The sequence below is a fragment of the Hibiscus syriacus genome, unplaced genomic scaffold, assembly GCF_006381635.1.
Source record: "Hibiscus syriacus cultivar Baekdansim isolate YM2019G1 unplaced genomic scaffold, ASM638163v2 tig00111973_pilon, whole genome shotgun sequence".
Classification (NCBI taxonomy): Eukaryota; Viridiplantae; Streptophyta; class Magnoliopsida; order Malvales; family Malvaceae; genus Hibiscus; species Hibiscus syriacus.
This window is the reverse complement of record NW_024063225.1, coordinates 156217-228305: the sequence shown is the minus strand read 5'-3', so window position 1 is coordinate 228305 and position 72089 is coordinate 156217.

Below are 72089 nucleotides of genomic sequence, written 5' to 3'. Positions count from 1 at the left end.
AAGGGTTATTTTTTACGCTGAGTAGTATTGCCGTAGCAATAGTTTGTCAGGTTCCATTTTAGAGATCCTCTTAAGAACACTTTAGTACATCCTATCGGGCAACATAGGCATAGCATACTAGATCATTCTATACATAGAATAATTTCTCACCATAGCAAATTCAACCCAAGTGCTCTGTTAGAAGTCTGGTTGTGTGAGGTTGCCAGTCTATTTACAGGGTTTTGACAACTTTAGCCTTGGCAACTTTTATTTGTTTACCTTAGCATATTTTTCTTGCCACGACAAAACTTTTATGCTCACTTCATTTTACAATTTTTCTTGCCTTGGCCAAACTTCTTCCATCTGTTCATACCATTTACCACTGCATATTTTCGTTGTTTATATCATTAGACTTATATACTTAGGATTCATTAGTGACACATATTCCTAGCCGTAGAAAACTTTTAAAAGCCCTCCAATCCATGTGGAGACGATACTCACTAACTACTATATTACTTTGATCAATTGTGTATACTTGCACAGACTTGCGTCCCACAAAACACACATTTACATGCGATCAAGTTTTTGGCGCCGTTGCCAGGGATTGGCAATTGTTTTTTTAAAAGTTGTGTTATAGAATTATCTTTTTTCTTTATTATTATAATTTTTATAGATTTATTCACTATTTTTGTTTACCCTTTCGAAGTGTTGTGCGATTATATGACTTGTAGAAGTCCCAAGGAACCATTATCTCATTTTGAATTTGAGATCGAAAAAAAATTTCCGTCAAAGAAGATATGTTCAAGGAGCTCAAGAAGCTATATAGGAAGTTCAAAATAAAGTGGAGGAACCTGAAGAATTAAATGCCAGGACAAATAAAAAAACAAAGAATGTTCCAAGACCATGAACTATTAAAGATCACTTAGCTCCCAGATTGGATGACCTTAAGCCTGCTATTGTAGCTTCCAAGATTTAGGCAGGCCACTTCGAGATCAAACCGGTTATGGTCGACATGTTGGACAGTTTGGCGGTGCTCCTCATGAGGATGTAAGACAACATGTTCGAGCATTTTTGGAAGTCTGTAACTCCTTTTGACAACAAGGTGTACATGAAGATGTACTCAAATTGAAGTTATTTCCATATTCTTTGTAAGATCACGCGAGAGCATGGCTTAATGGACTACCTTCTAGCTCGATAAAGTCTTGGGTGGACTTGTGCCAACTAACTACTATATTACTTGATCAATTGTGTATACTTGCACAGACTTGCGTCCCACAAAACACACATTTACATGCGATCAAGTTTTTGGCGCCGTTGCCAGGGATTGGCAATTGGTTTTTTTAAAAGTTGTGTTATAGAATTATCTTGTTTCTTTATTATTATAATTTTTATAGATTTATTCACTATTTTTGTTTACCCTTTCGAAGTGTTGTGCGATTATATGACTTGTAGAAGTCCCAAGGAACCATTATCTCATTTTGAATTTGAGATCGAAAAAAAATTTCCGTCAAAGAAGATATGTTCAAGGAGCTCAAGAAGCTATATAGGAAGTTCAAAATAAAGTGGAGGAACCTGAAGAATTAAATGCCAGGACAAATAAAAAAACAAAGAATGTTCCAAGACCATGAACTATTAAAGATCACTTAGCTCCCAGATTGGATGACCTTAAGCCTGCTATTGTAGCTTCCAAGATTTAGGCAGGCCACTTCGAGATCAAACCGGTTATGGTCGACATGTTGGACAGTTTGGCGGTGCTCCTCATGAGGATGTAAGACAACATGTTCGAGCATTTTTGGAAGTCTGTAACTCCTTTTGACAACAAGGTGTACATGAAGATGTACTCAAATTGAAGTTATTTCCATATTCTTTGTAAGATCACGCGAGAGCATGGCTTAATGGACTACCTTCTAGCTCGATAAAGTCTTGGGTGGACTTGTGCCAAAAAAAATTTGCTATGGCATAATGCACCCAATATGAACGACCATCTTAGGAATGACATAGCATCTTTTCGCCAAGGTGATGAAGAGTATATATATGAGTGTTGAGACCGATATAAAAGTTTTCTTTGCAAGTGCACCAATCATGGATTTCATGACTGAACTCAAGTTATGATGTATTACAATGGAGTCAACGCACCCACTCACATAATGTTGGATTCCTCGACGAATGGTAATCTGTTTGACAAATCACCTGAGGAAGCCTTTGATATCCTTGATAGGATAGCCAACAACGATTATCAATTATTGTCTGCATGGCTTGGAACCAGAAGGAAAGTGTTCGAGGCATTTGAACTTGATGCCAAGGATTCAATGTCTTCCCAACTTTCTGCCATAACAAATATGTTGAAAATTTAGCAGCGTTCCAGTAAGGTGAAACAAGTCATGGAAACTAGCTCAGTATTTATTTTTTCCACGGCAACCATCATGAAAGTGAATGCCCAGAAAATCAAGAGTCTATCAATCTTAACAGGCCACAACAAAATATTTTTGAACCTACAAATTTTCAGCATCAACAAATGTCCTGGCAAAATATTAACAAGGGTTCAACATCTTCCTCAAATTCTAATTCCCTCAAAGTTTCACTGTAAGATTTTATGGCCTAGACAAAAGATTTCATGGCTTTAACAAAGGTCTTTATGCATGAACACTCGTTAACAACCAAGAACCAGAGCACTATATTGCAAAGCCAAGCAACTTTATTATTAAGTCATAGCTTATCTTTGAGAGCATTAGAGAACCAAGTGGGCCAAATTTCCATGACATTACATTCTCGTCCGTAAGAAATTATCCCTAGTGATACTAAGATCACTAAGCCTCATGGAGAAGTTCAATGCAGTGCGCTTACACTGAGGAGTGGCACCCAAATTAACCTGGAAGATAAGTTTGGGGGGGGGAGAAACAAGAAAATTTTCACCGTGGCACTATACTAACAGAATTCAAAGGTCAACCCGAACTTGCTGTACAAGAAGAATTGCCTATGGAGTAGGACAAGGACGATGGTTTAACCAATCTCTCTACTGATGGAGGAATTTTTTTTGCCACGACAAAAGTTTCACCCCTACCACCTTTCCCTCAAAGGTTGAAGGAGAATAATGAGGAGATCCTATTCCACTACGATTGAGCTTTATCCGGAGAGCGTTTTAAAGGAAAGAGGACTACTGCAAAGGTCCTACAATTCAGATGTACAAGACACGAAATGCCAGGGTAAAATATTTTGAAGGTGGATCTGTTATATGTGTGGGGTATTTTTGTCTATACTGGTGCTCTGATCGAATGTGACAACTACCATATCAATTCAGGATGTTTGGAGTTTGCATCCCTTCCACCATTTTTATTTTTTTGTCACGGAAAAATTATTATTTTTTGTCATGGAAAATTATTATTTTTTGTTGTGCATTAGTTTTTCTTTGCTTTATTTCTTTATTTACTTTTAATATTAGTTTTTTTAGAAGACCAGGCTCTCAAGCATGTGTACAAGGATAAAGCCCCTATGCATGCTGCACCCACTTAGAAAGATCTCTCAATTAGTGTTGGCACAAATGATGAGATTGTTGATGATGTCCACCTATCTGCAAAAATGCCTCAGCGAATTGCAACACCTCTGATCTATTGGGACCGTCGACTCACCCTATGGCGCAGCGGAAACAAAAATTCAACTGGCTCACCTGCGATCCAAGGACGATAAACCAAAATCGAGAGGAAAGGATATTATTGTTACAACGGGTTCCTTGAAAAACAACAAGGACAACAGCAACTAATGGTGGTGTCGATCTGTTCGAATCATAAGCCTCCACAAAACCATGTCTCGACCTCTACTTAGTTAACCCGATTGAGAGCAATATTTGTTTTTCCCAAAACTGTTTTCAGAAAAACGGCTGAAGATAAAATGTAAAAAAAAGGATGCTAGACCTTACACCTCCTTTTATATCCAAGTTACCTAACATATTAGGGATTTTATTATTTCAAATTAATTAAATCATTATTAATTAATTTAAATTAAATATTCAGGATAAGTAAAACATATGTATTTCAAATTTACATATATTGACTCTAGATATATTTTAGTAACATACAACAAATTGTACATTTTTGCTCTTTTCAATCCTAGGGTGTGACCCTGTAGGTTCTTGTAACGTTAACAGTAATTATTAGAACAATTCTAATTTACATACAATGAGTGAAATCTAGCAATATATCATTGTCACCTAATTTAAAAGAAAATATGATTCGACATATCATCTTCGTGATTAACTTTTTTCTGTATTACATATTTTGTCCTTTACATCTAGAATAGGGACAAGTCTTAGAATATTCACACTTGTATAGCCATCTATTGTTTCTTGATATCTAGAGTAGACTTTAATTAACGAATAATTTGTGATATCTTATATCAACTTATTCGAGCATGGTCATCCATTTCTAGTCTCACTCAATCAAGTGGCCTGTGATATATTTCCTATTATGTAGAAAGGACAAATTCTATCTTAATCATACACACTCACTACATATATCGAGATATATTCAGTAACAGTCTTTATAGAGCAACTAGTTACGGAGCATGTTTAACTGCATCAAAACATACAACAATATATGTTGGGATAACATTGATCTCAAGTTTGAGGATCATACATATAATAATCACCATGAGCAATGTTATGATTGTCACATAATAATCCAAGATATATGCTCATGGTGGGTCAATCCAATACATTGTTCTCTAACAATATAATCATATTTCATTTCTGACATCTCTATGTCAATGACAACTTGTTGTCATCAATCAATAATATATTAGTCTTAAGCTTATTATTATTATCCATGCCCATAATAATACTTAACTAGGGATATTTTAATAATAATTATTATTTTATTATATGGACTTTATTATCTTTCAGTTTATGTTAAACATATATATATATATAACTGAAAATAATAGCGACAATGCCTTTATTCAATAAATTCGATATATAAAACGCATCATTACAATCATCATATTTGTCTTTGGGCATACTATAACATGATCAGGCATCACTTGAAGAGGACATACAATCACATTTGGACTTCTCCACCTGAGGAATATGCGCAAACCAACCCCACCACCATCAAAGTAGATGTTAGTCAAGGTACTTTGCATTACATTTCATCTTTAGTTTAGTATTCATTTATTGAGGACAATGTATATCTCACGTTTGGGGGAGATATTGTTCATATTTAGTCATTTACATTGATAATGTTTAGTAGAATTATTTTTTTGTTATGGCATTGGTCAGGATCAGGTTAGTTACTTGGAATAAGTTGATGATGCCCAATGATGAAAAAAATATATTGCCTAGCCCATAATTATTGTACATGATTGTTGAGGAGGATAGAACCAACATTAGGACTTGATTCTTTGTGATTCTTTTAACGTGACTGTATGTTTTCTTTGTTTAAGGTTCTTAGAAATTTTTTTAGGATAGATCTTTTGCGCGTCGTGGCATCAAATGATTGAAAAGATTAAGTTGAACTCCTTAGAGTTATGAATTGAAAATAAATGCCTCGACATAACTGTAGAGGGATACTCTACCTAACTAGTTGGGGGATGGAAGGTATGTTCCCTTTCACCTAGAGTGTGGGACGGCAGGTGTGTGAGCTGCCTCCCCTTGAAGCAGTGTTAAATAAAACTGAAGCTATATGTTGAATAAACAGGAGTGGAGTTGTGCTTAATGAATAATTTTATGCCTTGGCAAACTAAAAGAACTCTTTTAGGTGTTTTCTAAATTCATTAAGCATAGACTAGATACAATCACGCACACACACTAACAAAGGATCCTAACATAGGGAAAGGTACTTGACTTCTCAGTTAGTCTATCATTTTGAGGCCAAACTTGTTGCTGAGGGCTGAAATTTTAAACCACTTTACTGTTCTGATTTAGACTTTGCCATAGTATTTCATTTTTATATTGCTCATTATCCATTACTTTAGGATAAGCAATAGCTTAAGTTTGGAAGTGTGTTAACTCTGTAAAAAAGCTATATTTTAGGTCTTTTTACTTAAGTTATTGATTGTCTAAAAGCCATTAACTCAGTTTGATTAAACTGATGTTGCTGATGAGAAAGGTTGTTTACTGGTTGTGATGATGCAGGAAATGACTGAAGAAGAATTAATTTGCCGAGACAAATTAATTTTCTAGGGCAAGTGAAATAGAACACGACGATAGTGAGAAACAAATTTTCTTGCCAAGGCAAATTTTATCTCGCCAGTTTGACGCAGTACGAGACAAATTGTCCAATGCACCTCATGTGAACCCCTGCCCCTGTTAAGAATTTGGGACAACTGTCGGCTTCCATTTTATTCTTACAATGGTATGAAAGCAAGGATATTTAGGGAATTTCCAAGGGAACTAAACCCTAGAAATTCCCACTATAAATACCCCATTATAACTCTTAATAAAATGTTCATGATCACAAAGAGAAAATACCCTAGGCTTTTAAAAAGGCGACTGTAACTTTTCCACCGTTCGCCACTTGTTCGTCCTTGGTGCCCTTCCTAGCCAGGCTTCGCCAGAGCAGCGACTAGGCCCTCAACAGTGGCTAGCCACTGGAGCAGTCATGGTGTTGGTTTGATTTCACGGCAGAGCTCTATTCTGGGAGTTTTTCTTTCTTTGTTATTTATTTCCATATTGCTTAAGGGCTTGTACTTAAAGATTACTTTTTGGGATGATATTTACCACACCATAAACTATTTTATTTGGTGTTAGATGATGCTTGGGTGATATTTTATTTTAATGTTAATGAATGATTAAAGTATGTTTTTGTTGAATGTTGTTTTGTTCACTGTTTTAATCTTTCACCTTGACACTATAAGAGCTTTTGAGAGATTGTCTGGTGCCACGACAAAATATTCCTAGTCTTTGTAAGAGCTTTTAAGAGATTGCCATTTTTCTAGGAGTTGATACCTTATATCGAGAGAGTTAGGTTAGATCTACGTGAACAAGGGAACTAATCCGGGATGGTGATGTTCTAATCTTCCTTAGAGATAAGGAGAGGGTTTCATTCAACTAAAAAGGATAAATGCTTGAGTAGATAGCTAGCGTTATAGTTTACGCTGAAGAGTATTCTTGCAGTAATAATTTTACAAACAAAGGGTTGTAGTTTACGTCGAGTAGCATTGCCATAGCAATAGTTTGTCAGGTTCCATGTTAGAAATACTCTTAGGAACACTTTAGTGCATCCTGTCGGGAATCATAGGCATAGCATACTAGATCATCCTAGATATAGAATAATTTCTTGCCATAGCAAATTCAATCCAAGTGCTCTGTTTGAAGTCTGATTGTGTGATGTTGTCTGTCTATTTACATGGTTTTGACAACTTGATCCTTTGCAACTTTTATTTATTTACCTTAGCATATTTTTCTTGCCACGATAAAACTTTTATGCTCACTTCACTTTACAATTTTTCTTGCCTCGGCCAAACTTCTTTCATCTATTTATATTATTTACCACTGCATATTTTCGTTGTTTATATCACTAGACTTATATACTTAGAATTTATTAGTGACACCTATTCCTAGCCATAGCAATCTTTTAAAAGCCCTCCAATCCCTATGGAGATACTCACTCACTACTATATTCCTTGCATTGATTGTGTATACATGTAAAGACTTAAGTTCCACAACACACACATTTACACACGATCAAGTTTTCATGGCGAAATAAAGTAAGAAATAACAAGATACTGCAAGGTGGACCAAATAAGAAGTGCTCGAAGATCTTGAGTTGACAACACAGAGAGAAAAAAAGAGATATAGCAAAAAGAGGTAAAATAAAAAAAGAGGAAAAAATAGATAGAAGAGAGAAAAAAGAAAGCAAAAAAAAAAAGAAATAGAAAAAATGGAAAAAAAGAAAAAAGAAAAGGAAAATACTTCAAGACGAATGACTCAATAATCCTCAAACTAAAAGGTTGATCAAGTACAACTGGTTCAAATATCCAGAATCAATTCATCAGAAGATCAGGGAAAATCAAAGGAAAAAAAAAAGACACACAAACAGATTAGGCAAAACAAGATTTAAGATGTCAACATAAGTTGATCCTTGGTTTGATAACCCTTAAAAACTTGGTTGGCCTATTTATACCTTTCTTTCATAACTGTGAGCCCTAGCCTACGTTACGTGCCTGAAAAGTCCCTTCTAATCATACATGGATTTCTAAGTGGAGAGACTATCTTCAGATTTTATTTCGCCCCTTAGGATTAATTTTATTTGCAAAAAACATAATATTTTTTTAAATCTTTAATGCATGATAAGGAAAAATAACAATAGGAGGGTTCAAGATGTAAAATATTAGATAATGTATTGAAACCAACGGAGAATTCAAGTTGAAAACTTGAAAAGGCAACTCGAATACAAAGATTGTCAACCACTGCAAAGAATACGATCTTATACATCTTGATAAAACACTACACAACTCAAACGCACTCACGAGGGTTGGAAACATGTGAACATTTATGGAAGATAAGTATAACAGTTAGTTTATTAAATCAATGAACACCGGAATCAAGGATACAATATTTCAACCAAAGAAGACAACCTGAAACGTATTACCTCCCCAAATTAACCTGAAACACATTACCTCCTCAAAATTAACCTTAAAGACATTACCTTCCCAAGTAAACCTAAACCTTATATCAGCATTAATCTTTACCCTTGTCAAATGTATATAACTTTTTGAAGGATTAAAAGAGAAGTTTACTTATTTGAAATTCAATGAACTCTTGTGTTTCAATTTGTTTTGATTGTGAGCATGAAGAAAATGGTAACATTTTTGAAATTTATTCATCAAATTTTTTCACATTTCTAAAATTGAAAGAGGAAGAAAAATATTTTCAAAAAGGAAAATCTCAAGTGAAAAAGGGTCCTTGTAGTTGGTGAGGTTCATTATGCCTCAATTGGAGAAGAAGAACAAACAATGCCAGAGTAATGAAGACATTTCACGATCTTGAAAATAAATAGTCTAAGAGATCAGAAGGACTATAGGATATAACTTCTAGCACTTCCTTGTAACGTTGTCGGTAACCCATCAAGAAGCAAATGATTGGCTTAGTCGAAAGGGCACATATCTCAGCTTATAAAAAAAATTCAAGACAATATTAGAAGAATTGAGCACTTCTTAAGTGTCCATTTGATTATGGCATCATGAAGAGAATCCCTCAAGCTATCCGATAACATTGTTGTTTAGTAACATTATAATGAGGCCATTCGAGATTAAGATATTTTAGAACGAAAAAAGCGACGAATACCTACATTGGGGCATTACCAAAACCAAATCTCGCTGAGATAATAAGATTTAAATAAAATATACATGGTGAATGATAATCGTCACTTGGCGTGTCAGGGTCAAAAGATGAAAACAAAAAGATCTTACCTTGAGAAACAAACCATTCATGCTTCAGTTAGAAGACGAGTCTTGAGAAACAAATTTGATTGAGTGGTTGAGTTAGTGATATAAAAATGGCTTCAAGTTCATATACTTGGTCATAACAAGAATTCGAGAGAGAAAACACTTCCTCAAAAATGTAGACAGAAAACAAAGACCACAAGATGATCAGGCTGATCCCCAAAAGATTGTAAACCTTAGCTGGCAAGTTGCTACATCGATATTGAGGCATGATCTATTCAAATATGGTCAAATAAGCAAGAAGAATAATAATTAACATTTCTACATACAAGAAAGTCATGCATTACATTTAGATACATTTAAGTGCATTCATGTATACATACATAATTCTTATAGATTTTCCAAGGAAATAAGAAAGAGAAGAAAAAACAGAATTCAAGCCTCAAATGGAGGGAATTACATTAAGAGTGACAGAACCTCAAGAATTGAGGAACCCAATACATAGAACAATCATCATTTTTGAAGTGGGGCATGTTACCCGGCTAACGTATTTTTTAGAAGTTAAGCCAAAATTTTAAGGGTTTCATGATATTTTTAAATGAATTTTGAAAAAACTAAGTCCGATTTTCAAAAGTTTCGTGATTATTTTTGAATGAGATTTCAAAGAAACTAAGTATGATTTCTAGAGGTTTCTTGATACGATGAACTTTTGAAGGAGCTACCTTGATTTTCAGGGGTTTCTTGATGATTACTTCCAATGATTTTTTAAAGAAGCTAAGCCTGATTTTCAAGGGTTTCTTCTTGATGATTACTTCTTCTGATTTTTTAAAGAAGCTAAGCCTAATTTTTAGGGCTTTCTTGATGATAACTATAAATGAATTTTTTTATGAAACTAAACTTGATTTTCAAGGGTTTCTTGATGAGTAAGCCCTTCGGGCCATCAGTAAGTCTTTCTTGCATGATGCTTAAATCCTTCGGGTTATCTATAAGTCTTTTGAGCAAGATGATAAGTCATTTGGGTCATCTATAAGACCTTTAGACAAGATGTTTTCACATGATTTTCAAAAAATGAGAAAGCGATTTCCAAAATTTCTCATTTAAATATTTTCTGAAAATTATTTTCTTTAAAAAGTAAGAAAACGATTTACAAACTTTCTTACTTAGTAAGTCCTTCGGGCCATCCATAAGACTCTCCAACATGATGCATTTAAAATGGACAACAAAATTTACAACACTAAAATGCCATCATGCATATATATATATTCAGGCATTTGCAGAATATGAGCACTCACATTCTTACCATCAAGTTTTGAATATCTGATAGGAATTCAAAGAGCCAAAAAAGATTTCATTTCACGACTTCAACAAAGAATCAGTCCATATTTTCACCATTGAAAGAAATGGCTCTCAGCCAAAAAATTGAGGACCATCGGGTCATTACCTTCGCATACTTTAAATACAAATCACTAATAAATGATAATCTTTTGCATGTTTAAACTTTTCAAAAAGAGGATAAACTAGTCCACATTTCCAGTGGAGAGTTCATAATGAGAAGAAGGCATCTGACGAGGGAAAAGAAGTTCTTAATGAAAAGAACTTTTCAACCTTGGCTCAACATTTCCAGTGGAGAGTTCATAATGAGAAAAACTCATCCAACGAAGGAGAAGAAGATCATAATGAGAAGAACTTGTTCAATCTTGGAACAACATTTTTAGTTTAGGGTTTATAATGATAAGAACTCATCAAACGAGGGAGAAGAAGTTCATAATGAGAAGAACTTGTTCAACCTTGGATCAATATTTCTAGTGAAGAGTTTATAATGAGAAAAACTCATCCAATGAGGGACACAAAGTTTATAATGAGAAAAAATTGCTCAACCTTAGCTCGATTCATCATATATGGAGTTGAATCAGAATACCTCACTTGAGGGATCAACATTTCTAGTGGCAAGTTCATAATGAGAATAACTCATCCGATGAGGGAGAATAAATTCATAATGAGAAGAACTTGTTCAACCTTGGATCAATATTTCTGGTGGAGAGTTGATAACAAGAAGAACTCATTCGATGAGGGAGAATAAGTTCATAATGAGAAGAACTTGTTCCACTTCCACTTTAGCTTGTTTCCATCACATAAGGAGTTAGAACAACACCAACTTTGGCTAATATATCACATAAGGAGTTGTATAAGCATAATCATTTTGCTTGTCCATCACATAAGGAGCATGAGCAGCATCATCATTTGGCTCGTCCATCATATAAAGAGTTGGATCAACATCATCATTTGGCTCGTCCATCACATAAGGAGTTGGATCAGCATCACCTTAGGTCAACCATCATAAAGGTGTTAGGTCAACGTTCTTGAGAGAATAAGTTCATAATGAGAAGTGCTTGTTCAATCAGGTATTACCAATTACAGAATGAAGTGGATTGACATCCCAGACAAAGAGCTCATAATGGGAAGAACTCACTCGATGAGAAGAACTTGTATGGCCAGAATTTTAGTAGTACAGGTCGGATAAAAAATGGTGCTTATAATCTTTGCGTCATTCTTGTTCCATAACAATGAGCAAAGTGGGGAAACTATAATCACCATTTTTTTACTCTATTTTATTATTTCAAAACAACCATGCCTTGCTAAAATCAACTCCAACACTCCACACTACCAACTGCTTCTCCAACACGCCACCACCATGCCTTGCCAACCCACCAACTCAACTCCATGCCTGCAAAGTATGGACTCAACAACCTTTTTTATTATTTTCAGATATATAAAAAATGGGTTATAAAAATCAAACAAAAATATATTGTAATGATTTTTTTTCTCCCTGAATTTCTCTCTTCATCCCTGATTCCAAAGTAACAACAATGTACAAGGAGGTTCCTCTTCTCCGATTAAAAAATAGAGGGCAACAATACAAAAATATCTTGTTTTTTCCCCTTTTCTCTATTTTTTTATTTATTTTTTCAAAGTAAAATAGAGAAAAGAAAAAGAAAAATGATAGAAAGAGGGGGTTTACCTCCGGTTGGCGTTCCTCGTTAGCTTTCAGAGGGTCCGATCATGGATCAAGATGGTGAGGATGAGCGCACGAGAGAGGATAACAACATTCTCCGGGACCAAGGCTATCCAATGGTCTAGCGACGAGATCATGAGCAAAGAAGCCAAAAAGTTTTGACGTTGATTCTTCACTGATGGGTCATTTTTCGATGAAACCATGGCCCGATCCAAACTCACGGCACCAATATGAGAAAACTCCCAAAGTTTGGTGGCGGTGCAACAGTAGCCAGTGCGGTATTCGGTGGTGGTGTTCATCGTCATATTTTAGAGAATTGAAGAGAGAAGGGAGGAAGTTTGAGTGAAGAGAAAAATGAGAAAAAATAGAAAAAAGTGGAATAAAGGGTATTTATACCCAAAGCAAAACGACGTTGTTTTGGCCCCTCCCTGCGTGTTTTGGTCCATAATGGTCAAACAACGCAATCAACCACCCAATTTTCCCCATATTCAATTTGGTCACCTATTTAGTTTTATGTCATTTAATTATTTTAAATTTTGTCCTTCTTTTTTAATTTATAATTTTCTGTTTTTATTTTCTAATACTAGTTTTTTTTTATTTTCTTTCAGGCCCCCTTACTTTCACCGCGTTTTTACATCTTGGTCCTTGACTTTGTGGCTATTTTATTTTAATTTAAAGACTATTGTCCTCATTTCATGATTTTCTTCTTTAATTTTTGCTGAGATTTATAATGGGTAGAATTACACTTTGATCCCTGTAACTCTTCCATGTTTTTACATTTTAGTCATTTGTAGTGATTATTTTAATTTTATTTTAATAATGTTGGGCTGACACAGTAATTTTTACATTTTTATTCATTAGTACATTTTGGCCTTATAAAAAATGAAAAACTACGTCATTGTCCCTCTACTTTACCCTTGGTTTTACATTTAAGTCACTAGATTCTTCTTTTATTTGCTTTAATTTCAGACTAATGTTTAGCGTTGTTTTAATTTAGTTTTATCAATACTCATATATGAATTACGTTATAGTCACGTATATGGACACTAAACAATTATACTATATGATCTATACTTTAAATAGAATTGTGATAATTACATGGAATGTTATTTATTATAATATTTATTTTATATGATTGGTTCCATATGTTTTGTAATCTAGTATATTTTTAGTCTTTTAGTGCTTACCATCAGTAAATTACTTCAAAAATTGTTTTAAAGTTAATTGATTTTGTTTTATTTATTTTTGCATATTTTCTCTTAATTTGACCATTAAAATCATATTAATTCATTTCCTTAATTTAGTTTGCTTTTAAGCTTTTAGGATTTGGTTGATTCATGTTTATTTGTTTTCTTTTCCATTCATTGTTTATCTTATATTTGGTTAACTTTAATTTAGTTTAATTTATTTTCTCCTTATGTTAATTAACTTTTTTTTTTTACTTCTTTGCATTTATTAAGTTTTTATCATTTACTCGGTTCATAATTTTTTTTAATTATTTTTAATTATGATTATAAGTTTTCTTAATTTAGTGCTTTTTGAAACTTGATTTTAGATGAAATTATTCAGATTTAGGTTCTTTTCAGTTTAGTCCACAATTAGAGCCTTAGATTCTAGATTTAAACATATAGACTTAGATTTATTATAGTTTAGTCTTAATCTATAATATGTTTATCCTTAAATTAGGTGAATTCTTAATTTGGTCCTCACTTTTGCTCGAGGTTCCAATTTAATTATTCGAATTGCAATATTTATTAAAATTACTTAAAATTAATGTTAGAACCTCTACATTAGTTAGATTTCAATTTAGTTGTTTTAATTTAGAGAGTAATATGAGTTGGCCCTTGCCTAAATGCTCAAGGGGCCATATCGATTATTCGATTCGATAATTGATTAAAATCAAATAAGGTTAATACTATAGCCTACATTTTTAGGTTTATGTCTCTAGGTTCTTTAATTTTCATAATTTTACACTTTAAGCTAGAGAAAGCCTTAATATACCCTTAGTTTAATTAGGGTTAATAAAATTATTTGATTGCATTTTATTTTAAAATTTAAGACAATGTTCACTTATTAGGGAGTCAACCAGAGGGGTAACTACTGATGATTCCCAAAATAGATCGACATCATTTTCAAGATTGAATCATGATTTCTAAAATCGAGGCAATGTTCGGTTATTAGGCATAATAGCTAATCTCCCGCATTCATGCTATGGGTGAATGCTATTGGCTTTAATAAACGAATAACCTTTTCAACTTTGCATCTGTAATGATTTTTAAATTAGATAAAGTTCAAACTCAAAGTTTTTGATTCTAAATATAAGGTAATCGACTAGGTACCAATTTTTGGGCGATATGGTGGTTCTAATTCTTCCCCACGCATAACCAACTCTCGAACCTAATTTATGGATTTTCGCATACCCCTAAACTCGGTATTTGATAAAAATAAAATGTTTTATTGAAATCACCCAGTTTTTATGGTGTCCTGATCACACCTTAAAATGATTAGTGGTGACTCCTAACATTTCAAAATCTTTTCAAAGAAAAACCACAAGTCAATAGAAGGTTTTCCCCGCCCAGGCGAAAAACAGTGTCGACAACTAGCATGGATGAGGACACCAAAAATGAAGAGGATGATGCTGCCTAGGATGCCATTACCCAAAATATTGAAGAGCAAGAAGAGGATGCTAAAAAGGAGGTTGGGGTCAAAGATACATCTCTTGCTATAGATGCTGAGGCTCTGAGGACGTTAATATCATGGATGTGGATAAGAATAAACCTAGACACTTAGAGAAGGATTATATTTTAGAGGAAGATGTGAACCAAGCCAAAGAGGCAGCTCGATAACTGCTTGATCTGAACGATGACAAGGCTGTTCATGAAACTATTGCTGAGGAAGAGCTGGCTCTTAATGCTGGCACAGTTATGTATTATGGCTTAATTGGTAGCTTATGTATTACCATTTTTGTATCATCACTGACATTTCTTGATAGAACTATGTAAACACATCCTTTTATTCTTAAAGTAGTTTGATCAGACTTTGTCGTGCTTTGGTAAAGAGAGTCATGCCGATCTTGACCTCTTTCTTATCTTCTTTTGATCCTAGATTCAAGACTTCAATCTTTTCTTTGTGAGGCATGATCTATTTATCTTCTCTTTCCACCAATTTTAACAAGTCGGATGGCAAGTCACATTCTTCCTCATTGTCACACTCATTGATTTCCTCTAAACACATAGGTTGCTCGAAGTCAATATATGGTTCAAAATCATTGACATCTATATCATTAATATATAGTGACTTGAAGAAAAGTGTAGGGAAATATATATATATATATATATATATATATATATATATATATATGCATACATATATATACATAAAGAAATAAAGAATGGATGAAAAACATGTTTACGATGTGAGAAAATGAGAATATATCTTTTATTGACATTTAAACAAAAATAGTTCGTCAACCCTTAGAAGAGATCTCTTATTGACCCGAGTTTGAGAAAATAGGGAAAGTTTTGAGCATTACTCTATTTTTTTTGGAAAACACATGCAATTCTTTAGCGGTCCAATTGCTCAGTATATACCCTAGCGGTAATGGACGAATTCTAGTTTGATCGACCTCTTTTGCATCGTTCTCCATTATAGCGTTGATACTCAAAATTTTCAGAGAATCTTCAAGGGTGAGGGAAATCACCATTACATTATCTTTAAATTCGTATCCTCCTAATATGAAAGTTTCATGGAGAGGAGAAAAAACCATTGGTTCCCACTGGACCTCATCACTGGCTAGTCTTTCCCTTATTCTTTCTTGGCACATAAGGGCATAGAGTTTATGATGGGCGATAAAGTATTCTTCAAGGCATCACCTTTGAAGAAAGTACTTTGATTTGGATGAAAATGAAAGTTAACTCCATGCTTCATTTAACCTTATGATATACTTGAGAGAGTGAGACCAGTTCCACTATAGTTAGAGTTCATTCACATTGTGTTTCATGTATTGATGCTTAGGAGGTATAATTTCGACCCTTCCCACATCATATTCTTAGAATTTATCGAGGTGAGTCAAGACACGTCCTATGAAGAGAATTCAAAAATTAAAGGAGTTGACGAAAAAGTTGATTCTATTAGTAAAGGTTCTATGGAGGAGCCATGGTATCGAGGCGAACACTTGAGAGATTGAGGAAGATATACAACTTCAATATATATATTTATTCTACCTAGGTAATTTAAAGGATGTCATTTGTTTTAGGAGGGGAGAGTTGTAACACCTAGATTTCAAGGTTAGTAGTTTCGAGTTAATTCGAGTGGGTTATGGATAAACGCACCAGTCTAACAAGAAGCTTTGTTTAAGGTTGAGGTTGTTCGGTCTTGGACTAAGCCCAAATGAGAGTAAAAAGGGTATTTGCAACATTTTTATCAAAAGAATAATGACTAAGGGAGTTATTTACCATTTTATTTGTGTACATGTTGATTCTTATTTATGTGAATTAGGTCACACGGGTGGGAAGACCACTCTTCCCTTTGTATGATTCCTCGCTGTTCTATTCCTCTTTCCTTTATCTCTTCCTATTGTAAAGCTAAACAAGGTGAGAGATTTATTGTCTAACAACCTTAGTTTGAGATTTTGATGGTAAGTGGAAGAATATCCATTCCTAATGCTTCCTTTTAAGCTCTCAACCTTAGTGTTTGACCATGGTGATCATAGTGGCCTTTATAATGGTTTTGAGTTCTAGATCTTAAGAGTGGCTCTAAATTTTTTCTAACCTTTGGAAACAATGTTCTTATCCCTCCTAAGCCTTTAAATGAGTTAATAAGTCATTGTCTTGATTTTTGTTAATGAAAGAAGTGGTGAAGACTCCAAAAGCAACGGTAATGAGAAGTTGGTGCTTAGGTGATCTTGGGGTTGATTGTCCAATAACTAGTAGTAAGGTAACATAGTGCCTAACACTTATATAACACTTGTAGATCAACATGTTTATTTTTTTTGCTTGTATTGTTATGACGAATGTTGGGTGTATTTAGGGTTCATAGATTAAATAGGAGCATTTGATTTTTTTTTCATGCTTAAAGAAATGACCTTTTATGATCTTTTGAACTTACATAAGTTTTAAACAATTTTTGTGGGCCTTGGGAGGGTCATATTCTAGGTTTAGGGTATTAGTTTTGTATGAATAATATCGATATTGCTAGTCTATTAGACTAAAATTAGGAATTTTACCAAGCTAGTATTGGTATCATGTTCTTGGTTTATCGATATTCGGGGCTAAGTATCAATACCAAAAGGCAATTTCAAATTTCGGTAGCCTAAGTTGGTATCGATACTAAAGTAGAATTGTTACTATATGAGGTTGGTATCGGTACTCTAGGTAAGGGTATCGATACCAAGGTATTCTTACAAACATCGAATGCTAATTAGGTACCTATACTTGGGGCAGTATTGATACCAAAAAAGGGTAGTAGTGATACTCTAGGTATGGGCATTGATACTAAGAGGTTCCTCAAATTCTAGTGTGCTAATATGGTATTGATGCTCAAGGTAGTATCAATACCATAAGAGAAAGTAGTAATGATATCATAAGGTTGAACATCGATACCATTGTTAAAGTGAAGACCATAAGCCTTGATTTGATTAAGAGACCCAAGAAGGAGTTAGGATCAAGTGGAACCTCTTAATAAAATCTTGCAAGTAAGAACACTAATAATTATGTGATAATATAAGATCATTATGAGGTATGATTCCATAAGACTTCTGCCTATGTTTGAAGCTTAGGAAATGATGAGGACACACGGGTTACTTGTGTTTGACGATCATCTAGTTGTGTAATGATTATCTGGACATATACACATCAAGTAAAAAGGCACTTGTAGTGCTAAGTTGGACGTCGATCTGATCCTTAATGAATCAGACACATCCTTTGTACTTAAGATGAGTAGTGTAGCTACCAATGTGCTGATGATATGTGACCCATACATAACCTAAAGTTCTTGATGATATGCACCAAGAAAGTGTAAGATGTTGATTCTATTTGACCCAGATCTTACCCAAGGTAACTTTCGTAAGCAAATAGGGGTGTGAGTTCTGTGATGCTGACGTGACCCCGAACTACACCATGATTCTTACTTATGTTTTGTGTTTGATGTACCTGTAATACCCCAAAAATTTAGACAATGACCAAAATGAAAATTTGGAAAGTTTGATGGTCAAGGTAGAAAATTTGGGAAAAGTTTAGGGAATTAAGTGATAATTTCCTAAAAAGAATTTTATTCCATAAATATATGGTTTACTCTTGAGATTGGAGTTTTATGGAAATCATATTGTTGGATTTGGAATTTAGTAAAGAAAGAGTTAAAGCCGGTAAGGAATCGGTAAATTCTGATCGAATTGGAATTTTACAAAAATTTGAAGGATGTTATAAAATGGTTGGAAATATTATTTTAATATTTTAGATCAGAGAAAGTTGGTTTGGAAATGTGCAAGTTTTCAGATTTAACCGAAACAGTGGAATTTAGTGACTAAAACGCAAGATTTGAAAATTCAAGGTGAAATTCGGAATTAAAAGTCAAAATAATTTATGTTTGACTTTGAAATATGGTAATAATCAGATTTCTTGGTTTTATGGTGATTTTGGAGATTCATTAAGGGCAATAATGGAAATTCTTAAATTCCATTATGATATATTATTAAGCATGTGTTGGATTAATATATGATAAAAAGCAATCATGGATGAGCAATTTCAGCTCATCTTCTTCCTCCAAGGGCTGGCACATTCAAGGAAGAAAGGTAAGCATTTTTAGTTTCAATTTTGAAGCTATTTCTTGAGAATTTGACTAAGTGTGGTTAGGAAAAATATTCTACTTTCAATTCTCTACATTTTGACATGAATATTACTAGGGTTTAATGTTCAAATCTATCTTGAGTTGATGAAGGGGATTTTGATTCTTTTGTTTTATGGGTTTTGAAGAGTTAAGTGATTTTAAAGAATTGGTTGTATGAATTGATGAAGAACATAAGGATGAGGTTAAAGAAAAACATTTTAGATTTTGGGAATTACAGTAGGTTCGAAAATTCACCAGAAAATATATAAAAATAATTTGGAGGTTATTTTTATATATTGTGTTCATATATGGATCTAGTTTTGTTTAAAACAAACGGGAATCAATTTCAAGTTGTATACAAATAGATATGAATTTTTAACTGAGAAAAGGTCAGAAAAGTCGGACAGCAGAATTTTGTACAAAACAGATTCTGTAGGTGAACTTTGAAAATTAACCATAAATTGTACAGAATGAATTAGAAGGAGTTCTTTATATGGATAGATTCGTATTCGAGTCTAGTTTTTCAATGGAAAAAAAGGAATTAATTCCAGTGTGTGTATCAATACAGTTTAATGATTCTTAAAGGTAGTATGAGTTGTCTGAATGCTGGAAATTGTTGTTTGAGAATTGAAATGAGTGTTAGATGTGAAATTGATTATTTTGGGAAGATTGAAATGATTGGTGATTTAAGTACAATAATTTCATAGTTGGGGTACTTAAATGTATTTATGCTTTTGTAAAAGCATTTGTATGAAAATAATTTCAATGTTGGAATTTTTGGTTTTAAGAATTTAAGTGGTAAAATGGTGAAGACCATTTTGAGTAAATGGGAAAAGTGGGTTCCAATTTTAAAGGAATTAATAAGTATTGAATTATTAGGTGGAAATGAGTTTGAAGTATGCTATGGAATTATTTTGGGATAAGGTTATGTTAGTACAATACTAACATATGTATTATTATAAATTTGTGCTTTATACAGATCATGGTTGATTTGCAATTGAAGCATGTCAAGTATAAAAAGGGTATATTGTGGACAATATTGAGGCTCATATATTTTGAAAGACATAAAGTGTCAAGGTGAGTGCAATACATGCATGAAATTACACATGGATGTTTTATACATCATAAGGAAGACTTGCGATAAGTCGACCTTGTTTATATCAGCATGATATTATGCCATGTTTTTATAAATTGACATGACATTGAAATTTCACGGTATGAAATCAAAATGCATTGATTATGAAAAATGTGATATTTTACCATGAATGTTTTCGGGTATGAACTGCCCAATGTTAAATATTGATAATATACTTTGCCATGGATGAATTGAATAAACTAGACTATATGCCCAAGTAAGTCATTGAGGGACAGGGTATAGTTGGCATGCCATAGAGTATAGCAGCTGCATGTTTATATTAGCACTATAGTGTGTAAAGACACTAAGTGCAGGTTTATATCTAGATTAGCACTATAGCGTAAGCTTAGTGTAGGTGGTGGGCACGACCTTATGTGTATTGTCCGGATTAGTACTATGGCGTAAGCTTAGTGCAGGTTTAGAACTATGGTGCATGTATTTTACTCGTATACCCAGGGTCCTCAGGGTGTTATATTGGGCTATTGTCTACGGTTTATTGACTATGGATTATGTTTTATTGGTTAATAATAGTAACCATGCAAATAAACTTATGAGCTTACGGAATATGGCAAGTATTGAAAAAAAATAAGCTTACCAGCTTATGGAATTTTAAATGGTAAGTATTTTGGTAAAAATAAGCTTATGAGCTTATGGGATAAAAGGTAAGAAATTTATATTATATTGATCATGGTAAAATATTGAAGATGCTATTAGCATGGTTTTATGGCATTGGATTTGAAATCTAAATTCATGCATGAATTGTATTGCACTATATATTGTTTTAATTGCCTCACTAAGTTTATACTTAGCGTGTGATGATTTTCACGCGTAGGTAAAAAGCAAAGAATAAGAATAAAGAGTTTTGAACGACATCAAGCATCGAGAGGTATATTTCAATATCAGTAAGACATCTTATTGTGAAATTTTATTTTAGATAGTGGCATGTAATTTGAAAATGATCAATATATTTGTTGAATTAATTTTGGAATTTTTTATAGTGATGAAAGGTTAATTTTTATGAATTTATATGTAAATTTTCGAAAGTTACTGTAGCATGAACACTAACCACGTTTTAAGCAAAAATTTCCAGAATATATTTGGGATACCGATTCCCCTACTACAGGGAATTGATTCCCCCACTGTTCACTGTTCACTATTCGAGTACTATTCACTAATCATAATTAAAAATATTTTGAATTAAATTGGTTACAACGAAACGTAATTTTTATGATATGATAATTTTATAATATCATTTACTATTTTAAGAAAATAAATTTTAAATCGCTTTCGAATCGTAAAATGGTAATCTGAAAATACGGGTGACATCTGTAATCTGTATAAGTATAATTATACGGGTTATGGGTGTTACATTTATTGGCATCAGAGCTACAGGTTTAGCTGATTCTAGGACTAAAGCGAGGTTGTTTTTGAGTTAAAAAGTGTATACATGCCACTAGGATGTCAAAAGTTACTGATATTTGTATATATATCGTGATGATGTTTATAGGGAGTAAAAGTTACTCTATACTAAAGTATGATGATTCTGACTATGTTCAGATGTTAGAATTAAAGACAAAGTAAGAAAGTCGAAATTATTGAAAAGAAGGTTGAGAATGAAATCGAAAAAAAAGAACCGACTTGAATTATGTAAAACACCTTAGAAGGCTGGATGTTGTAAAGGATTTTTCTCCATTTGATGGAAGAAATGTTTCGGTTTCAACGAAGTTTTTAAATTGAAAAAAAATCGATTAAAAAGTTTGAATGACTTACAAGAAAAGTCGAATCGGATGAGGATCCAAAGGAGATTTTTGAATCTGTGATGATTCTGAGGTTTATTCAAGTAAGCTTAAATAAGTGAGAAATATTTAAGCTAAGCATTAAATTATTTAAATCATTGATGATTTGAGTAAGAGAAATTGAGTAAGCGGTAAATATGATTTCCACTAAAAGTTTAAAGAAAGTTGAGTTATTAGTGAATCAAATGGTTATGAGTTGGATAGAGAATATATCAAGTCCATAAAATTGGATAGAGTTATCTTGTGAAGGTAAATATGCGAATATGGATTATCTAACATTCCATGTTACGATGAATTATTGTTTAGATTGAGATGGATTCTCAGAACTTGAAAAGTGTCAAGTACGTAATGATAAGAAAAATAGTAATTCGTTTTATAGTGTGATTTTAGCATTAACTGATATGAAGATATTGCTACAAATTTATCAAGTTTCCTTATTGAACGATGTGAACATTAAGACTTTCCTTGGAGATGGAAAAGTTATAAATATTTTCTTAAGAATGAAATAAGGAATTTCAAAATAGAAATATTCAATTCTACTTGGTATCGAGTGATATTATAGTGGAAGATCATAGGTCACGGTCATGATACAAGTGTTAAACGAACAAATCGTAAAGATTCAATAAAGATTCAGGAGCTTAAGTTTCTGATGAATCCGATGGGATTAACGAGTTAAGATCATTTTGATCATGAGTTGGTTGTCTCTGCATTAAAGTTGGGTCAATGGTCACAAGAAGCGATTAATTTAAAAAAAAAGAGAAGAGAAATTAAAAATTTTAATGATTGATAAAAAAGTGAAATCATCACTAATGTGATGTCAACAATGGTTACAATTAAGATGATGTAAAAAGGATGCATAGCTTTTCTAGCTAAGGTGATAGATACTCAAGTATCTGAAATAAGATTATATGTTATTTCCATAACTTGGGAATTTCCATAAGTCTTTTTAGATTTATTATTATGGGTTACCTCTAGATTGAGAGGTAGAATTCAATATTGATGGTTATCAAGACATTAATCTTGTATCTATGGGTTCATATCGAATGATTTTGATTGAGCTAAGAGAATAAAGAACTAATGCAAGAATTGATAGATGAAGGAAGCATTAGACTGAATATTTTATACCTTGGGGTAAACAGGTATTGGTTATAAAAAATGGATATATGCAACTATGCATAGATTATTGAAAAGATTATTGATAGTTAAACAAAGTAACTATCAGAAACAAATATCCTATTTTGAGGATTGATGACTTGTTTTATCAGCTTAAAAGGAGCAATAATGTTTCTAAAATTGATATTCGAATGGGATATCACCGGTTAAATTTTAAAGAGGAAGATGTTCCAAAGATAGTTTTCAGAAACGGTATAGACACTACGAGTTCGCAGTAAAGCCGTTTGGTTTGAAAAATGCTCAGGTAGCATTCATAGACTTGATGAATCAAGTATTTCAATTTTACTTAGATTAATTTGAGGTGGTTGTATTGATGACATTCAGGTATGCTCGAATACAAAAATAGAGCATGATGCTTATATTCGTACTATATTCGAAATACTTAAGGATAAAAAGGTATATACTAAACTGTCAAAGAGTCATTTGGCTATCAGAAGTTGATTTTCTTAGTCATGTTGTCTCGGCATATGGCATAAGAGTTAAAAAAACATATATTATAAGAAGAATAAAAATTAGAAAAAGAAAATATAGAAAAGAAAATGAAATGAAACGAAGAAGAAAAAAATGAAAACGAGAAAGAAAAGAAAAAGAGAAAAAAATGAGAGATGAAAAAAAAATATTTCACTTGTGGAAAAAAAATGCGAGACTAAAGACTTTGAAGTCACTTCTGATGGATATCTATTTTATCGAGGAAAAATTTGTATTCCTCATAATGATGAGTTGAAGAAAGATATTCTCTCTTGGGTACATTATAGTCTACTGACTATGCATACAAGTGGGAACAAAATGTATCAGGATGTAAAGAGTTATTTTGGTGGCCAGGTATGAAAAGAAACATTACTGAGTTTGTTGCTACATGTTTGGCATGTCAACAAGTAAAAGCTGAGAATCAAGTGCTTTTGGAATTGTTGTAACTGATTTTTATTCCATAGTGGAAGTGGTAAAAAGTCATTATGGATTTTGTTAATGGAATACCTTTGACATCAAATAAAAAGGATTATATTTGGGTGATAGTGACTGGTTAATTAATTTGGCACATTTCATTCCGATGTGAATGGATATGCATTGGATAAATATACAGAGTTATATATCAAAGAGATGGTTCGGCTACATAGAGTGCCTGTATCCATCATATTGGACATAGATCAAAGATTCAATTTAAGATTTTGGAAATAATTGCATAAAGTTTTGGGTACTCGATTTAAATTTCAGTACGATTTTTTATCCACATACGGATGGTAAGTCAGAAAGTACTGTTTAGATATTAAAAGATATGCTGAGAGCATGTGTTATTGATTCTAAGGAATCATGGGAAAAGAAAAGTATTTGTTTTTAATAGAATTTTTCTACAATGACATTATTAAATTAAGCATCAAGATAACTCCGTGTGAAGTTTTACATGGGAGAAAATGTCGAACACCTTTGAGTGGGTTCGAGTTAAAAGATCAAAATTTTGTTGACCTAGATTTTTATTGAAAGAGATTGAGGATGAAGTAGAGATAATCTCAAGATGATATTGGATCGGCAAAAGTCTTATGTAGACTTGAAGTAAAAAAAAAAAGATTGAATTTCCATGAAGGTGATAAAGTTTTTCTTAAGGTATCGCCTTAGAAAAATATTTTGCGCCCAAAATGCAAAGGAAAAATAAGTCTAAGATTTTTTTTTGGGACCTTATGAGATATTAAAAAGAGTTGGACTGATGGATTATCAGTTAACATTAACTCTGGAGGTATTTTGGAACCAGAGTTGGACAAAGTATACAATATTTTTCATTTGTTGATGCTTAGAAAGTATCGATTTGATATTTCATATGTCATTTCATCAGAGGAAATTAAGATACAAACGGATTTGATTATAAAGAAAAACCAGTTTGGATATTAGCTCGAGAAATCAAAGAACTGCGTAACAAGATGATTTCTCTAGTTAAAGTGATTCAGAAAAATCATAATATAGAGGACGTTACTTGGGATAGAGAGGATGATATGAAAATGTGTAGATATTTTTAAATCAGATTGAAGAATTTGATTAAACAAGTTCAAAATATAATGATGTGCATGATCTTTACAAAATTCTCAAAGTAAAGAGGAAAAAAATTTTGAAATTCAAGAAGTTGATAGAAGAGGTTTTTGTATGAGACGAGATTATGTCTTACCAGTTCGTACAACCCTAAATTAGGGTTATGAATCTACAATAGAAAGTGCAATCCTCATAAAAGAGAAGTTAGTGTTTTCATAGAAAGTTTTAAAATTCGAGGACGAATTTTCTTAAGGAGGGGAGAATTGTAATACCCCAAAAATTTAGACAATGACCAAAATGAAAATTTGGAAAGTTTGATGGTCAAAGTAGAAAATTTGGGAAAAGTTTAGGGAATTAAGTGATAATTTCCTAAAAAGAATTTTATTCCATAAATATATGGTTTACTCTTGAGATTGGAGTTTTATGGAAATCATATTGTTGGATTTGGAATTTAGTAAAGAAAGAGTTAAAGTCGGTAAGGAATCGGTAAATTCAGATCGAATTGGGATTTTACAAAAATTTGAAGGATGTTATAAAATGGTTGGAAATATTATTTTAATATTTTAGATCAGAGAAAGTTGGTTTGGAAATGTGCAATTTTTCAGATTTAACCGAAACAGTGGAATTTAGTGACTAAAATGCAAGATTTGAAAATTCAAGGTGAAATTCGAAATTAAAAGTCAAAATAATTTATGTTTGACTTTGAAATATGGTAATAATCAGATTTCTTGGTTTTATGGTGATTTTGGAGATTCATTAAGGGCAATAATGGAAATTCTTATTGAATGGAATAAAAAAATTCCATTATGATATATTATTAAGCATGTGTTGGATTAATATATCATAAAAAGCAATCATGGATGAGCAATTTCAGCTCATCTTCTTCCTCCAAGGGCCGGCACATTCATGGAAGAAAGGTAAGCATTTTTAGTTTCAATTTTGAAGCTATTTCTTGAGAATTTGACTAAGTGTGGTTAGGAAGAATATTATACTTTCAATTCTCTACATTTTGACATGAATATTGCTAGGGTTTAATGTTCAAATCTATCTTGAGTTGATGAAGGGGATTTTGATTCTTTTGTTTTATGGGTTTTGAAGAGTTAAGTCATTTTAAAGAATTGGTTGTATGAATTGATGAAGAACATAAGGATGAGGTTAAAGAAAAACAGTTTAGATTTTTGGAATTTCAGTAGGTTCGAAAATTCACCAGAAAATATATAAAAATAATTTGGAGGTGATTTTTATATATTGTGTTCATATATGGATCTAGTTTTGTTTAAAACAAACTGGAATTAATTTCAAGTTGTATACAAATAGATATGAATTTTAACTGAGAAAAGGTCAAAAAGTCGGACAGCAGAATTCTGTACAAAACAGATTCTGTAGGTGAACTTTGAAAATTCACCATAAATTGTACAGAATGAATTAGAAGGAGTTCTTTATATGGATATATTCGTATTCGAGTCTAGTTTTCAATGGAAAAAACGGAATTAAATTCCAGTGTGTGTATCAATACAGTTTAATGATTCTTTAAAGGTAGTATGAGTTGTCTGAATGCTGGAAATTGTTGTTTGAGAATTGAAAGGAGTGTTAGATGTGAAATTGATTATTTTGGGAAGATTGAAATGATTGGTGATTTAAGTACAATAATTGCATAGTTGGGGCACTTAAATGTATTTATGCTTTTGTAAAAGCATTTGAATGAAAATAATTTCAATGTTGGAATTTTTGGTTTTAAGAATTTAAGTGGTAAAATGGTGAAGACCATTTTGAGTAAATGGGAAAAGTGGGTTCCAATGTTAAAGGAATTAATAAGTATTGAATTATTTGGTGGAAATGAGTTTGAAGTATGCTATGGAATTATTTTGGGATATGGTTATGTTAGTACAATACTAACATATGTATTATTATAAATTTGTGCTTTATACAGATCATGGTTGATTTGCAATTGAAGCAAGTCAAGTATAAAAAGGGTATATTGTGGACAATATTGAGGCTATATTTTGAAAGACATAAAGTGTCAAGGTGAGTGCAATACATGCATGAAATTACACATGGATGTTTTATACATCATAAGGAAGACTTGCGATAAGTCGACCTTATTTATATCAGCATGATATTATGCCATGTTTTTATAAATTGACATGACATTGCAATGTCACGGTATGAAATCAAAATGCATTGATTATGAAAAATGTGATATTTTACCATGAATGTTTTCGGGTATGAACTGCCCAATGTTAAATATTGATAATATACTTTGCCATGGATGAATTGAATAAAATAGACTATATGCCCAAATAAGTCATTGAGGGACAGGGTATAGTTGACATGCCATAGAGTATAGCAGCTGCAGGTTTATATTAGCACTGTAGTGTGTAAAGACTCTAAGTGCAGGTTTATATCCGGATTAGCACTATAGCGTAAGCTTAGTGTAGGTGGTGGGCACGACCTTATGTGTATTGTCCGGATTAGCACTATGGCGTAAGCTTAGTGCAGGTTTAGCACTACGGTGCATGTATTTTACTCATATACCCAGGGTCCTCAGGGTGTTATATTGGGCTATTGTCTACGGTTTATTGACTATGGATTATGTTTTATTGGTTAATAATAGTAACCATGCAAATAAGCTTATGAGCTTACGGAATAATGGCAAGTATATTGAAAAAAAAAAGCTTACGAGCTTATGGAATTTTAAATGGTAAGTATTTTGGTAAAAATAAGCTTATGAGCTTATGGGATAAAAGGTAAGAAATTTATATTATATTGATCATGGTAAAATATTGAAGATGCTATTAGCATGGTTTTATGGCATTGGATTTGAAATCTAAATTCATGCATAAATTGTATTGCACTATATATTCTTTTAATTGCCTCACTAAGTTTATACTTAGCGTGTGATGATTTTCACGCGTAGGTAAAAAGCAAAGAATAAGAATAAAGAGTTCAGAACGACATCAAGCATCGAGAGGTATATTTCAATATCAGTAAGGCATCCTATTGTGAAATTTGATTTTAGATAGTGGCATGTAATTTGAAAATGATCAATATATTTGTTGAATTAATTTTGGAAATTTTTATAGTGATGAAAGGTTAACTTTTAAGAATTTATATGTAAATTTTCGGAAGTTACTGTAGCATGAACAGTAACCACGTTTTAAGCAAAATTTTCCAGAATATATTTGGGGTACCGATTCCCCTGCTACAGGGAATTGATTCCCCCACTGTTCACTGTTCAGTATTCGGGTACTATTCACTATTCATAATTAAAAATATTTTGAATTAAATTGGTTACAACGAAACGTAATTTTTATAATATGATAATTTTATAATATCATTTACTATTTTAAGAAAATAAATTTTAAATCGCTTTCGAATCGTAAAATGGTAATCTGAAAATACGGGTGACATCCGTAATCTGTATAAGTATAATTATACGGGTTATGAGTGTTACAGTACCTGCTTTTTCATGACTATACTTGTAGCATGCTCATGTAGTGAATGCATGCCGTACATTAGTTTATTTTTGTGGTATTGAGCTTGTGAGATTAGCATTCACAATGTGTTTTCGTACGTAGGTTCTTAAGTGTTGATTCGAGGATCTCATCGTCAGATTGTAGATTCCAAACTTGATTGAGTATCATAATACGTCTTGAATATTTAACTTGTATGTACTTTCATAGACCCTTGGTGTATTTCTAGTCGTAAACTCTATTTTGGTAACTATTGTATTTTTAGATATACTATTTGTACTTCCTATTTTGTAAACGATACGAATTTATGTTTTGGACCTATAGTTACATTATGATTTTATTTGATTGATGATTTACAATGTTAACTGATTGAAGAAATGGTTAGCCACCATAGTGGTTCTGTGTGACATTCTAATCACGATTAGTTGTTACGTTCTGTGTTAGGCTTAGCAATTAACCTTCAGGGTCCACAGCTTATGTTTTCGTGAGACATGTTTATCCGTATCAGTCATTGGGAGGTGGATCCCTTTGAATTTATCTTGTTCTATATTTCTTGTGATGTGATGGGTGAGGATCGAAGGTCTGACTAGCCCAAAGGGGTGACAACAAAGATGATTCGGGTACCTTTATCCTTATAGCCGAAACCATGCAAGTAATAAACTACAAAAATTGACCTATTTCAAAATAATACCTAAACACTAGAGGATTCCTGAATAGGTTTACACAAAGGATGAATCGATTTTAACCCTTATCTAATTGCTTTACTTTTATCACTAAAAAGAATGTGAACTAGAAATCACACAATTAGGATTTATTTCTATTAATAAAGCATAGGGGTAAACATCCTGTGCAGGTAGCATATTTTAATTATGATATGGCTAGATAGCATGTGTGGTAAAATTTACTCGCTTTTATTTTATCATTTGTTTTACTACTTTCTTTTTGCTTTCTTTTGTTTTACTTATCCCTTATATCCCATTATCACACTATAAGAGATGTTGATATGCGAGTATGCCATCAAATTAGGAGGTTTTCATAAATAGATCAATAGTCTTAAAAGCATCTGGCTTCGTATTCAGAGGTGTGTTTTTGGTTAGAAACAACACAATAAGATCACGAAGACAATTTATCATCGAATTTTGTGTTATAACTATCAGATACTACTCATCTCAATGGTAAGCAAATTATTTGCAAGGGATAAAAATGAATGAGGCAGTTAGATTATTGAAACCAACCAACATTTCCAAAAACTATATGGTGATATTGCTTATTTATTGTATGTGAAAGTGGATGAGCCACTTCTTCGTGCAATTGTTCAATTATGGAATCTCGTGTACCATTATTACATATTCAATTACCATGATATGGTCCCCATCATAGAAGAGTATATGGCCATATTAAATATTAAAGATTTACTACAAACCTACAAAAGCCCCGTCATTCAAAGTCAAGTTGATGAAATTTTTTAGAGTAGGCGAGAAATGGGCGAGTGATAGAATTAAGGAAAATGGTGAAAGAGAAGGTATTCTCTGGACATGTATCGAAGAAATCATCAAGAATAACATATATGTGAATAAGAGAACTGAAACATTTGCCTTAGGAATCTATGGTCTAGTGATATTCTCAAGATTTTAGGGCACATCGAAGCTGCCATAGTAGAGTTTTTTGAGGAACTACCTAAGAAGATGAATCCTACACCGACTATCCTGGAAGAAAATTTAATAGCATTGAATAACTGTATGAGAATAGAAGGATGAACTTTTTTGGATGTGTTAAGCTAGGATAAGTTTGGATTCACAATCACTTTTGGAAGACTGATCATGTTTCTTAACGTGGAGTCACTAATAGTTACCCACCTTTGAAGGGATTCTTAGAAGAAGAATGGCCAAAAGACAATAAAAATGCGTCTCTATCTTCAAGGATATCTTAAATGAAGATATTGTTAGGACTTTGGGGAGGTAGTGGATACGTTCTGTCCTTGGTGATTAGACAATTCGGAGGAAGATAATCCATTCCAGTAACACATGGGCTTAGCCAATCTATATTAATATTTTAAGAAGATCATTATAAAAAGAAGTTCCGTGAAATAACTGATTCTTCTTAAGAGGCATTACTGTTCAAGTTATTTTCTTGAAATAATATGTTTACCCCAAATTATGAGGCCGAAAGACATCGAACAAAAAATGAGACAGTCCCTGCACCTAGTGGTGAAGGGTTGGTTCAATTGAAGAATAGTATTCCACATCTAAGTCAAACACAAAGGGAGACATGGGTCAAGAAAGACATTTCAACAACGGGCTGACAAGTTGGAGGTTAAACGAAGTTAGATTAGGATTCATGGAATGGAGATTGAATGTCAGACCCAAGAATTAGAAGTTAAAACACATAAGCTGGAAGAAATGAAGGCTAATAAGGGTATAGAGTTGGAGACCTCAAAGATGAGAAACATAAATGTGACAAGCTTATAGATGGAAAAAGACACCTAAATAGAGAACAAACAGTAGAGATAACTCTTCGAAAGGGTTATTATTTAAAGCCTTTTTACTTAGGTTAAGTTTGTACTTTAGCATTTTTAGAATCGTATTTAGATTTATTTAGCATATTTTACATAATTTACATATTATGAGGGAATTTTTAGAACTTGGGCTGATTTTAATGTTTTTGAGGCAAATTTCACTACTGATGTTACGACATTATTAATGATGTAGTCATTGTTGTGCACCAATGTTGGACTGGATTGCTGAGCCGTTTGAGAAATTTTAGGAATTGACAACTGTTCATAACTACAGTGGGAAAAATAATGAAATTTAAATTTAAAGAAGGATTTTTTTTTTAAAAAGGGAACTTTTGTACTGGCGGAAAGTTTGAATTTGATGGACAATAAATATAATATTTTTTACACACTTTATTCATACTTGGAAACCCAAATTTTTATAGTCTTTTTTATTTTTTTCCTGCAGCCGCCATGACACCCTTGCAACCTTTGGAAAAATAACACTTGGGCGTGAAGCATGTTGTAACCATGAGAGCAGTTGCTCGATTCGGCGTTATGTTAGCGATTTAGATCGAACTTGAAAAGGAGATTTATTTTGTTAAGATGATTTTTATATTTTATTTTATGTTGAGACGTTAAACTTGGATCTTTTATTTTGAATATATCTTATGAATTTCTTGTTTATTCAATTTGCCTTTGTATTATTGATTGGTGTTGCTAAAGTCTACTTTTCAGCTTGTTTGTAGAGATATAAACTGCAAAATAATGTTGTGACAGTTGGTTACATCACGAATAACATCAACTTATGTGAGAACAACCTTTAGCATTAAAGAGATTTTTGTTGATTATTTTATGGTAGCATTCTTAGTACGCTTATCTGAATTGCTATATAGATATAGTCCTTCTTGAAAGTTGTTGGTGAATATTTTTGAGAGAATAATAATATGACAGGTTAATTCTAGACACATTAATTGTAATGCTACAACATTATTAATTGCATGTTTTTACTACTTAGTTGAAGCGTCAAGTTTTTGGAACCATTATCTGGGATAAACGATACTCGATGCAGTAGTTGCGTATACTTTTACCACTTAATCAATTATAGTGTATGCTTGAACTGATTGCTGTTACATTATTTGAATCATCAAGTTTTTGGTGTCATTTTAGAATATATGTTTCATTACTTCTTGTAGGTAGCTTTAATAGGGTATTGCTGGTGCATGACCTACAAAAACACTCATGACTTAGTACCTTTTGATTTTGAGATAGAGAGAACTTTTCACCGAAAGACACAGAAAAGTCAACAACATCAAAAAATGAATCTAAATGTTATAGGAAAAAAATATGAACTACCTTTTCCAATGGAGGATGACCAGAATCTCCCAAATAACAATGGGAAAATAACGAGAGGATCCCACCCTTGTGTAATGAAACGATGCAACCAAGTTACCACAACATTAATGATAGAAACATGCCAATCTGAGAGCATGTTATACCTATGTTGGATTACTTAAATCTTGGTATTGTTCAACCAAGCATTCATGTTGCCCACTTTGAGTTGAAGCAATGATGTTACAAATGATGCAATCAATTGGGAAGTATAGTGGGATGCACACCGAGGATTCTCGAGCAAACTTAAGAGCATTTATAGAAGTGTGTGACTCATTCTTAATGCAATGAGTGCCCAAAAAAAACTTGAAGATGAAATTTTTTCCATGCTTGCTTTATGATAAAGCCAAGGCGTGGCTCAACTCGCTCTCTCCTAGTGCTATAACATCATGGAACGAACTTATACAAAATTTCTTAATACGATTAAACCCTCCTAACATGAATTCCAGATTGAGGAATAACATCACATCCTTCAGAAAATTGGAGGATGGGAACTTGTATAAAGCTTGGAATGATTTAAAGTTTTGTTGAGAAAATGTCTGATGCATGGTTTCTAGCATTATAAACAAATGGAGATGTTCTACAATGTACTTAACATTCAAAGAATGATGGTTATATATTCTTCTACCAATAGAGCATTGTTGGATATGTTCTACAATGAAGCTTATGATATATTGGAAACGATTTCCAATAATGACTACCAATACCCTAATACAAGTATTATTTTAGGTAAATGCATTGTTGTAGTGGCACATAAACCACCAAAGTAACAATATTGACCGAAATGATGAAGAAAATACAAAAGATGAAGGTATGTATGAGGTAAAAACTACATTTGTTTTTAATTGTGTTTATTGCGGTGATAACCATAGCTTTGAAGAATGTCCACAAAACCCCGAGTCTGTGTATTTTTGAGAAATTAAAATAGGAATGATAATTCCAACATGTATGGGAACACCTACAATCCGAATTTCTAAAATAATCCCAACTTGCCTTGGAGAGGTCAAAATGTAGCCCACCCCTATATGTCATTAAAATCAAATTTTGGGAATACACAACTTTATTATCCGTAGAAACAATATACTCAATAGCAATTGATGGTGCAATATCAGTAGTCACATCAATAGGCAATGCAATAAGAACAACATAACACTCAACAAAATTTTCAAGGGCAGTCTTCCAACTAATCCTCAGCTTCAGCATCAACATCACTTGTCTCTATTAAAGGATTAAATCTCAAGAAATCAAGATGTGATCCAAAGATAGTCAGTATTATTTAGAGCATTAAATAATCAAGTTAGAAAGTTGGCCAATGCTTTGAGAAGAAGAGCACAAGATCATGGAAAGGCTCATTGCAACGAGCATTATAAGGCCATAAGAAAACATAGTGTACTCCACCTTGGAAAATAAGATGCTGAAAACAAGGAGGAGGATGAGAGGCCTAGATAGCAATCTAAAGGCAATGAGTTGGAAGTGGTAATTGAGAAACCAATTGTGATTGCACAAAAAATTATAACGGGTAGAGAAATAATTCTAGGATTTTGGATCTTGCAATGTTGAGAACAATGCCACCTGTGATGCCACAAGCATGTCCAGTGCAGCAGAATCAAAGACCTCCACCTCTACTTCCTTAATGATTCAAGAACATTAAGAAGGACCAATAATTCAAAAAATTCATCAATGTACTAAGACAACTGGAAATCAATGCATTGGAGAAAAAATCGAATTACATCAAGTTCATGAAGGAGGTACTTTCGAAGAAGCGAAGACTTGGTGAAGTGTAGTGTCATGGCTACGAGTAGATTTCCACCGAAATTAAAGGATCCAAGGAGTTTTACCATCTCTTGTGTTATTAGTGATCAATTTATAGGTAGAACATTGTGTTATATAAGTGCAGTATTAACCTAATATGTTTTCTATTTTCAAGCAATTTGGCATTGGAGAAGAAATATCTATTACTATGACACTTCATATTGCTGATCGTTCCATTTTTCACCCTGAGGAAACAATAGATAATTTGTTGGTCCAAGTAGATAAATTCATTTTCTGCGGATTTCATTTTTCTATATTGCAAAACTGACAAAGTTGTACCAATAATACTAGGATGTCCTTTCCTCACTATAGGAAGAACTTTGATTGACGTGGAAAAGAGAAAACTTACAATGTGTCTTAATGACGAGTAAATTACTTTTAATGTTTTGAATAATGTTTTATATGATGATGATAATGCTGAGTCCCACTCTATTGACATTATTGATGTTAATGTGCAGGATCATTTGGATTAATGTCATAACATTAATGTAGCCAAATGTAGTGTTGTGACAATAGAGGAATACGAGGATGATATGATTGTTAAGGGTGAAGGAAATTATGTTCAACATTTTGAGTCGCTATACATTTCAATGAGTCCAATTAAGATTTGTTTATTGAAGAACCCCTACTTTTGAATTAGAGCATTTTCCCATTCATTTAATGTACACATTTCTTGGTGAAAACGAGTTGCAGCAAAGCTCCAAGCATCATATGAAGAAATATTGTTCATTTTTCTAAAGCAACATAAAAGGGCTATTAGCTAGAGCATTGATGATGTCAAGGGTATTAGTACAGCCTTTTACATGCACAAGATATTGTTGGAGGATCCAAATACTAGCTTTGTTAATCAATAATAGTGGTTGAACCCTACTATGGGAGAAGTTGACAGAAAATAAATTATCAAGTGGATAGATGATGGAATCATCTATCCCATTTCAGACAGTTGTTGGGTGAGTGCAGCTCAATGCGTGCTGAAGAATGGTGGCATCATTGTTATTTCTAATGAAAAGAATGAGTTAGTTCCAACTTGTACCATAACTCATTGGTGTATTTGTATGGACTATAGGAAACTAAACAAAGCCACAAGTAATGATCATTTTCCATTGTGTTCATTGACCAGATGTTGGATAGACTTCCTGGAAAAGCATTCTATTTACTCCTTCATAATTATACTGGCTAAAATCATATAGCAATCACAAATGAAGGTCAAGAGAAGGTTATTTTTACTTGTCCTTATGGAACATTCTCTTTTTAGAGGATTCATTTTGTTCTATTCAGTGCTCCAACAATGTTTCAGCGTTGTATGATGGCCATATTATTCAACATGGTTGAAGACTTCCTTGAGATATTCATGGATGATTTTTCTTTATTTGGCCAAACCTTTGAACAGTGGCTTGACAACCTAGGAATTGTTCTATAGAAATGTGAAGAAACCAATCTTTTACTCAAGTGGGAGAAATGCCACTTTATGGTAACCAAAGACATAGTGTTGGGGCATCGTATTTCACATTGTGGCATTGAGGTGTATAAGGCTAAATTTGAAGTCATTGAAATATTACCACCTCCCACCAATGTCAACGCGAGAAGTTTTTTCTAGGCCAAGCTGGTTTCTATCAAAGATTCATCAAGGATTTCTCGAAGATTGCTAAACCACTTTGTTTTTTTGGAGAAAAACAAGAATTTTTCTTTAATGATGAAGCTCTTCCTCCCTTAGAATGTATTAAGCTAAAATTTATGAGTCCTCCCATTATTGTCACACTTGATTAGAAATTTACTTTTGAGTTGATGTGTAATGTGATCATGTTGTAGGTTCAGTGACGAGATAAAGAAAACATTATCTTCTATGTTATTCACTATGTGAGCAGAACCTAGAATGATGCGTATGTAAATTATACAAGCACTAAAAAGAGCTGCTTGTTATAGTCTTTGCGTTTGATAAATTTAGATCTTATATTATGATAATAAATATGATTATTATATAAATCATTTGACATTGAAACTCTTACTGGTAAAGAAATACACCAAACCCAGATTGATGCGATGGGTGTTACTGCTATAAGAGTTCGACATTGAGATTATATAAAAAGGGTTGAAAAATTCAAGTGGCTGACCACTTGTCTCTTTTGGAATCTGGGAGTGATGGTGGGAGTAAACTATTGATTCTCGATCATTTTCCGAATCAAAGAATTCTTGCTATCGAAGCTTTACCATGGTATATAGACATTTTGAATTAATTGGTGTGTGGATTGATACCACCAGACCTTAATCACCAAGGGGGAAGGAATTTTTTATGGATATGAAGTTTATCATTGGGATGAGCCTTATTTGTTCAAACAATGCAATGGTCAAATTCTTAGGTGAGGCGTTCCAGAAACTAAGAGACACATAATCTTACATCATTGTTGCAATGTGCCCTATGGTGGTCACTTTAGAGGTATGTTCACTACTGCCAAAGTTCTTCAATGTGGTTTTTTTCCATTACTGTTTAAAGATTTTAATGAAATTTCCAGACATTGTGATCACTATGAACGTACTGGCAGCATCCCTCATCGCAACGGAATGCTAATAGAATCAATATTGGAAATTAAACTTTTATATGTTTAGAGATTAGACTTCATAAGATTCTACCCTTCATTATTCATAATCTCTATATTCTTGTTGATGTGGACTATGTCTCCAAATGGGTTAAAGATATAACATTACATACAATTGATGTTAAATCAATTTTGATGTTCCTTCTCAAGAACATATTTACCCGTTTTGGAGCATCATGAGCTTTTATCAATGATGAGGTATACCATTTTAAATGTAAGAAGATTTTTAATGTTTTGTTATGGTATGGAGTTAAGCATCACATTGCACTAGAATACCATCCTATGTCCAACAGACAAGCTGAAGTCTCAAACTGTGAAATCAAGTAAATATTAGGGATGGTTATAAACGCACCTAGGAAGGAATTGTCTTTATGATTTGATGAAGCATTATGGACATATCGTACAACATACAAGACCCCATTGGGTATGTCTTAATTTTGTTTAGTCTATAGGAAAGCATGTCATTTACAGGTTGAGTTAGAGCACAAGACAATGTGGGCACATAAGAAACTAATTTTTTTACCTTGATGCTATGGGATAAAGTAGATTTCGTGAGTTAAATGAGTAAGAAAACTTCAAAAAATGCCTATGAGAAAGCAAAGATCTATAAATAATAAAGCAAGCGGTGGCATGACAAGCACATAATGTAATGATAATTTCATGTTGGACAACAAGTATTGTTGTTTGATTCGAGATTGAAGCAATTCCTACAGAAGTTGAAATATATGTGGTCTAGACAATTTGAAGTAGCTGAATCATTCGCTCATCGAGCAGTGCTGATTAAGAACTTAAGTAATGGAAGCATGTTCAAAGTTAATAGCTAACATTTGAAGTATTATTACGTACCTCACAACATTACTTCCATTTCGCTAAGCAAAAATTCATTCACCTAGTTTTTTTTTATTTTTAATAATTTAAATTTAGCATTAGATTAGTTTTGTGTTTTATTTTCTTTAATCATTTTATTTCGAAGATCTTGTATGTAATGTCCCCACATTAATCATTGTACCATCAATCATCACATGTTGTCTTTACTTTGCAACATCAGTTGAAGTTACAAACAACTATTGTTATCCAACATCTTCTTGCATTCTAGACTATTATTGTTGCTGTGTTGGTAATACATTTACACAAACTGTTATTGTTGTAGTGTTAGTAATACATTACACAGTTATTGATGCACACCATCTTTAGCGAAATTAGATAAGTATTTATGTTATTTTATCCATGCTTTTTTTACATGCATTGAGGGTAATACACTTCCTCGGTTTTTGTGTGTGTTGTTCATTTGTACCTTTCATTGTTATGTGCATTTTTCATGTTAATGTTTTGTATTTTTTAAGTTTTCCATGAAATTTAGCTTGCTAAGACATTTAGATATACAAAGAATTGTCAAGAGTTTGAATTAACCTCTGACGAGATAATTGTCAACAACAATCAAAAGTCGAGAACCTTAGGATTTAGAGACAACTTGAGATTGCCTTAATGATTCTTGTGATGCTATAATTATTTACGAATGTCATGCTTGGTTCACCTATGTAATTTTGGAGAATATTTAGTTAACTTGCATGTTTAAAAAAAAATTATATTCTGTGTGAACTACTAAAGGTGCTAAACTGGCTTTAGCTAAATAAATTGCTCAGAACAAACTTTTAGCTATTGGACACTCCGATACTAAGGCAAGTTTGGTACGCTTAGTGAATACTAAGTAGGAAAGACTGTCTCGAATAGCATGAGTAAATTATAGTCTTCACGGGATGACTCTACCTTAAAGGTTGGGGGGTTTGTTGTTGAGACTATCTTACTACTCAAGTACTAACAAGTAGTTGTGATGAGATTTATCTCTAGTTAAGCTCAATAATAATTATTGTGACATCTTTTGCTTAATTAATTAATTTCATAAATATGATATTCTCTGCAAATACCCATTGTGGTGAACTATCACAACTAAGAGCACATATATGCACGACCATTATAAGTTGGTTTGAATTGATTTCTTGTTGTCTTGATATTCAAAGGTGATTGACAGAAAATTTCTAAGGTTACAAGGAAACAAGTGCAAGGCAAGAGTTATGTTGTCGAAATGTTGAGGGCAATTTTTTCTTATGCATTGCTTGAGGACAAGCAAACACTTCAGGTTGGGTGTGTGATAACTCTCCCAAAGAGTTATTATTTAGAGCCTTTTTACATAGGTTATGCTTGTACTTTAGCATTTTTAAAATCTTATTTATTTTAGCTTATTTTACATCATTTGTGTATTAGGAGTCAATTGCTGGTACTTTTGTTGATTTTAATGTTTTCGCTACAAATTTGTATATTAATGTTGTGACATTTTTAATGATGTAGTAGTTGTTGTGTATTGATGCTGGATTGGATTGTTGAGCTGATTCTACAACAACTATTGAGTCACCAGGTAGTTAGAGAAGTTTTAGGAATTGACAATTGTTCCTAGCTGTAGCGTAAAAAGGCTGTAATTTAAATTTAAAGAAGTATTTTTCAAAACAAGGGAAATTTTCTATTGGTGAAAAGTTTGACTTTGATGGATTATAAATATAATATTTTCTACAAACTTTATTCATCCTTGGAAACTCAAATTTTTATAGACACTATTTTGTTTGCTCAGCAAACAGAAAATTTTATTCCATTTTCAAGGTAACCAAATCCCTAACTTAGAGCCTCATTAAAAAACCCCTAAACCTAAATGGGGGAAAAGAGTACTCCAAAGTTGAGCAAACAGGGCTTGATACAAAACACAAGTTACATAAAAAAAGTGAGGACACCTTGAACTAAAGGACTCCCCCGCCCTAACAAGATGAAATGCAGACACGACAAAGAACCATCCCAAAAACTTATTTAAAGAAAACAGCCCCATATACCTACTTGCCAATCTAAGAACATGTAATCTGATAAAAAAGAACACTGGAAAATTAACTTCCAAAACTAACATTTCACCAACTTGCCTTGAACTTAATTTTCCTCAACGATCCCATATTTAGCAAGTAATCTGCCATATTGTTGGAAGTCCTAGGCGAGAACATAAAATTATTCTCAAATATCATTTATAACTCCGTAAAAATGTCATATTTGGGACCTTTCAACTTAATTTATTGACTGTATAAGAGCTCATATATGATCATATAGATGCATTTAGGAGCATATAGTTGCATGTGATGAAATTTTATTTGCCGCGGTATTTTATTTTGTAATCAATGTTGCGTTATGGGGAAGATGTTTTGTTTAATGATGTGCAGGATTTGGGAGCAAAGATAAGCAAAAGGGAATTGCCATGACATGATGAGACTACTGAGCAAAATGTGATTGCCGCGACATTTCGGATGGCATTTCTGGGCAGAAAATGTCAAAGAATATAATTTTAGTAAGAGTCAGTTGTCATGGCATAAAAAGTGTTTTCTGCAATCAACATTGAAGGAGGGTTCAGTTATCATCTTTGTACCAACTCTCACATAAAAGGAATGAACTTTTGGGTGCAAGTGTAATTTTAACACAAAACCCTAGGTTCATTCTCCCCTATAAATAGAAGATGAAGCCAGACTTTTTTAGAAGACTTGGAGATTTTTAGACAGCCGCCAAGAGCCTAAAAATTTGGAGAAAATGTTCTCTCTTTTTCCGTCAATAATTTTTGTCGTGCCATTCATTCGTTGACAGGCTATAGGGAGTGGCGAACTAGGCGTCCGAGAGGAGCTAGATCGTTGGGACTTTTCACGGTGGCCGAGGGAAGCTCCGGCAGTGTATGTCGAAGGCTTTTCCTCATTCTCTTTTCCCTTTTCTTTCGTTATTTATTATTTGGGTTGTAAGGAACAGATTAACTTGCTTTATGCTTGCTTATTTCTAACACCACCATGAACTAATCCTATTTGGTGGGAGTTTATTTTAGATATTTAAGATTTACTTTAATGAATGGTTGTTTTTCTATGTTATAATATGTTTTGCTTATGAATTTTAATGCCTTAAGGTTGCAGGATTTATGAGAGTAGTTATTCGTTAGGTGATTACTTAGCCTTCGAGAGAATGCCAAAGTAACATATCCTTAGTATTCTAGAGAAACTAGGGAGGAACCACATAAGCAAGGGGTTATAGATAGTAACTAGGCCTAATCCACATTAGAAATAAGGCTAGGATTTCATTCGACTAAAAGGAGTTGTGCATGAGCGATAGTTTAGATGTTAATGCTGCTGCAAAAAGGTATTGCCAACACATATCTTGTTATCTGGACCAATAGGATCCTCGCAGTAGCTAACGCCAATCGGTTTTGCGAAGGCATCTTCAATCTATCGAGTCCCTTGACTAGAGATAGCATAGGGCACCCTTAGTAAACTCTGTCGGGCAGAGGAGGCATAGAAGTAAGACGATTCTGAGAAGTAGACTTAAATTTACTAAGTAACTCATACCACTCATTCCCATAGTATCTTGTCGTGTGAGGAGTCTAATGTCCTTATAATCAAATCCAGTATTTATAGTTTATTTTGCCTTTACATTTTTACTTGATTACATACACACAATTCCATTTGCCACAACATATCCATTTGCTACCGCATTGTCGTCGTTCCATTTCCATACCATCCATTCATTTTGCCACAGTATTATCATTTGTATATATACCATCTCTAACTTTACTTAGGTGACAGAGTAAAGTGTCGTGACAAACTTATTTGATTTCCCCCAATCCCTGTGGAGAACGATACTCACTCATCACTTTATTCCTTGTTCGATTGTGTATACCTGCACACATATCCGCATCATTTATATTACTCACAAAAAGCAGACAAGTTTTTGGCGTCGTTGCCGGGGATTGGCAACTGGAAGTTAATTTGTTTTGTCAAAGCATTTTTATTTTACTTGTTTATTTTTTTAAAAATCTTTACTTTTTGTTTTCTTTATCTATTTCAGGTTTTTCGTGGTGTATGACCAGAAGATGTTCGAACGAGCCATTAGAACCGGTTGAACCTGAGATCAAGGGGCTTTTTAGGAGAAGAAGACGATATCAACGTGCAAATATGTATCAAATCGGAAATCAAGGCATTGGTCATGAGGATGATTAGAATGCCGGGGCAATTCCAAATGCTGGGAATGTAGCCAGACCTCCACTTAAACCCAATATTAGATGATTTAAATCCTAGAATTGTGGCACCAGAAATTCAGGCAGCCCACTTCGAGTTTAAACCTGTCATGTTCACTATACTGAACTCCATAGGGAAGTTTGGGGGCATTCCAAATGAAGATGCCAAGCAGCATATTCATAACTTCTTGGAGGTTTGTGATTCCTTTCCGCCAACAAGGAGTGCACGAAAGATGTTTTGAAACAAAAGCTATTTCCTTATTCTCTGCGTGACCGAGCAAGGTCTTGGTTGAGTGGCGTTCCAGTGGGTTCAATGGGTGTCGTGGACTGATCTATGCAAAAAAAATTTGTTGCTTCGTTTTGTCAGGCTGATGACGAGTCGATGTATGAATGTTGGGATCGATACAAGGAATTGCTTCGTAAATGTTCGAATCATTGTTTTGAAGATTGAACGCAAGTGGTGATGTTTTATAATGGAGTAAATGCACCCACGAGGATGATGCTAGATGCCACGGCAAATGGGACGTTACTTGACAAATCACCAGCAGAAGCATTTAACATTTTGGATAGGATTGCCACCAATGATTATCAGTTTCCATCCACAAGGCTTCGATTTGGGCGTAAATCACATGGAGCTTTCAAGCTAGATTCTAAAGATACCGTGTCCGCCCAACTTGCTGCTATTACCAATATGTTGAAGAATTTGCAAAGGCGAAGTGAGTTGAGAGAAGTAAAGACAGCCCATTCAACATGTTTATTATGCCACGACAATCACAATGAGAGTGACTGCCCGAACAATCAAGAATCCATCAACTTTTTAGGTAACTTCAACCGAGGCAACAAGAACCCCTATTCCAACACATATAATCCTGGATGGAATCAACATTCAAACTTTTCGTGGGGAAATCAAGGAACCATCACTACTCATCAACCAACTCGATAGCAGAATTTCAATGACTCCCAGGGATTTCAATCGAATATGTCATGGCATAATTCTAACAAGGGAGGGTCATCTTCATCAAATACTAGTTCTTTGGAGGCCACGATGCGAGAGTTTATTGCAACAAAGAAGACAATGCTACAAGATCATGAGACCTCCATGAAAAATCAAAGAGCCCTGCTTTAGAGCCATAGTTCATCATTAAGGGCATTGGAGAGTCAAGTTGGTCAAATTGTCGCGGCATTACAAGAACGCAGACCAGGACATTTGCCTAGTGACACTGAAGTCACCAAACCTCATGGCAAGAAGAGCTATAATGTCCTAACTCTCTGAAGTGGTACACAAATTAATGTTGAAGATAAGTTTGGGGGAAGACCTAAGGATGATTCACCCCCTCTAATCGTGCAAGCTGAGCAAGAAGTGCTGGAAGAAGCACCAGAGGAAGAGGACAAGGTTGAGGATTCGTCAAGTAAAGAAATAGAGGGGGCAAATAAAAATACCAATTCAACTTTTGTTCGCACCTCGTCAGTACATGAAGCCAGACCCCCTCATCCTTTTCTGCAAAGACTGAAGAAGCATAACGAAGATATCCAGTTTAAGAAGTTAGTTAACATTCTGAGTCAACTTCAAATTAATGTTCCTTTTTTGGAAGCTATGGAACAAATGCCCATTTATGCTAAATTTCTCAAGAAGATTGTTACCAAGAAAAGAAAGGTTGAACAATACGAGATAATTGCCACGGTAAAAGAATTTTGCTTTTCCTTAAGAAAGCTGCCACCAAAGAGACATGATCCGGGCAGTTTTATCATCCCATGTTCGATAGGAGAAAAATTTGTTGGGAAGGCACTATGTGACCTTGGCTCGAGTGTAAACTTGATGCCTAAATCAATTTTCGTAAAGCATGGGATAAGAAATGCGAGACCCACATCTGTCATTTTGCAATTAGTCGATCGTTCACATGTGCATCCTGAAGGGCGAATTGAAGATGTCATCGTGCGGGTTGACAAATTTATTTTTCCTGTCGATTTTATGATTCTGGACTATGAGGTTGATGCCACAGCACCCATCATCTTGGGGAGACCCTTCCTAGCTACCGGTCGTATTCTCATCGACTGTGAGGGGGGGCGAGCTTACCATGCGAGTGTCCGATCAACATGTCACTATGAATGTCTTCCGATCTCTCAAGTACAAGGATGATTCTGAAGAATGCCAGAGCATTTTGGAAGTGGATACAGTAATCACGAAAGAAGTAGATCAATTTCGCTAGGATAATTTCATTCAGTTGGGACCTTATGAGGGGTTAATCGAAGACTTAAAGGCTGGAGAACCTAATGATTTTTTATCCGAGGAACATAAGGCTAGATTCCTCAAAGCTAGCCCAGGTACGCATTTTGAACCTTTGAATTTTGAAGAGTTTGTTCCTCCCAAGCCCTCATTATAGCATGCTTCTACCCTATAACTTAACAATTTGCCACAATATCTTAAATATGCTTATCTGGGTAGTAATGAAACTTTCCCTGTGATTATTTCCTCCGCCCTTACTCCTAACCAAGAATCTAGTTTGTTAAGTGTTTTGTCACAGTATAAGAAAGCGTTAGGATGGAATATGGAAGATCTGAAGGGAATAAGTCCAACTATTTGCATGCACAAGATCCTGCTGGAAGAATGCCAAGCAAATCCATAGAGCGACAACGAATATTAAACCTAATCATGAAACAAGTTGTGATGAAAGAGATTCTCAAATGGCTTGATGCTGGAGTAATATACCCCATCTCGGATAGTTCGTGGGTGAGTCCAATTCAATGTGTTCCAAAGAAGGGAGGGATGATCGTGGTCACGAGTGAAGAAAATGAGTTGATACCTACTCGCACGGTCACAGGGTGGCGAATTTGCATGGACTACTGGAAGCTCAATAATGCCACCAAGAAGGATCACTTTCCTTTGCCGTTCATCGATCAAATGCTAGATCGACTTGCCGGAAAAGTATTTTATTGTTTCTTAGATGGATACTCGGGGTATAATCAATTTGCCATCGCACCGGAGGACCAAGAGAAGACAACATTCACGTGTCCCTATGTCACGTTTGCTTATCGAAGAATGCCTTTTGGACTCTGTAATGCCCCGATAACTTTTCAGCGCTGCATGCAAGCCATATTTTATGACATGGTTGAGGATTTTCTTGAAATTTTCATGGATGATTTCTCTGTTTCTGGACATGACTTTCAAAAATGCCTCGACAATCTGGAAAAGGTACTGAAGCGATGCGAGGAAGCCGATCTCGTGCTGAACTGGGAAAAATGCCACTTCATGGTGACCGAAGGCATTGTTCTAGGCCATAAAATTTCTGCAAAGGGCATTGAAGTGTACGGAGCCAAGATCGAGGTGATCGAGAAGATACCCCCACTAAGTTCTGTTCTACCCATGCGTGACAAGTCTGCACTTCTCTTATACGATATCGAGGTTGGCCAAGCATCTTAAGGATGCCGTGACATTTTAGTTTTACTCCTATGCATAAATAAATGGTTATTTTGTTACTATTTTTATTCAGTTTCCTTTTAATTTACTATTTTATTTTCATTTACAAGGTTACAGTCCATCCAGATTTCAACCGTACCAGCATCGAATTCTGAGCATTCGAGCCACACACAATTACGAAAGCGCACATGTCGCATGACCGCTGCACCACCACAAGCATGAAGTCAAGGTACCTTGCATTGCATTGCATTCCATAGCATGTAGTCTAGTTTTATTTAGTTTTTATTTAGCATTAAGGACAATGATTCTCTTAAGTTTGGGGGAGGTAGGGTTCTCAAATCATTGCATGATAGTATTAGTAGAACGAATATGCCATGACATTAGTAAGTGTTAGAATTAGTTTTCTAGAATAAATTAATGATGTCCAGTGATGATGAACTCTTGATGGATAGGATTCAATGTACATGACTGTTTAGGATGATAGAACCAAATCTAGGACTAGTTTCTTTGAAACCTTTGAATACATGATTGTATGTTTTTCATGCTTAAGGAACTTGAATTTTTTTTATAAGAGAACTCTTGCATGTCTTGGCATAAACGATGAAAACCCCACTTTGTAAAAAAAATTAAGTTGTGAATAAATGCTTCGGCATATCTGTAGAGGGATACTCCGCTATGCCATGGCATTTCTTGGAAACTACAAATAAATAAATGGTAGCTATGGTATATAAGTGAATTAAAGTAGTCACAGGATAAGTCTACCTGACTAGCTCGGGGGTGGAAGGTATGCTCCCTTTCACCTAGAGAGTGGGATGATAGGTGTGATGGGCTGACTCCCCTCGTAGCAGTGTTAAAAAAAGAAAAAAAAAGCAAAAAGGAAAAGAAAACAATGTGGGAGTAAAAATTATAAATGTTGTGGCAAAACAAGAAAGCTTGCGTAGAAAATTTTTAGGTTTGTTAAGCATGGACTGGATACAAACACGCACACATCCACACAAAGAATCTTGCCCTAGGGGACAGTACTTGATTTCTCAAACTAGTCTAGCATGTTGAAGCCAAATGTTCTGAGGGCTGAAATTCTATCCCATATAACTATTCTGCTACTAAACTTGCCTTGGTATTTTTATTTTGCATAATACTATCCATTGCTTGAGGATAAGCAATATCTTAAGTTTGGGGTGTGATGACTCCGTAAAGAGGTCATATTTGGAACCTTTTCACTTAAGTTATTGACTATCTAAGAGCTCATATAGGATCATATAGATGCATTTAGGAGCATATAGTTGCATGTAGTGAAATTTTGTTTGCCGCGGTATTTTATTTTGTAATCAGTGTTGCGTTATGGGGAAGATGTTTTGTTTAATGATGTGCAGGATTTGGGAGCAAAGATAAAAAAGGGAAGGGCCATGACATGATGTGACTACTGAACAAAATGCGATTGTCGCGACATTTTGGACGACATTTCTGGGTAGAAAAAGTCAAAGAATATATTTTTAGTAAGAGCCAGCGGTCATGGCATAAAAAGTTCTTTCTGCAATCACATTAAAGGAGGGGCCAGTTACCATCTTTGTACCAACTCTCACATAAAAGGAATGAACTTTAGGGTGCAAGTGTAATTTTAACACAAAACCCTAGGTTCATTCTCCCCTATAAATAGGAGATGAAGCCTGACTTTTTGAGAAGACTTGGAGATTTTTAGACAGCCGCCAAGAGCCAAACAATTCGGAGAAAAAGTTCTCTCTTTTTTCGTCAATCGTTTTTGCCGTGGCATTCCTCCGTTGACAGGCTATAGGGAGTGGCGAACTAGGTGTCCGAGAGGAGCTAGATCGCTGAGACTGTTCGTGGTGGCCGAGGGAAGCTCTGGCAGTTCACGTCGAAGGGTTTTCCTCCCTCCATTTGCCCTTTGCTTTCGTTATTTATTATTTAGGTTGTAAGGAACGGATTAACTTTCTTTGTGCTTGCTTATTTCGAACCCCACCATGAACAATCCTATTTGGTGGGAGTTTATTTTGGATATTTAAGATTTACTTTAATGAATGATTGTTTTTCTATGTTATAATCTGTTTTGCTTATGAATTTTGATGCCTTAAGGTTGCAAGAGTTATGAGAGTAGTCATTCCTTAGGTGATTACTTAGTGTTCGAGAGAATGCCTAAGTAACATATCCTTAGTATTTGAGAGAAACTAGGGAGGAACCATATAAGCAAGGGGTTTTAGATAATAACTAGGCCTAATCCACCTTATAAATAAGGCTAGGATTTCATTCGACTAAAAGGAGTTATGCATGAGCGATAGGTTAGATGTTAATGCTGGCGCAAAAAGGTATTGCCAAGACAAATCCTATTATCTAGACCAATAGGATCCCTGCAGTAGCTAACGCCAATCGGTTTTGGCAAGGCATCTTCAATCTTTCGAGTCCCTTGACTAGAGATAGCATAGGGCACCCTTAGTAAACTCTGTTGGGCAGAGGAGGCGTAGAAGTAAGACGATTCTGAGAAGTATACTTAAATTTCCTAAGTATCTCATATCACTCATTCCCATAGTAGCTTGTCGTGTGAGGAGCCTAAAGTCCTTATAATCAAATCCAGTATTTACAGTTTATTTTGCCTTTATATTTTTACTTGATTACAGTACACACAATTCCTTTTGCCACAAGATATTCATTTTCTACCGCATTGCCATCGTTCTATTTCCATACCATCCATTCATTTTGCCACAACATTATCATTTGTATATATACCATCTCTAACTTTACTTAGGTGATAGAGTATAGTGCCTTGGCAAACTTATTTGATTTCCCCAATCCCTATGGAGAACGATACTCGCTCATCACTTTATTACTTGTTTGATTGTGTATACTTACACACATATCCACATCATTTATAGTACTCACAAAGAGCGGACAATCTTCAATTCATTGGCGTCAATTTCCTGAAAAACTGCTCCCCACCTCCACGGACGAACAGTGTAATTCTGAAGGACTGTTTTAGAATCAGATTCTACGATCTGAATAGCCTTACCGCACCAACAAGATTCAACGAACACCTCTAGTGCAGTTTAATTGCTACCAGCTCCGCATAATATGAATTTACCTCTATTACCGACCCAAAGAACATTGCTACTACATATCCATCTGATGTCCTCAAAACTCCCCCACAACCTAATGATTCCTTTGTTACTGAACCATCCACGTTGAACTTCATCTGTCCCGATACGGGCAGCTGCCAGACGATCTTAGAAGATTAATACACACTAGCTGACTTTCCCGGCCAATCCCACCAACGTTTCTTGTCCAAAGTAGTAAATTCCTTCAACGCCTTACACCAAGCATACTCTATCATCTTCATATATATAAGCAGGTCTTTAAGTTTAATGCCTTTATTTCAAAAAAAAAAATTCATTCCTCACCAACCATATACTCTATAATGACGCAGCAAAACTTATAAACCAAGCCAAGGCTATAGATCCTGACCACCTACATTGATAACAAAACTCAAAGACTTCATCCACTGTCTGCATATTTGAACCTGAAATATTCCACCACCTGCAGAAAGCATTCCAAAAAATAGTGCATAAAAATGCATGACACAAACAAATGGTTTGCATCCTCTTCAGCATCCCCACACCAAGGGCATAAACTTTGAGCATCTGACAACGTAATCCCTCTGGATTTAAGAAATACCTTTGTTAACACTCTATTCAATTTAAGCATCCATAAAAAATATTTCAACTTCGGAGGAACTTTTAGATTCCATATTTTGTCAAATTTAAACGATCCTACAACTTTGAAATTCCCATCACTAAGCAATAACTTAGAAAAATTTTGACCTTGAACAACCCATCATTTTCATGCACCCATACAATCCAATCTGCCACGGACGGATTTAAAATCACCTTGTCCACTTCTCATTTTATGATTTTTACAATGAATAACTCCCTATCCAACAATTATCTCTCGAACAATCCTGTCATAGCTAAACTCTGCCAATCTCCTACATTAAGCATTTCCCACACCGACATATATTTCCTTGACACTAACCTGTATAATCGAGGATATGTTGATCTTAAAACCATTTCTCCATACCACACATCCTCCCATAACAATGATGTTTTTCCATCGCCCACTCTCCATCGAAATGATTCTCCACACATCCATTTAACTGTTCCTTCACTATATAAATTACTAACGATCCCTCTCCAAGTTATAGAAGCATTTTTTATTCCTCCTTTACAAACCAACCAGGACAGATCACCTGAGCCGTATTTGTGACATATTACTGACCTCCATAATACCGTTTTTTCATAGCGAATCTCCATCCCCACTTCGCTAATAACGTCTTATTCTTTGCCTTTAGATCGATTATTCCAGCCCCACCTCTCTTTCTCAGAGTACACAATCTACCCCATTTCACCCTTGGCAATCTCTTTTTGTTACCATCATAACCCCACAAAAAGCCTCTTCTAATTTTATCAATTTTTGATACTACTGATTTCAGAACTGGGAATATCGACATATAATACAAAGGCAACAATGACAGCACTGAATTAATAAGAACCACTCTTCCAGCAAACGATAACATCCTGCTTTTCCAGCCCACCAATTTAACTCTGAATTTTCAATTACTGAATCCCACATCGATATTCTTATTGGATCCACCCTTAAAGGGATTCCCAAGTACTTGAACGGCAAGGTGCTCGCAGTACAACTACACAAGAGTGCTAGCTGATTCAATTTGTTTCCTTCAACCTTCACCCCTGTTAAACACAACTTCCTTAAATTAATACTTAACCCTGAGCCCAATTTAAAATTTCATAATTCGCTTAACATTGGAAAGACCTCTTTGATATGGACGAAGAAACAACATCGTATCATCCGCAAATTGCAAATGTGAAATACTTGAATTTGGTACCACATTATCGATGCCTTCAATGTATCCTATTCGAACAGATTCTTCTAACAATAAATGGAGAGCATCTGTTATCATTATAAACAAAAATGGGGACAATGGATCTCCTTGTCTTAAACCTCTGTGCGTCTTGATTTCTTTTGTGGGAGACCCATTTAATAAAACAGAAACTCTAATAGTTGAAATGCATTCCCAAATTCGGCATCTCCATTTGCATCCAAAACTCATATAATTCTGCACCTAGTCTAAAAACTCCCAATAAACACAATCATATACCTTTACAAAATCTAATTTTATTATCAAACCATCTCTCCCTCCCCTCTCTTTATTCAAAGAGTGAATAACATCATTTGCCACTAAGATTCCACCGAAAATCTATTTTCCAACTACAAATGCACATTGGGTCTCACTTATCACCGTTCCAATCACTCTCCTTAATCTCCTTGCTAGCACTTTAGCGATTATTTTATACACGCTGCTCACCAACGATATTGGTCTATAATCTTAAATTTCAGTTGGATTTTTCACTTTCGAAATCAATGCTAAAAATGATGAGTTAACACTCTTCCCCAACTTTCCACTCGTGTAGAAACTGTCCATAGTCTTCATCAAATCTCATTTTATCCACTCCCATTACTTCTTGAAAAATTCTATATTAAAGCCATCCGGTCCCGGTACTTTTGCCTACCCACAACTCCACACTACTTCTTTAACTTCTTCAATCGAAAAAAACGCTTCCACCTCTTCAACATCAGCCTTTGAAAGTTGTTTGAATGGAATATTGATCTCCATTTTCCACGCCTTCTTCTTTCATCTAAACTGATTGCTAAAGAGATTAAAAACTTTAGCTCTAAGTTTTTTCGGCTCAAATTCAGTGCCCTCTCCTAAATTAGCTGCCAAAATCAAAAGTTTTTTATTACGAATCTTTGCTGCACTATGGAAGAAAGCAGAATTTTCATCTCCCAATTTCAGCCAGTTTAATCTATATTTCTGACACCAAATATCCTCCTTCTCCCTCAAAAGGTCCCATAGCCTTCCTGTACAACTCAATACCTCCTACCTTTCGCCATCGACTAATCCAATATTATCTCCTTTCTATATAGCTCATTGACCCTCTTCTCCATTTTCTTTGCTTCACTATCAACATTCCAGTAACATTGAATGTTCTATTTCTTAAGTTCTCCTTTCACTCTCCTTAACTTCACACTTAAATCTTCATCGCTTGCTTCTTCTTGCTGAAGTGTCTTCTTGATAACTTCAGTACAACTCTCCTGGTTTAACCAACTGTTAACCAATTTAAATAGTCTAGGCCCCCAATCAATCGTCTCATTCCCCAATAAAATAGGAATATGATCCGAGACTATTCTCGGTAACCCCAGTAGAGATACATCGTTATTTTCATGGAACCATTCATCCTCAACAAGAATCCTATCCAAGCGACTTTTTCTATTTACCGGCCTAAACCAAGTGAATTTCCTCCCTGATAAAGGCATGTCAACAAGATTACAGTCTTCTATGAACACATTGAAAGCTACAATCTTTGTTTGTCTATAGGAACACCCACTTCTCTCACTATGATTTCTAATTGCATTAAAATCACCCACCATGAACCATTTATCATTATTTTTCCTCCTAACTTCCACAATCGCATTCCATAATAAAATTTGATCAGAAACTTCATAAGGTGCATAAACGTTCAAGACATAACATATCTATAACATATCGAATCATTTGAGGCATACTTCCCTTCTATCAAAATAAACCTATCTGTAATTAAGCTATAAAGAATCTGAAAACTATTCTTATCCCATACAGTCAGTATACCCCCAGATTTTCCCATTTCTTTAAAAAATTTAAAATCAAATTCACCATCACACCAGAAACTACTTATTTTTGCATCCTTAAAATCCTCATTCTTAGTCTCTTGTAACAACACAAATTCAATTATATAAGTCCGAATAAACCTCCTAAATTTTGAAGTTTTCACATTAGAGTCCATACCTCTTGTATTCCAGGATAAAATCCGCATCTAGACTCCTCCCCCACTGATTTCACTAAATTTTGATGTATTGGGATTGAGATTCTCCTTCAAAATCATCCGCAGGTACAATTTCCCTAACCAAAGCCTCCTCTGAACCTTTAAACTGTACACCCAGCTCTCTACCTATCTTTAGAGTTTTTTTTCGCTTCCTTCTTTTGTTCTGCCATTGTTCTTGAAGATATGAGTCCGACAGAGACCTTCATTTGATTTCAGTGGACTCTTCCTCGCTTTGCACCTTTCTTTGGTTTTTTTTACTCGACAACTTCTATGTTTTCACTGGATACCACCGAATTTTTCTTGTATTCTCTGAAGGGAATTGTATTTCTTATTTTTCCCCGTCTTTACTCCTATGTTATATCTAGGTTTGAACATAACAATGTTTGACACTCAAGTTTGTTAACATACCCAACCCCAGATCCTATTCTCCCCCCTCTGACCCCAACTTGGGCTCACTTCCATTTCGTTCTATCTCATTCCCCTCCAATTGGACCTCTATTCCTTTAGCATCTTTTTTAGATAAAAATTTATAAGGCCCATAAAGTCTGTGTCCTCCATCGCTTTTGCCCCTACACTCCCTTCCTATAGAGACAAATCCTTTAAATTTTCATTAATTCCCTCATTAGCCTCCACCACTTTAATTAATAACCTACTGTCATCTTCTACCACCCCCCTCGTGTTCTATCCCCACCTCGTGTTCTATCCCCACCTCGTCTTACTTTTGAATTTTCCCAATGCTCACGTCCTTTTTCTTCTTCCCCATTATTGCTTCATCCCTAATATTTCTCTCATCCTCATCCACACCCGACATATAGCCACCCCTTGATAAATTCCCCATACAACATAGTTGGCTATCGTCTTCCTCTTGCCACCTCTCTAAATTTTTATCCTCCGAGAAATCCAAACTCTTACCGACAGACGAGCTCAATTCCCTAGCGACTGAATTAACTTTAACTTCTCTCTTAGGACTGCTTGTTTCACTTCTATTAGTGGGTTATTCCACAATTCTAATTTTAAAAACATCTCTTCCTGCTTCCAAATCAACCACATCAGCTATCAAATCCTTTCTACTAGTTGCAATCAGGATAGACATATACTCACATCCCAGATCCTGAAAAGTATTTTCTCCAATCGCTAAATATTCTCCCCAATGCTCAACTATCCTTTTAAAAGTATCATGATTCCAGCAATGTAATAGTACACCAATTAGTTTAATCTAAGTAACTCTTTCAGACGATCTGTAAGATTCTGTCATGGATGAACTTCGGCGAACACTTCCAATATGAACGGCCATTTCTGCTCCTTCATGATCGTATACAACTCGTCATCAACAATTTCTATTAAAAAATCTCTCCCTCCCAAAAACTTGATCTTAATCTCACCCAAACCTCCTGCGCTTAATCTATCTTTAACGTGAGTCGAAGAACAGACCGTCGCCATTGTTCCTACCAGGCATCTCTCAAGCTTTCGAACATTATCCTCACCAATAACCCCCTGTATAGTCGTACTTCTCCTACATACTTTCACCTCAGACTCTTCTCTTCTATTTATTTTATCTTTAGGTACCCTTGTGTCTGTACTGAAGGTTGAATGACTATTCAGATTCCCAATCTGATTCTTGGCTCTGTACCGCGCTTCCTTTACTGATAGTCGATAGCCGAATAACCAAAAACCATTTAATCTCTGCATTACTCTTACTGTATCATCTTTATTCCTCGATAAGTAAGAGCAACCACATCTCCATGCCTAACAAATAATTGTCTCAAACCACTCCAATAATATCTAGGTGGTTTGTTTTTAAACAAACAGGGTTTGAAACCAAATCACTTTTGCCCCAAATACTATATCGTAAATTTTTTTAGGAAAACAACAAATTGTCGTGAAGCATGTTGCAACTATGAGAACGGTGGCTGATTATCGATTGGTCGGCATCTTATAGATTTATATTGAACTTGAAAAGGTGGATTTATTATGTTAAGATGATTTTTTTATTTTATGTTGAGATGTTAAACTTGGATATTTTATTTTGAATATATTTTCTAAATTTCATGTTTACTCACTTTGCCTTAGTATTATTGATTGGTGTTGCTTGAGTTTAATTTTTGAATTGTTCATAGAGATATAAACTACCTAGTAATGTTGTAAGAGTTGGTTACATCACGAATAACATCAGCGTGTAAGAACAACATTTAGTATTGAAGAGATTTTTGCTGATTGGGTTGGTTATCTCAAGATTCTTAGTACCCTTATCTTAATTTATATAGAGATATAGTCTTTCTTGTAAGTTGTTGGTGAAAATGTTCGAGAGAAGAATAACCTGCTATGTTAATGCTTGACATATCAATCGTAATGCTAGAACATTCTTAATTGCATGTTGTTGTTTAACATCCTACAATCCTTTCCCTAAATCGATCATTGCTTCATTTACTTATGCTGTAATCTCATTTATTTTGTTTTGTTTTCTATTACAATGCTAAACATTTCTCCCTACATTAATTATATACAATTTTTTGTATGTTGCATAACAATTATGTAAAGTTATACGAATCCCTTAGGATACGATACTCGACACACTAGTTGCATCCACTTTTAGTACTTGATAAATGATAGTGTATGCTTGCACTAATAGGTACCTTTAGCAGGGCATTGCTAGTGCATGATCTGCAATAATAACCAGGACTTAGTACCTTTTGATCTATAGATAGTAAGAACTTTTCACCGAAGGGGACATCACAATCAACAACATCTAAACATGAATCATAATGTTAATGGAAATGATGGCGAACTACCGTTGCCAATTGAGAATAATCAAAGTCTCAATAACAAAAATGGGCAAAATAACAAGAGGATTCCACAATTGTGTAATGAACTACTGCAACCATGTTACCAAAATATTAAAGACAAGAATAGGCCTATCCGAAAGCACGTTGTGACCATTTTGGAGAACTTAAATCTTGGTATTGTTCAACCGATTATCCACACTTCCCACTTTGGGTTAAATCCAATAATGTTCCAAATATTGCAATCAATGGGGTAGTATAGTTGAATGCACATAGGACCCTCAAGCACGTTTGAGAGCATTTATATAAGTGTGCGATTTATTCATACAACAAGGAGTGCCCGAAGAATCCTTGAAGCTAAAATATTTTCCACACTCTCTTCGCGGTAAGGCCAAGGCGTGGATCAATGTTAACTTCCTAAAAAGGCTACTTTTAAGGCCTCTTTCACTTAAGTTATTGTTTGTTTAAAAGCCCATTTTAGTCATTTTAGGATCATGTAGTTGCATATAGTTGCATTTGTGGTGGTATTGTTGTTTTATTTCTTAATAGTGTTGTATGAGAGAAATGTGCAGTTGTTTGTAGTGTGCAGGGAATAGCAGACAAAAGGATCCTTTGGGAAGTAATGCCACGGCATCACACATTTTTGAAGTAGATTGAAATGCCATGGCATTTTTGGCGCAGAAAATGACAAAAAGTTACAGTTGTACGAGGATAGCTGGCTCTGCACATGAAATGATTGATGTAACCGCCTGCCAGAGGACCATTTCCACCTGGAGGATAGAGTTCACACATATGGTGTGATTCTATGGGTATGAGGGGTATTTTGCACCCAAAAACCTCATCATTACCCCTTGATATTTTTATTATATATGACACCTCAATGGAGAGAAGGAAGGATACACAAGACACACACACGCATAGAGCAAAAAAATCATATTTTTATTTTCCTTTTCCTTTCTTCTTCATTGGGTTTTCCTCCATTGATAAAGCTTCAAGGAGTGGTAAGCTAAGCGTCGAGAGGAGCTAGGTAGCTAAGCGTCGAGAGGAGCTAGCGAGCTAAGGTGGTTCGTGGTGGCCGAGGAGACATCCGGGGGCGCGCGTCGAAGGCTTCTTCTCACTTCCCTTTTGCTGTTATTTTTATATTATTTTTGGGTTGTTGGAATGAATATTTTAAGGACTGTTCTTTGGATATTTCAAACCCCACCATGAACTAACTTATTTGGTGGTGGTTGGTTTAATGGTTGTTTAAACTTTATTTTAATTGTATATTTATGTTTATCTTGGTTATTTGCTTGCTTTGCTTATGAATGCTTCACCATCTAAGCTTGTAAGAGGCATGAGAGTGTCTATTTCTTAGATGAAGTTAAGTGTTCGAGAGAAACCTAAGCTAAAAATACTTGTAGTATTTGAGAGAAACACAAGACAAGATCCTTATAAGAAATGGGCTATAATTTTTTCAAGGGCTTTGAACTAGCCTAGGAATACTATATCTTAATCCCTTAATACTCGAGAGAGACTATGATAGGATTTCAATGACTAAAAAGGGTGTTTTAATCAATAGTATAGGCTGCCAGCTTCGTTGAGTGAGAGCAAATGCCTTGGCATCCTATTCTGTTAGGTTCCTTTGACTAGAGATAGCGGGAACACTTTAGGAAAACCCTGTCGATTAAGTGAAAATTAGATAACATAAATTTATCGGCGAGATAAGTTAACATCCTTAAATCAATCCATACCATTCATTCCATTGGAAGCTTTTCACATGAGGATTATAGTATTATCATTTTATTTACTGTTGTTACCATTTTTCATTGCCTCGACATTACACCATTTTCAACACTAAACATTTATTCTTGCCACTACATTTCCTTTTTGCTACACCATCAGTCCATTCATCTACATACACCTTAATACACTTTTCATTTGCCGTGACATTTGTATATATCAAGACTAACTATACTTAGATATAATAGTGCATTGCTTTGGGTAGACTTTTGTAATTTCACCCAATCCCTTTGGAGATGATACTCACTCATCGCTTTATTACTTGAGCGATTGTGTATACTTGCACATTATTTGCGTATAATTTTATATACTCACAACACGCAACAAGTTTTTGGCGTCATTGCCAGGGATTGGCAGCCGGAAGTTATTTAGTTTTGCCATAGCATTTTTTTTTTTTTTTGCATTTTTATTCGTGTGTAGTTTACTTGATATTTTTTTATTTTGTTGGTTTAATTAGTGTATGCCTAGATAAAATTCTGAAAAGCCTTTGGAATCGATAGAACTTGAGATTGAAAGACACTTTAGACAAAGGAGACGTGCTCAACGTGCTAGAGGAATTATGTATCAAATTGGAAACCAAGGCATTGGTTAGGATGACGGAAATCAGAATGCCGTGGAATTAGACAATGTTGAACCTGTAGGTTGACCGTGAGTTATTCGTGATCATTTAAATCTGATGCTGGATGATCAGAATCCTGGGATTGTGGCACCCGAAATTCAAGTTACACATTTCGACCTTAAACGGTCATGTTCAACATTTTGAATTCCATTGGGAAGTTTGGGGGTATACCAACTAAAGATGCCAGGCAACATATTCGTAATTTTCCGAAAGTTTGTGATTCTTTCCGTCAAGAAAGAGTGCATGATGATTTTCTAAAATTAAAGTTGTTTCTGTATTCATTGCGTGACCGAGCAAGGGCTTGGTTGAGTGGTGTACCGTCTGGTTCGATGAAATTGTGGGCTGATCTTTGTAAGAGTTTCTTATTGAGGTACAACCCACCAAACATGAATACATAGCTAAGGAATGAAATAACATCATTTCGCTAGGGCGACGACGAATCCATGTATGAGTGTTGGGACCGTTACAAGAGTTTGCTTTGAAAGTGTTTAAATCATGGTTTTCACGATTAGACTCGAGTAGTCATGTTCGATAATAGAGTCAATGCACTCACGAGGATGTTACTAGATGCCTTGGTAAATGGGACATTGCAGGATAAATCACCTACGGAGTCGTTTTCTATCTTGGACAGAATTGCTAACAATGATTATCAGTTTCCTTTCTCAAGACTTGGGAGTGGGAGGAGAGCATTTGGAGCATTTGAATTAGATACCAAAAATTTGGTGTCCGCTCAACTCTCAGCTATCACCAACATGTTGAAAAATTTACAACATTCTACTAAGGTAAAGGAAGTGAAAGAAACTAGCTTGGCATGTCTGTTATGCCAAGGCAATCATCATAAGAGCGAATGCCCGACCAACCATGAGTCCATCAACTTTGTAGGCAATTTTAATCGAGGCAACAACAATCCTTACTCTAACACTTATAATGTTAGATGGCGTCAACATTGAAATTTATCATAGGGAAATCAATGAGGCCAAAATACTAGTCAACCTACTCGGAAACAGAATCAAAATGAGCCTCAAAGTTACCAAAATGCTATGCCATAGGATAATACCAACAAATGAGCTTCAACTTCAACAAGCATGAGTTCCTTGGAAGCTAAAATTCAAGAGTTCATATTTACTACAAAGACAATGTTGTAAGGTCGTTCTACCTCAATTAAGAAACAAGGAACTTTACTTCGTAGTCAAGGCGCCTTACTTTAAAGCCATAGCTCATCTCTGAGAGCTATGGAATGTCAAGTTGGTTAGATTGCTACAGAATTGCAAGAGCGTCAGCAAGGATGTTTGGCAAGTGATATTGAAGTCACTAAAGGGCATGGAAAAGAGCAATGTGTTAACTCTTAGGAGTGGAACAAAAATAAATCAACAAGTCAAAGCTAGTGGGGCTTAACATGATGACTCTACTACCACCACAGATAATGGTGAAGCTGAATTACATGATAGCATTTTTTAGAAGAACAAGGAGGAGGGTTGTACTAATGATTCTTCTAAGGCACCAGATTCTGATGGCAAAGCAAAAGCAAATTCTATTCCTACAGTTAAGGAAGCTAGACCTCCACCACCCTTCCTTCAAAGATTAAAGAAGCATAATGATGAAGTTCAGTTCAAGAAGTTCGTGGACATTCTTGATCAGCTCCATATCAATGTACCTCTCTTGGAAGCTATTGAACAAATACCGATGTATGCCAAATTTCTGAAGGAAATCTGTACCAAGAAGAGGAAAGTAGAGACTGTTGCCACGGCAACAGAATTTTATTATTCTTTGAGTAAGTTGCCACCAAAGCAAAATGATCCGGGCATCTTCATAATTCCTTGTTCTATATTAGCTAATTTCGTTGGAAAGGCACTGCGTGATTTTGGTTCAAGTGTCAACTTAATGCCAAAATATATATTCTTGAAGCTTAGAATAGGAGATGCACGACCCACCTCGGTTATTTTACAAATGTTAAACCTGAAGGGAGAGTCGATGATGTCATAGTACAGGTGGATAAGTTTGTGTTTCCAACCGACTTCTTAATACTGGACTTCGAAGTTGATGCCAAGGCACCAATTATTCTGGGGAGACCTTTCCTAGCCACTGGACGTATATTGATAGACTGCAAAAAAGGTGAAATCACCATGAGAGTGGTTAATCAATGAGTTACTGTCAATGTTTTTCAACTCTCAAATTTGTCGATGACACTGAGGAATGCCAAGGCATTTCTGAATTGAACTCAGTAATTGAAGAAGAAACTGAACATCTTTGCCAGAACAATTTCATTCTGCTAGCAGAAAAGGAATATTTGGTGGATGATGAAAGCTTAGTGGAGTACGAGAACTATCCAATTTTGGAGGAACAATTGAGCTTCCTACAAGCTATATCAGGTATGAATTTTGAACCTCTAAATTTTGATGAATTTATTCCTCCTAAGCCTTCATTATTCCATGCACCTACTCTAGAGCTTAAGACTTTGCCAGGGCATCTTAAATATGTTTATTTAGGTAGAGATGAATTTTACCGGTGATTATTTCTGCTAACCTTACTGCTAACCAAGAGAAAAGTTTGTTAAGTGTTTTGATGCAGCATAAGAAAGTAATTGGTTGGACTATGGTCGATTTGAAAGGCATTAGTCCTACCATCTGCATGCACAAGATTATGCTCGAAGATTACCACGGTAATTCAATCGAACCACAAAGAAGCTCAACCATATTATGATTAAAGTGGTGATGAGGAATTATGGAATGGCTTGATGCGGGAATGATTTACCCTATCTCGAATAGCTCATGGGTAAGCCCTGTCCAATGTGTTCCAAAGAAAGGAGACACGAAAGTGGTCACCAATGAGGATAATGACTTATTACCCACTCGTACTCTTACCGGATGAAGGATATGCATGGACTATCAAAAACTCAACAAAGCTACAAATGACCATTTTCCTCTACCTTTCATCGACCAAATATTGGATCGATTGGCCGACAAAGCATTCTATTACTTTTTGGATAAGTACTCGGGGTACAATCAAATTGCAATCGCACTAAAGGACCAAGAAAATACTATATTTACTTGTCCCTATGGAACTTTTGCCTTTAGGAGGATGCCTTTTGGACTTTCTAATGCCCCGGCAACATTTCTGTGCTATATGCAAGCCATATTTTCAGACATGGTTGGGGATTTTCTTGATATTTTCATGGACGACTTTTCTGTTTGTGGAGATAATTTTTAACGATGCCTCGACAATTTAGCAAAAGTTCTCAAAAGATGCGAAGAGGTTGAGTTGGTATTAAATTACGAAAAATGTCACTTCAGGGTAACTGAAGGCATTGTGTTAGGCCATAAAATTTCACACAAGGGTATTGAGGTAGACAAGGCGAAGATTGAAGTGATTGAAAAGTTGCCACCACTAACTTCGATCAAGGGTATAAGAAGTTTTCTTGGACATTCTGGATTCTATAGAAGGTTTATCAAAGACTTCTCCAAGATTTCTAAGCCCTTGTTTGACAAATTATGCCTCGACACATTCACTGAGCTGAAGCAAAAACTAATCTCGACACCCATTGTAGTTCCTCCCGATTGGACATCATCATTTAAGTTGATATGTGATGCAAGAGATTATGCCATAGGAGATGTTTTGGGGCAACACCGAGGTAAATTTTTTCATGCTATTTATTATTCTAGTCGCACTTTGAATGAAGCACAATTGAACTACACCACCACTGAGAAAGAATTACTTTCCATGGTATTTGCTTTTGATAAATTTAGACCTTACCTAATAGGCACTAAAGCCATTGTTCACACTGATCATTCGGCTATAAAATACTTAGTGAACAAAGAGGATGCCAAGCCTAAACTTATTAGGTGGATCTTACTTTTGCAAGAATTTGACTTAGAGGTGGAAGATAGAAAAGAAACTAAAAATCAAGTTGTTGATCACTTATCTAGGCTAGAGAACAATACAGAATGCCATGACAATGTAGATATTAAAGAGGAATTCCTGATGAGAAAATTTTATATGCCGCCGCAATCCCGTGGTACGCTGACCTTGTTAATTTTCTTGCTAGTTGAATATTGCCTTTTGATTTAGACAGTCAGGCTAAAAAGAAGTTCAAGCACGATACAAGGCACAATTTTTAGGATGAGCCATATTTGTTCAAGCATTGTGCCGATCAACTCATTAGACGATGTGTACCCGAAGAGGAACAATGCGACATTTTGTACCATTATCATTCGACCACATGTGGAGGCCATTTTGGTGTAACAAGGACAGCTGCTAAGGTCCTGCAATCAGGGTTTTACTGGTCAACTCTAATTAGAGATGCCCAAGCATTTTTCAAAGTTGTGATCGTTGCCAACGGACTAGAAACATCTCCCGATGATAAGAGATGCCACTGTAAAATATTTTGGAGATAGAGCTATTTTATGTGTAGGGCATCAATTTCATGGGACCATTCCTACCTTCTGTGGGAAATCTATACATCTTGCTTGCTGTGGATTATGTGTCAAAATGGGTGGAAGCAATAGCAACATAAAGGAATGACTCTAAGATCGTACTCAAGTTTTTGCACAAGTATATATTCACTCGGTTTGGAGTACCCCGTGCTATTATTAGTGATGAAGGAACCCACTTTGATAACAAGTTGATTGTCAAGGCATTGAGGAGATATAGAGTTTGACATAAAATTGCCGCAGCATATCATCCATAGATGAATGGCTATGCAGAGATATCTAATGTAAAGATCAAGCAGATTTTAGAGAAAGTAGTGAACCCAAGGCGTAAGGATTGGTCGTCAAAGTTAGATGAAGCACTTTGGGCATATAGGACAGCATTCAAAACTTATTTAGGGATGTCACCCTTCAAGATGGTATATGGAAAAGCTTGTCATCTCCCAGTTGAACTTGAACATAAGGCATATTGGGCCATCAAGCAATTGAATTTTGATGCTTAACTAGCTGGGGAGCAAAGATACTAGAACTCAATGAAATGGAAAAGTTTAGAGCATAAGTATATGAGAATGCTCGGATATACAAGGAGAAAACCAAGAAGTGGCATGACCAGAAACTAATGCCACGACATTTTCATGTGGGCCAAAAAGTCTTGCTCTATAACTCCAGACTTAAACATTTTCCTGGGAAGCTCAAATCTTGATGGTCAGGACCATTTGAGGTACATTATGTCTACCCCCATGGAGTTGTTGACATCAAGAATACATATGGGATGATCTTCAAAGTTAATGGACAGCGTCTCAAAATCTATAATGGAGTTCCACCGCCGCACAATAAGGCAGTTTTGCATCTGCACGATGTTGAAAAGTTCCTAGAGGAAAACCAAAATTCTATGCCACAACATTGAACTTGTGTATGTGCATAAATAAAAATTTAAAATTTCATCTTTTCTTTAATTTTATTTTTATTTTATTTTGTAGATAATATTTTATTTGATTCGTAGGGACCATAGTACTGCAAACTGTGCTGAGAGCGGTTACCAAAGGGAGAAAATGACAGCGCAATAAATGGGGAGATATTCTTTTGATTTGTTTCTTTTTAATTTATTTTATTTCTGACATTTCTTTTTATCTCTCCACAAATATGTCCTATTATTATCATTACTTTTGGTAGTTTTTTTCCTTCTCCATACACGCATTAACCTCACCTTTCCATTCATTTCTTAACCGTCCTATCACCCATTTCCCTATCAATTTTTTAACTTTTTATTTTCTATTTCATCCTTAACTTTTTCTATTTCATTTTAACTTTTACTTTTTCTCTTTCATTTCTTCATCTTCTTCAGTCTTTTTCTCCATAGACGAAATTCCCCAAAGCTTTCAAAAGTTTCTTCATTTTTCATTTTTCTTCCTTCACAAACGATAAAAATGGTGTGCACAAGACCGGCCGCAACTGAAGCTTCCACTTTGCAATAGTTCAATCAAAATTTAAAAACTCGGAAACTCTTCTTTGAGTTGGGTTTTATTTTTACTGAGGAGACCGATGGTGGCTTTGGTCCAGACGTCATGGACATTGTTACGCCACTCACATGGGAGAAGTTTGCAAGGCATCCGGGTTCGGTGAATGCCTCTTTGGTTAAGGAGTTTTACACAAATATTTCCAAGCCAAACCAACACTCCATTTTCGTGCGAGGTAAACATATTCGGTTTACACCCTCTACAATTAATCGGTATTATCATTTGTAGGATATGGAGGACCGACCTGCCACGTTTGAAAATGAAGATGGTAACACCACCTACGACGAAATTCTTGAACTCTTATGATTTGCAAACATTGAGTGGAATGACAACCAAACCAATAGATACTCAGTCAACCGTCAGCATCTTCAGCCGCGCGCTAAGTTATGAAACCACTTCCTTAAACACAAACTCATGCCTACTTCTCACAATACGACGGTATCACTTTCTCATTTACTACTTTTACACTCGATAATGGTATCCCGTCCTATTGATGCTGGTTGAATTATTGTTCATCAAGTTCATGTCTTTTTGGGTAAAAAGGCAAGTGCTTTAGTGTTTCCTAACTTAATTACTGCTTTGTGTCGTAAGAAAAAGGTCAATGAAAATGCTTTTGATGAGATTTTACCTGGATTATCGGGCATTACTAGGGCTAGACTACCACTGCTATTGGGAATTGAAAATCCCAAGTCTAAGCACCCTACTCATGAGCAATCTACAGGTACTACATGATCAAATATCGAGGCAAGGTTACTTGCTCTCGAGGAAGCTGTGATGCAGACTCAGACTAACCTACATCATTTACACGGTGACATCCGTAATTTCTTTGGATATGTGAAGTATAGAGATGATGTAGTGGAAACGATGTTTCAAGAAATTATTCCCCACGGTCAACGGACTTTTCCTGGCTTTCCAGATGAAATTCTATCGACATTCAATGCCGAGGCATCTCCCGACCATGAGCAAGATGCAACCGATCCTCTAGTTGATTACCCGACTCTTGATTCACACCGTTCCGAGACTCCTGATCCGCACCATTCTGAGACCCCTGAATATCCGCCTATTGTTCATGTTGAAGACATACCTAGTCCCGTTCATGAACCACATAGTGGTCGGCGCACCAAAACCATGGCTGGATGTAAGAATATTGTTTATTATTACTCTACTTCTTCAGATTCCAGCCCAGCACCACTACACAAGTGCACCAGGCGAGGAGCTGCTAGTATCTCCAAGGCAACACCACCACGCAAATCATGAGGTACATCATATGCATTCATTTTCATTTAGTTTGCATTTCATTGCATTTCATTGCATGACATTTAGTTTTTATTTATTTTTGTTCTCTTTAAGGATTGAGGATAATGCTTCCCTTAAGTTTGGGGGATGTAGTATTCTCGGTAGAGCATATGCATGATAGCATTATCGTAGTATTATGCCATGGCATCAGTAAATAGTAGAACAATTAGAGAGAATATTTTGAGGATATCCAATGATGATGCATTTTTAGGCTAGAATTTGAATGTAAATGACTGTTGAAAATGATAGAACTCACTATAGGGCTTGATGCTTTGTGAAAAAAATTTACACGATTTGTATGCTTTCTATACTTAGAAAAGTTAGAAAATTTTTATGAAGGAACTCTAGTTAGTTTTGAAATTGAAATTTAGTATTATGCTTAAAATAAAAATAAATAAAAAATAACTCTCTTATATATCAAATTGTGAATAAATGCTTAGGCATAGTTGTAGAGGGACACTCCTATATGACGTGGCATTACCTGGAACTCTCTTTAATAAATGGTAGCCTCGTGCATATGAGTGAATGAAAGTAGTCACGGGATGACTCTACTTAACTAGCTCGGGGGTGGAAGGTATGCTCCCTTTCACCTAGAATGTGGAATAGTAGGTGTGATGGGTTGCCTCCCTTTGAAGAAATATCTCTAAAAAAAATCAGTAAAAAGGGAGTAAAAATGTGCTTAATGAATAAGTAAATGCCTTGGAAAAAACTAGGGGACTTGATTAGAAATTGTCTAAATTTGCTAAGTATAAACTGGATACAATCACGCACACACATTACCACAAAGGATCTTGACCTATGAAAAAGTACTTGACTTCTTGATATGTCTAGCATGTTGAAAGCCTATTGTTCTGAGGGTTGAAATTCAATTTTATCCTACTGTTCTACTGTTGAAAATTGCCATGACATTCTGCTTATGTAACTGTTATCCATTGCTTGAGGACAAGCTATAGCATAAGTTTGGGGGGTGTTAACTTCCTAAAAAGGCTACTTTTAAGGCCTTTTTCACTTAATTTATTGTTTTTTTAAAAGCCCACTTTAGTCATTTTAGGATCATGTAGTTACATATAGTTGTATTTGTGGTGGTATTGTTGTTTTATTTCTTAATGGTGTTGTATGAGAGAAAGGTGCAGTTCTTTGTGGTGTGTAGGGAAGAACAGAAAAAAGGATCCTTTGGGAAGTAATGCCATGGCATCATACATTGCTGAAGCCGATTAAATGCCTTGGCATTTTCGGTGCAGAAAATAACAAAAAGATATAGCTGTACCAGGACAGCTGGCTTTGCACATGAAATGATTGTTGTAACCGCCTGCCAGAGGACCACTTCCACCTGGAGGATAAGGTTCATGCATATGGTGTGATTCTAAGGGTATTTTGCACCCAACAACCTCATCATTATCCCTATATATTTTTATTATATATGACACCACATTGGAAAGAATGGAGAATACACAAGACACACACGCATAGAGTAGAAAATCATATTTTTATTTTCCTTTTCCCTTATTCTTCATTGGGTTTTCCTCCATTGATAAAGCTTCAAGGAGTGGCGAACTAAGCGTCGAGAAGAGATAGCGAGCTAAGGTGGTTCATGGTGGCCGAGGAGATCTCTGGTAGCGTGCGGTGAAGGCTTCTTCTCACTTCCCTTTTGCTGTTATTTTTATATTATTTTTGGGTTGTTGGAATGAATATTTTAAGGATTGATCTTTGGATATTTTGAACCCCACCATGAACTAACTTATTTGGTGGTGGTTGGTTTAATGGTTGTGTAAACTTTATTTTAATGGTATATTTATGTTTATCTTGGTTATTTTCTTGCTTTGCTTGTGAATGCTTCACAATCTAAGCTTGTAAGAGGCATGAGAGTGTCCATTTCTTAGATGAAGGTTAGGTGTTCGAGTGAAACCTAAGCTAAAAATACTTGTAGTATTCGAGAGAAACACATGACAAGATCCTCATAAGCAATGGGCTATAGTGTTTTTAAGAGGCTTTGAACCGGCCTAGGAATACTATATCCTAATCCCTTAGTGCTTGAGAGAGACTATAATTGGATTTCAATGAATAAAAAGGGTGTTTTTATCAATAGTGTAGGCTGGCAGCTTCGTTGAGTGAGAGTAGATGCCTTGGTATCCTATTCTGTTAGGTTCCTTTGACTAGAGATAGCAGAAACACTTTAGGAAAACCCTGTCGAGTAAGTGAAAACTAGATAACATAAATCTTCCGACAGATAAGTTTAGCATCCTTAAATCAATCCCTACCATTCATTCTATTGGAAGCTTGTGACGTGAGGATTATCTTCTTATCATTTTATTTATTATTTTTACCATTTTCATTGCCTCGACATTACACAATTTTCAACACTAAACATTTATTCTTGCCACTGCATTTCCTTTTTGCTACACCATCAGTCCATTCATCTACATCCACCTTCATACACTTTTCATTTGCCGTGACATTTCTATATATCAAGACTAACTATAATTAGATAGAATAGTGCATTGCTTTGGTTAGACTTTTGTAATTTCACCTAATCCCTGTGGAGACGATACTCACTCAACACTTTATTACTTGAGTGATTGTGTATACTTAAACATTATTTGCGTATAATTTTATAGTACTCACAACACACAACACTCAACTCGCAACAACCTGATTCTATATCATCATGGATCAAACTTGCCCAAAGTTCTTACTGCGATTTAATACTCCTAACATGAATTATAGGTTGAGAAATGATATTATATGTTTCAAGAAATTAGAGGATGAGAAATTGTATAAAGCTTAGGAGAGATTTAAATATTTGTAGTGAAAATATATGATACATGTTTTCCAACATTGTGCGAAAAAGGAGATGTACTATAATGGACTTACCATGCAAACAATGATGGTTGTTGATGTTTCTACTAATGGAGCATTGTCGAAAATGTCCTAACACGAAGCTTATATCTTAGAGAGGATTTCCAATAATGACTATCAATACCAAAATACAAGGTTTATATCTGGTAGATATGTTGTTGCAGTAGTGGACAAAAAAGCTCTGAACACACTGACTACACGAGTGACAACTTTGACTAATATGATGAATAACATACAAAAGGCTGGAGGTATGAATGAGGCAAAAGTTATTTATTGGGGTGATAACCATAACTTTGAAGAATATCCACAAAACTCAAGTTTGTGTATTTTTTGAGAAATTACGACATGAATGAAAATGACAATGCTTATGGGAACATCTACAAACAAAAATTATGAAATCGTCCAAACTTATCTTGGAGGAGTCAGAATGTAGCTAACTCCAATACCACATTACAATCAAATCTCCTTAATACACAACAAAATATCTACAATAACAATATACTCATTAGCAACAGATGTTGTAACATCAATAGTCACATCATTTGGAGGTACAACATCATCAACATAATAATTAACAAAATTTTCAACGGTAGTCTTTCAACCTAACCTCAGTTTCAACATCAACATTGCTTAATTTTCTACTAAAGGAGTACATCTCAAGAAATAAAGTTGTAATCCAAAGTCAATCAGCATCACTGAGAGCATTGGAGAATCAAATATGACAATTGATGAATGCTTTATGTAGTATAACACAATGAGCATTGCCAATTGACACTAAAGTTATAAAAGATCATGGTAATGCTCGTTGCAAAGAGCATTACAAAGTCATCGCAACATATAGTGGGCTCTACCTAGAAAAATTGAATAAAGAAAACAGTAAGAAAGATGATGAGAGGCTTGAACAGAAAGTTAAAGGGAAAATGTTGGAAATAGATATTTAGAAACCTACTGTGGATGTCACAGCAAAGAATGTAGGAAAATGTAATAATTCTGGGCCATTGCCAGCAACAATGCAACAACACTTCCACATGTAATGCCACCACAGATGCCAAATCAACTGAATCCAAGACCTCCTCCACCTTTTGCTTAAAGATTTAAGAAAACCAAGGAGGACTAAAAAATCAGAAATTTCATTAATATACTAGGACAATTGACAATCAATATTACGTTAATTAATGCGTTGGAACGAAACCCGAATTACATCAAGTTCATGAAGGTGGTACTCTTGAATAAATGAAGACTTAGTGAATTTATAATTGTTACATTCACTAAAGGATGGGGTGTAGTGCTTTGGTTGAAAGTGCCATAAGAACTTTGGCTATGACTAGGAGTGTTCAAAACCGGGTACTCGTATTTTTGGGTACCCGAAAGACCAAGTACCCTGGCTGTCGAAGTACTAAAATATTCAATGTATGACTCAGCCCCTAACATCAAGGTACCTATTAGTTGGGTACTTGCATAATTAGTGTACTCTGGTTCAGGTAACAGGGTACCCAATTCCATTTTTCTTAAAGAAGTTTCTACACTATTTTTTTTCTAAAAATTTAAAATTCGAACAAATTTAAAAAACTTAAAAATAAATTGTGTTAAGAGTTCATCATATATAAAAAATTTAGTTTTTTATGGTTTCATCTTATTAGAAATAGAAAATTTTGATGCATGCAATCTTAGAAACTAGTTCATCAAAAAATAATTTATGTCAATGAAATGAGGAAAATAAACCCAAAAAAATCTATATTTATCACCCAATGCAATGTATTCAATTTCATTTAAACCCCATAATATTCGAACAAGTTTTTTCATCAATACTCATAATAAACTAAAAATATAACTTTTGTGAATAATTAAAATCTAATAGTATTAAGACCAAATCATCTCAACTCCATTATTATTTCAGAAATAAAAAACAATGAAAAAAGAAAAATGGGTAACTATTTATTACCACTTACCAGTCTGTGTCTCTTACTCTAAGAAATTGCTAAAGCTTACTTGATTGATGAGTGATGGAAGATTGCGATGTAAGACTATCCAAGCTTCTTCAATGATGGAGAAGTTGTCAACCTTATTGTTTCCAAATCTATGGGAGACACCAAATGCTACACTTTAATTAATAAGAAATCTGCACAATATAAAGAAAGAAATGATTAAATGGAAATAAGAAATGAAATAAAGAAATGAAATGGATAGAGATGTTATCAAAGGTAGGTTGCGAAAGTGTTGTAGAAATCTCCTTCAAATGCAATGTCTCGGCCTCCAATGGTGATAATGGACGTTGACTTTCATGATAGATGAAGTATGATTTAATGGTGAAGGAATGGTGATGAAATGGTGATGATGTTGCCGTGAAGGTGATGGAAGATGGTAATGGTCAGATATTATCTTAAATAAGCTAAAGAGGAAGCAAAACTATAAGAAGTTTAACCCCTCTTTATAAACTTAAATAAGGGATGGTATGAAAGGACTTGAACCCACTAGTTATGGAAACTAGGAACTCGAAGTATCAATGGAAGGGATTGACGCCACAGAATTTAAAAGCTTGCTTAATTGATATAGTTCTAAAAAGAAATTGAAGAGAGAATAATCTCACAAGATTTATATTATCAAAAGGGTTGAGTTACAAATGTAATGCCAAAGCCTATTAATAGGCTTACAAGGGTTTGGCTGAATAATTATATTTCTTTTCGGCAAAATACAAGATTTAAATTGAAAATATAAGATGCTTGGACGGAACCTTTTCATGGAAAGGTATGTTGTAAGGCGAGTGAGCTGATGATGAGTTGGTCGTTGATACTTCTTAACGTACTAGTTCATTTGTTAACTCATAGTGAAAAGGCACGACCCAAAAAGGCACCTATTCACAAAAAGGCACGATTTGAGAAAAATGACTTTTCATAGAATTGATGTCTCTTGGCCATAGATGATGTCTATTCAAGTCCCAAGCTAAATTGATGTATTTTTGTAGATCAAATTGTCAGCTCAATCCAGCTATGAGCTCACTTGACAAAGGTTCGCAACAGACAATTTTTCACCATTTGTTCTTCATGATCTCCTGAGTAATCCTATGTAAGTTTTCCTAGCTCATTGTCCATAGTTAAGCTCAAATTTAGCTCCCAAGTTGATGTATACATTGATTCCTACAAAAGAAATGAAAAACTTATTTTAAAATATAACTTAAGTGCTTATATAATGTAAAGATGTGATGCATATAACATATATATTAAGTATGCTTCATTTAATGATGAATATAACTTTATAATATGTTATAAGATAAGCTATATATATTATGAAATATAAATCATATAATATAAGGTTTAAATCATAAATTAATATATATGTAATATGATGTAGCTTTGTGAATTGTAAACTAAGGAAAAGACAAATAAAAGGGATTGAGAAGACTCCCTCATGCCACCATGGTGAGTTCAGTAAGAAGAGAATAAGTTGGTTGGTCCGTATCACATCATCCATCCCTTCTTTGAAGCGATTTGTCCACAAATCGAAAAGGTCTTCTAGTAGTCCGTCCTTGTTCTTCACTCATTGCCTTCCAAACTTACGAACTTTTTCCCAAGAGTCGATGCCTTCTTGTACGTCCTTTGGAGTGTTTTTTTAGTAAATTCTTTAGTATTAGGTCTTTCATTGGATAGATATGATTGCATGCCAATAGGTATCTTTCCTAAAGAATCTTCCTCAAAAGAAACCTTTCTTGGAAATTTCTCATACTTAACCTGAAAAGATGAGAATGTTTCACTTACTTTATTTCATTTAATAAAAAGACTCTCATTGTTCATCTCTCTAAGAACATCAATAGTTGTATTGTTTTGAATCAACACATCTCTTGGTTCAACAATTTCATCCTTTGGTAAGGTCACATCCTTTGGTGTATACTACACATCAATAGTTTTTTATGGTTTCATCTTATTAGAAATAGAAAATTTTGATGCATGCAATCTTAGAAACTAGTTCATCAAAAAATAATTTATGTCAATGAAATGAGGAAAATAAACCCAAAAAAATCTATATTTATCACCCAATGCAATGTATTCAATTTCATTTAAACCCCATAATATTCGAACAAGTTTTTCATCAATACTCATAATAAACTAAAAATATAACTTTTGTGAATAATTAAAATCTAATAGTATTAAGACCAAATCATCTCAACTCCATTATTATTTCAGAAATAAAAAACAATGAAAAAAGAAAAATGGGTAACTATTTATTACCACTTACCAGTCTGTGTCTCTTACTCTAAGAAATTGCTAAAGCTTACTTGATTGATGAGTGATGGAAGATTGCGATGTAAGACTA